Raw genomic sequence first — 66,543 nt, forward strand, 5'->3', positions numbered from 1 at the left:
AACCTTCATGATAAATGATATGAGTATGCTATGGCTTAGGTTGGAGGATAGGGGGTGGAATACAGAGGTTTTACATGATAGAGTGAGAAAAATAGTAGAAAAAATATAATACATAAGAGTAAGTATTACAAAATAATTAGTGTAAACTAATAAAATAGGCTTTTTTCAGGCTAGATACAAGTCAATATATTGCTCATAATAATGGATCTTATAAGGAAAGAACATTTGTACAGAAACAGAGAAGACCTCCCACAGAAAATAATGACAAACAAATGCATAAAAACAGTGCTATTATCACATGCACTTAGGCCTGGTTGTCTTCATTTATATTCATTTTCAGACTAAACTCACCGAGCGAGAAAAGATCTGCACAGATGTCTTGTTGCATCCAAACTGATAAAAGCCATAATGTCTTGTTTTATTTGGCATGAAGTGGTAACATCTCACATCAGGCTGTAAAACCATTTACTTGCCAGAAAAAGTTAATATTTCATTCATTTGTAAATCATTCCTTATGGCCCTACGTTCGAATCTATTTTTCTCATGAGGTAACTTGATTACCCTAGGTAGGTTTTATTGAATTTGAAGATCACTTATAAATCCTCCCTCTCAGATAACCCCTTATCAGCCTTAATGCCAACAACTAATCTAGCTTTAGTAATCGTATTGTGAGTTTCTGATTTTGATAAGCCACGTGTAAGGCACTTTTCACCACAATGCCCTCAGGTATGACTGTTAATGTTGATGTTACATCCCCGTCCCGCCCATGCTAATGAGTCGTTCCGCATGACCCGGCGTGCAGAGTACGAGACAGAAAACAGCGCTGGCCCTTTAAGACAAGAGCGCTTGCTACACTGGCGACCGTTCCGCGGTATTACCGACTCACCGAGCGGACTCGCGCACACATGAGATAGATGGAATTATAACAATGGACTATCGCTGCGTTCTCTTTACTGTTTTGTTGCAGTTCATCGTCCAACCAGGTAGGACGGTGGTTGTAGTCTATCATTTTGGATCCTTTCCTTGCCTCACTTTGTTTTCAAGGGAAGAGAAAAGAATGCAGAAAGTTATTTATTTTACAGTTGACATACGGCATTTGCTGTATAGGCTACTTGTTGTATATCTATGGGGAAATTAACTATGATTTTATTATAGTAATTTGGCGAATTGATATTTGTATTAGGCTACCATCATGGTTACGGTAACTATGGTTTTCTTAAAAATAGAATAAAAAAGATGTATTTAGGCCCACTATAGGTAAACTTTGGTTTATTTTCGTAAAGGTTATCTTAGACGAGATGTGACCCTACTTGAATTATTCTTTAGTTTATGTATTACTCAATGAAAAGCCTATTTTTAAAGTCTTTGCAAAAAGTAATGGACCTGTTGCGTCTCACTTTAAAGCAGTGTATGCTCTTTATAAAAGCCTCGAATATACCATGCTTGTTATTTTCTCTATAATGAATATCATAATATCGTAATGAGCTTCGGCACCGCAGACTCGTGAGTGCGCCACAGCCCGCAGCTTCTATAAATATTCTGAATATGTTTGAGAATTTACACTGATAACCCAAATGAATCAAGGAGACGGGTCTGTGCGTCTCTATAGGCTGGCGTTTATTTTAGGTGGTTACAGGAACCGATCGCTGAAACGAGATATTGATCCGGAGAGCTGCAGGTGAGAATGTAAACTATAGCCGATCCTCTCGCGCTGCTCTCAATAATTAAACACTTCAGCTCGCGCGTGCCAGTCTCCGGTGCAGGTGCGCGATGCAACAAGTGTAGGAACAGTTACCAGCAGCTTGTGTCACCTGTAAGCGAAGTGCACGTCGATGCGTGATGCAGAAATGACAGTAGCTTCGTGTAGTTTAGATCCGGTTAGTGATCCGGTTGCAGTAGGCTATGCAAAACTTGCAACGCAGACCTTGTGAGGATACGTTATCTAGATGATACGCCATTCATCACGAGCGTACTAAAATGGCTCAATAATGTTGGTGTTATGATGCTCATAGTTGCGGTTAATTTTGCTCTTTTATCCCATCCGCATGGATAACTGTTATATGTAAATGACCGGCAATTCCTAAAAAGACAAAATTGGTTTTGCATGCTGCGACCTGACTTGTTTGGCTTCGCTTACTGGCTCTTTGTGGGCGTATCAGATGGTCTTTTGTAGTGCTTGAAAAAGCCCCCTATATGTTTTGAAAGTAGAGGGGCAAATCTTCAGCTGGACTGCATCTGTTAACTGACCATCGCGTATCAAGTGTGCAGGCATACCTCTGTCCCCGTTTAACTCGTGTTTAGAGGAAAAAGACACACCTCGTGTGGTTTTTGGCCAAGTTGTCTCCAGTTACAATTTCCTTGGTCATATTAAAGGATTCCTTTGCAATCTGTCGCCTTCAAGTGATAGTTCACCCAAAAAATGAAAATTCTGTCACCATTTACTCACCCTCTTGTCATTTCAAACTTGTATGACTTTCTTTCTTCCGCAGAACACAAAAGAAGATATTTTGAAAAATGTTGTTGACCGAACAGCGATGGCAGCCATTCACTTGCATTGGTTTTGTGTCCATACAATAGAAGTCAATGGGTGCCACCGCTGTTCGGTTCTCAACATTCTTCTAAATATCTTCTTTTGTGTTCTGCAGAAGAAAGAAAGTCATACAGGTTCGAAGTGACAATAGAGTGAGTAAATGATGACATCATTTTCATTTTGGGGTGAACTATCCCTTTCACTATGTTAAATTCTTTGTTTGCCAGCAGTGCTGTGAGAATAGGGAGTAGAGCAAGAAATTTTTTTAAAGAATCACTTTTAGCGGATTAAAACGATGGGACAATACTGAACACAAGGAAACTTTGTGGGTTTCACTCAAATCCCATCTGAAGTAACGCCAGATGGCTACTGTTTTACGTCGGGTTTCTTCAAACGCAGATCGCTGGGGGCTTTCTGATAACAGCCATGAGAAAATCGTTTAAATGGAAATAACCTTTGTTTGCTGTAGATTGCTCTGACTTTATTCAACACACATATGACAATAAAGACTTTTCAAGAGAATACATTATGGGAAATGAAAGATAAACACGTTTTCTTAATTACCCATTTTAAACCGGTGCTGAAATTTGTTTTTATTTGCTTTAGTCGAGTAGTTTTGCTTTGAATACAATGTAATTTGCGTTATAAATCTTTTCTTGCGTGAAATCACACATACCATTAAGACCAATACAGCATAACTCGAATGCGCACAACATTAATGACATGTACGGACTGCGTGCCTTTTACCTGGCGCACAAAGAAGTTTGTTAAATGTATAAATTCGATTATGAAAAATTGTGTAGCTGTTGTTTCATTAATAAATGCCTTTTGCAAATTCATGCTTTAAAAAAGTGCCACCCGCAATTACGCCTGCAGGGGAGTACCGAATTTATGCGTGTACAGTATAATGTGGAATGATACGGTTCCATTGGCCAACCCCTCTGTCCACCACATGTCTCCTCTGCGCCATCACAAGCCCCTAGTGGCAACTCCTAAGCACTTGAGAGACCTCTACAGCTGTCTTAAATAATTGGGAGAGTAAGAGTGATTCTTACCTTTAAAAAATCTGATATCTTGCTTTTATACTAAGGTTTGGAAGTAGGAGTAAACTTCATGAATTCTCAGCACTTAAGACTAAAATGGCACTTTGAAAAGCTTGATAAACACGGGCCCTGATGTTTAACCACTGGAAAAGACATGTTGTTGTGTTAGGGCTCTTCCCTGGAAGAGGCGCCTGACCTCACAGTTGCCGTTTACTTTTCACAGAGTGACAGTTTGCAATGAAGCAAGCAACGCATTGGGCCAAACCACAGTTTTTATCAGGTTATCTCAAGCCTGAAGCAATGATGGGAGCCTTTGAATAGCACCTCCAGCCCCCATTTCTCTGCTACTTTATCAGAAACACGAATAATGTAGAAAGATTTACCATTGAAATACAATGATAGAAAGATTGTGTTTATGCATTCATTTTGAATATGCTACTATGCACACATACTTTCCTTTTATATCATTATTGTAAACATTTATGTTGTTGCAAAAGGACAATTGTATAGAGTATGATATGTTTTTTGTTGGTCTCTCTCTCTCTCTCTCTCTCTCTCTCTCTCTCTCTCTCTCTCTCTCTCTCTCACTCACTTTCTCTCTTTAAAGTTGCACTAACATTTACATTAGTGTTTTTTACAATATTTTGAAAATATGTAATTGATATGGTGATATTTGATAACAACAGGTGCATTTTTTTATGTCACACATCATGGTTTACTTTCTCTCCTTTTTCTCCCTTGGTTATTATTTAAGTATTCCCAATGTTTTTCCTTTCATGTGATTAGGGAAAAGAAAGCTTTTCTTAATTAATAATGGACCGGAGGAATTATACATTCATACGCACATTTCTTCTCAGGCCATATCACATTTCCATCAACAAATACTTTTACTATTCTAATTTGTAGCCATTAAGGAGCTGGATTTTAGTTGGACAGTGCAGCACATTTAATGGGAAATGACGCCATGTTCAGAAATCAAGAGACAAGAGATTTTTTGCATCTTAAGAGGTTCTTCTTCTTCATCTAATCATCTTACATACATGATGTACATTTCACATGAATTTATATGACTTAGCCACCACATAATATAGTTACGAATTCCTGTGAGGTCAGGTTGCCATAACTGTCTGCAATCAGATTGCAATTTCTAGAGAAATTAGAATAAGAGGAACTTGGAACACTCGCTTGTTTTGGATTTTCTGAGTTATGAAACTTACTATCCTTAACTGTCATTTATGCATCTTAGTTTTTTTTCATTTATATGAATGTGCTTGGTGTATAACATTAAGTATTGTTTATTTGAAAAAAATTGTTCACCTTCAAAATGAAAATTCTGTCATGATTTTCTCACAAACCTGTGTGAAGATATTTTGTAAAGAAGATATTTTGAAAAATGTTGGTAACCAAAAACCGTTAGTCAGCATAGACTTCTATTGTATGGACACAAAACCAATGCAAGTCAATGGAGACCAACCGTTTTCTGTTACCAACATTTTTTAAAATATCTTCTTTTGTGTTCTGCAGAAGAAAGAAAGTTCTTGGTTTGAAATGAAAACAGAGCGTGTAAATAATGACATAATTTTCATTTTGAAGGTGAACTATTCCTCATAACATCATGTAGATATTTTCATGTCTGAGAAAAAATGGGATAATTATGGTACATTATTTGAAATAATATTTTGAGTCAGAAATAAACCACCCGTCAAGTCTAAGTTCATTAAACCTTAAAAAAAACATTGGCACAACCATTGGTTTGATTTTAGGGCGTGACTATCTGTTTGTCTGACCAACTGCAGTTTAAAGCAATGATTATATTTACAAAACTGTTTGGTGCCTCTAACACGGAAATTTTCACCTTTAAACATTTTCATTTTACACCTTTGGCTCACATTCACCATGTTTAATACCACTCAGGCAGGTCCAGGCCCACCATCACCCCGGACGGACCCCAGCTCACAGTTCCGCTGAACGGCAACTTCATTTTGCGTTGCCAGAGTGACAGTTCGGTGCGCTGGCTACGAGAAGATCGTCCAACACGGACCCTAAAGGAGGAACAAAGAGAGGGCCTGTTCACAATTCTTAAAGTGCCCAAAGCAGGCCCGCAACACATGGGCAAATATTCCTGTCGGGAAGAGTCTGGTGAAAAGAGCTCCATCTATGTGTATGTTAAAGGTAAGCTGAACTTTTACACATTTGGGGGTGTGTATGATAGGATGTTATAATTTGATGTAATAAAATGTCTGATGGGCTGAGTGACGTCTGTAGGGCAGTATGTTAGGAATTGTCTCCTGACGTTTTATAGAGCTGTCTCTGTTGTACCTACATGTGAGTGCAGGTATAGTATACACTTTTCATGCTTGTATGTTGGCAATTGTATACGTTATTGATAGGTTATATACAGTATACGGTATAGCTATAGGGACAGGGTTATAGTACAGTATTACAGTACAGTAGTATACACTTCCATCAGCACACTTTTATCTTTTTATGTCTGCACATGAAAGTGTCCTTGCATGTTTTTGTAGTTCTTGAAGGCTCGCTCTCCGTCTCTTTTGATACACAAGTTCCAGCACCTTTGATCATCTTGTGTGGTTTCACATTGTGCCAAAAACATATTGTGTGTGCACGCAGGGTGCCAACAGATCTGTTTCCTAAGTACTTCCAATCATCAAGACCTGCATGATCTCTATGTGTACCTCCATGTGTTTTTTGAATTTGCATGTATATCATTCCATAATAATAAACTCTTCAAACTGAAACTTGACAGTTTGACATTTCACGCTGACACCAGGAAAGAACTATTTCCAAGCCTTCACAAATGTAAACACTGCAAATGTTTATAATTCTTTTCATTGGAGGGTATTTTTAATCTTCACTTTCTCACTTTCTCGAAGCTGTGATGTCATAACGTCTAAGCCCCCTTGGTTGTGTTTCATTGGTTTTTGATTTAGCATTCCTCTCAGCAGATCCTGAAAATCCCTTCAGGAGGGGCATCGTGTTCGACATTGTCGCGGGAGAAGGAGAAACGGTCACGATCCCGTGCTCGGCGACAGACCCTAACATGCAAGACCTGCACTTGGAGAAATGTGACGGGCAACCCTTGCCTGACAGATTGCGATATTCGTCCAGTATCGAGACGGGTGTGGCGCTAAATAGCATTAGGAAGGATTTCGAGGGATGCTACGTCTGTGTCGGGACTCTGGGGGGAGCCACTGTTAAATCCGGGGAATATCAACTCAACGTCCGGCTCGGTGAGAGAAAACACACCAGACACGTGCATGTCGATGCCCTTCCTTTCTCATAATTCCCTGCTTCTCTGATTTAATGTGGCATGCTTTTTTGCTTTTAGTTCCAGACGCACCCCCTCCGATCACACTGGGTCAGCCTCAAAGAGTTCTGCTCACCCAGGGGGAAAAACTTTCCCTATCCTGCTCCACCTCAAATGTCAACAGCGACATCACGATCAAGTGGAAGGCTCCACATGGAGTGGTAAGAGCCCTCTCGCAAACCTCACAAACATCTCTTACCTTATCAGCTCTTACACTTGTTGTACTTGAAGAGAACATTTGCATATGTATATTTAAGTTTTAAAACTACCCACAGCAGCGTGAAGTGAAATGTCAATATTTACAAAATTACAGCACACATAAACACAAGTCTACATTAACTTAAAGGGACAGTACATTCAAAAATGAAAATGTATTCATCCTTTACTCACCCTCATGTCATTACAAACCTGTATGACTTTCTTCAGCCAAACACAAAAAAGAAGATATTTTGAAAAACGTCTGTTAACCAAACAACATTGGCCCTCATTGGGTTTCATTGTACCGACACAAAACTACCGACACATTTCTCAAAATATTCTCTTTTGTGTTCCAGAAGAAAGAGCCATATACAGGTTTTAAGCAACATGAGGGTAAATAAAGTATGGCAGTACTTTAATGTGAACTATCCCTTTATTCGGTCTGTGTTCCAGTGACCAGTTCAGTATTTGTGCATTGAGGAAAAACTGAAAAATAGTTTGTACTTGATGTAATGCTTAAGGGCAAATTAGATAAAGTGTGACTATCTTGGTTTCATATGAAGTTTATTAACCACACCTTCTTGCACACCCAAGCGCAGTCTGTCCCCCCATCTCTCCCATAAGGTTAACTAATCAGCTTTGTGTTTGCTTTCCTCTCGCATGTGTCAAGCAACCGTCAGTGCAGCAGACATCCCGTCTCCTGACTGAGCCCATTTCTCACTTACGGACGGCCACCCTAAACCTGCCCTCCGTCACAATACAGGACACTGGGAATTACAGCTGTGAGGCTATGAATGAGAAAGGGACCAGTGTAAAGTTAGTCTCGGTCGATATCTATGGTAGGTTCTCTACAAGGTTGTTTTTCTCATGTGAAACAAGAAGACTGGGTAGAACACACTATGTGTGTGTATCATCCCCAAATACACTGCTGGAAATTGTGTGTCACAGCTGTGAACCTAAATACAAGTCAGGTCCAGATGTATTGGGTGATATACAGCGGTGGGAAAAAATTGAGACCACTCCAGTTTTGCTTTAATAAGCATTTCTGTATTGAGGCAATTCCAGTCCATGTAATTCCAGTGAGTTTCAACATAAACAAACCCCAGGAATGACACACAGTATACTGAGAGAATGCAAAATGCATTAAATTGTGAAAAGGTCAGGCTTATTCTATCATATATTCATATTTTTAACTAATCCTAAAATACATGTAAAAACTTGGTGTTGTTTACGTAAACAAGAATATGTGTATTCAAGATCTGCAGTATTAATCTGCAGTTTCAGTTTTCTGCAAAGAAATGCAAATAAAAACATGTTTTTATTTGGAATTTGGGAGAAATGTTCACAGAATAAAACAAAAATGATTATTTTAAGGCTAATTCACACTGATCCAAAAAACGGCAACAAACACCAACAAACTTCAACAGCAACATTTTAAATTCTCATTGACATTGATCTAACAAACGTCAACAGTCAGTTTGTTCAATCAATGTGAAATAGCCTTTACTTAAACACACTCCTATAAATAGTCAATTCAGAAAAATTGTGGAAATTATGGGTTTTATGGGGCTGTATATCTGTCTAAGTTTTCAGAAAAGAAGATAAATGATAAATTTGTCAACTTTTTTGTACCATCACATTAGCATACAGACATGGACTGAAAGCTACACAACATTGTAATGTGGGCATTAACTTGTACGGCTGTAAAATGGGTTTGCGAGATGAAGATGTTGTGATTGTTTTATGTATGTGTGTAGGTAAAGGCTTCATTAACCTAACAAGTGTGGAGAACAGCACAAAAAGAGTTCAAGCTGGAGAAAGTCTGTCCCTGCGGGTGGTAATGGACGCTTACCCAAAACCTCAGTCATTTTCTTGGAGCTACAGTCGTCTAAGACTGACCAACACTACAGATCATGTGATCACCAGCCGGTCACATGGGAACAGGTACGTAATCTAGGTGGAGGTCCATTGCTTTAATCAGTTTCATTGTTCAAGATTTATATTTCATGAATGATTAATGTTTCAGTAATTCAAAATATTACAAACCGTACATTTACGTAATTCCTTTAGCTCATAACTACTCCAAGAATATCACAGGTAATACAGTATGTTTTGTTTAATTCATGCATCAGTTACACCAGCGAGCTGAAGCTCGTCCGTCTCAAGGTGTCAGAGAGTGGTGTGTATACCTTCACATGCTCAAACCGAGACGTCACTATCCATCAAAGATTCGAAGTCCACGTTATAAGTAAGTGAAAACGTTTAATGCAAATGGCAAATATTTTGATTCTCCGCTTGTTTGAGAGGAATTCAAAACATGTGACCTATGATCCTTGTGTGTGCTCTCATTCAAGAGGAATCAATCAAAATTTCTTCTGCATTGTGCTCTTCATTAACTCCCTTTGTTGGTTTAAAGCTCTTTGTTAATGTAAGACACCAGCTAACAGCCCACTAACAATAGTCGAGGCCTTGAACTGCCTAAAAGCAAACACGAAAGAGTGCAAATATTTGACTGCTGTATGTCAGAATTACTGATTACCTGTTAAAAAACGATTTTAAAGACTTCAAAAAATAGGCACTTTAAAGTCATCCTTGTTTTGGAAAGAGGACAGCATGCGTAGCGAGACAGCTGTACAAACATGCATCTCACTAGCCAAGAATGTCCAGCTTGCCTAAAACTGTTTTTGATTTTTAGGTAAACCTCAGATTGTGTCCTATGAAGGGCCGATTGATGGACAGGTGCGTTGTGTGGCTGAGGGTTACCCCACCCCTCAGATCAAGTGGTATTACTGCGACCAGCCCCATTTAAGGTATGTGTGTTGTTTCTTATACATACTGTATATATACATACATACTGTATATATGTATGATATATAGAAAGAATATAAAAAGAAACCGTCTTTGTCATATAAATATGTACTGTATTGGGTTTAACTGTATTCAAAAAAATTCTCGTACTTTCAGTATTAAATAACCTGTATGTTGCCCTTGTACTTTCTCTCATTGGGTACACTTTGACAAGTCATTTGACTCGGTCATGATTGTTACATCATCCGGTTGATTGACAGCTCTCACTCATGTGACACTGCCCATGACATGGGAAAAAGCCACTCCCATGGGGTTGTTTATTCTTAGATGTTAACAGCGTTGAGAGAACACCTCAGCACGGGCTTAGTCACAGGTTTATCTAATCTATTCCTCATGATGATCAAATCCGATCAGGATATCGTGGACTGCTTCAATATGAGCATGTAAACATGCTCATATTGCTGTCTTTTGATCTCATTCATTTGCTATGCTATTGCTATCCTTTTCTGTCTCCAGTCGAGAGATTTCGACAAAGCAATTTATGATATTGATCAATACTACAGTGACAACACAAAGAATGTGAAGCAGTCGTCTTTTTTGTTTGTTTGCTCAAATCTGATTTAAATGAGCATTTAATAGAGTAATAAATCAAAGCACTTGACATTCCTGCATTCCACTTGGCTGTATTTCTGAAACAGAGCCCTCGAGGCTTTTTAAATTGTAGCTTGTTATTTTGCCTTCTAAAAGCTGCAAACCTTAACTTTTACCTGTCTATTCCCAGCTCTGTCTGAAACACAAAACTACAGCTTACGTTTATGTGGGTTGCCTTCCAAGTAATATTAAATGATGTCCAACTGACATTTCCGGTAAAATTTTACCCACAAGCTCAACTAATAAATTGTTATTGCGTATAAGCTTAGTTGGGTAAATTGATAAGGAGACAGGTTTTTGTATGCACATATGCTCTTGATAAAGGGGTCATATGGCGGAAGTATGTGTTTTTCTGTGTCTTTGGTGTGTTATAAGTTGCCCATGCATGTATTAGACACGTAAAATTGCATAAATTAAAGTGTGGGAACAAAAGATGCATTCTATCTAAAAGCGAATGCTCAACCAGACTGGCCTGAAACGCCTCGTGTAACCACACCCCGGCGAATCTACGTAACTTCGTAACATGATTTGACTAAGACCGCCCAAATCTACACGTAGTTAAGGTGGGCGTAATTGTAGATCTCATTGTATCGTCTGTCAGTACAATTGCTTTGGAACCTGATGTTCCGAATATGGTAAGAGGCGTTACATTTCCGTGAAATGCTTGCAGTATTTGACCAATCACTATGCACTTGTGAACTGGCCAATCATAGCACACCTCGCTTTTCAGAGCGATGAGCTTTGTTAAAGATCCGCGTGTTTCAGAGAGGCGGGGCAAAGAGGAGATACAAACATGCACGGTATGTGGAAAATACAACGTTTTTTAAACTTTAAATGGTGTATACACATTGCGTTCTAAAACAAACAATAATATTCATTTTATCCGTGCAATATGACTCCTTTAAATAACAGTTTTTGTTGATTTTAACCAAGAAATATGGATTGAAACTTCAAGCAAAGAATTATGGAAGGCTATACGGGAGTAAACACTAAAATTCAATTTAGTGTTAAAATTATGTCTGGATTATAGGTGTCACAATATACCAGTGTTAACAATAATTGTGATATAAAAAACCATGGTTAACTTACAATATATAATGTGTGTATATATATATATATATATATATATATACTGTATATATATACTGTATATAATTTACACACAATATCATAAAGTATTCAGCACCTATTTAAAATTTAGTTTTATGAGTCACAATGAGACAATTGTATTTCAAGTGTGATTCATTAACCAAATATAAGACAAAACACAAAATTAAAGATGAATTTGACTGATAGCTTCATTTATTTATAAAAAACGTGCAATGTTATCACGATAATATCGTACTGTGGATTCTTTCGGCCACAAAAACCGTGTAGCGAAAATCTGATATTGTGAGAGCCCTAGACTGGGTCACTGAATCCACATTTGAAGTTGTTGCATTGTTGCACCACATTTGTAGTGTAAATATTTGCGATGATGATGTGTCCCTGACCTGTCAATCAGCCATCACGACAAAACAAGAGTTTAAGCTGTTTAAGACAGCATTTGAAAGAAATGCTGTCTGCTCCAAGTGATCCCCTCAGAGTCTGATCACAAATCTGTCAAATATTCACAAGAGACACATTTGAGACATATGTTACCAGGTGTAAATGTTGTTCTCCAACACTAGATCAAAATGGGACCGAAGTTGTGTGTTTTGATGTGCATGGCTTTTATGCAAACGCATACAATCGTAAAACAAGTAACTTAAAATGTGTCTCTTTTATCTCAACAGTTTTATTCAAAACATTGTTTTGCATGTTAATGATTTCAGGCATCAGAGCTCTGTGCGTTTTTTCGTAGGTTTTGTTCATAGTTCCTTTGATGCAGAGTTCTTGGAAAACAATGTGACAGTACGTTTCTACAACTACCAAATAATGAATTTATAAGTTGTTTGCACGCCTCTTCAGGTGCTCTAATTTGCTGAATGCCACTCAAGAGGAGGAAGATGTTGTCACTGTAACCATGACAAATCCACCCTTTGGGAAAGGCGCAGTGGAGAGTCGTCTAAACATCACTAAGAACAATTACCCCACCCTTGAATGTGTGGCATCTGCCAACGGAGAAATCGTTTACACTCTATTCTCTATCAGTGGTGAGTAAATAAGTCTTAACCATACACAAACACACATTCATATACACAAACTCCTTCAGACAGAGAGTGAAGACTTCACAAAACACACAATTACTCACAGTCTGCCCACAGTCTGATCCATATTGTACTCAATACTGATTGTTTGCCTTTACGCAACTGCCGAGAGTTGTTGCACGAAGTTTTATGTTTTAAGTTAGTGCTTTGCCGATGTCTCATTGTTATCAAATTTGTAAGATCTGCCATTTTGTCGAGGCACTTAGTGGCAAGTTAACTAGATTTCAGAAGCAGAACTCTGTATTGCAATTTGTATAAGTAAAGTTGAAATATGTAACTTTTTACTTAAAACTTTTGGTTAAAAATAAACAAAAAATAAGTTATTGAGCAACTACATAAAAAAATTGTTAAAAACTTGTTTTTAACACATTTCGCAACGTTTGGTGCAACACGGTTTGTAACATTTGGTGTCATTTGGCTTCAACCAACGTAAAGATAAGTGTACGTAAAGTAGGGTGCAAATTTATGTTTCACCACAGATGGCAATATAGAGGCAAAAAGTTACAAATGGTATCTTTAAAATCCCTGTGAACCGGAAGTTGCGATCGTGTTTACTTCCGTATTTTGACGCATTGAAATGGAATTTCTAATGAGAAAAATAGTGGGCATGGCTTTCGCCTTTCTCTGCGATTTGATTGGATGTATAAAAACAGCCGATGCATTTAGAAATGGAACTGGCAGCAGACTAACAGTTAAAGGGTAGGAGTTAATGGATGCTCCGCTTAAGCCATCTAACATACGTCATTTAAGATGGATAGTCATTACAGGAAGGAAGTGAATTTTCAGATTTTAACTAAAGATTATGAGGGCACACGGATTTTAAAAAGTGAATGACCCAAATCGATAAACTATTTACAATAAACGCTGCAATATTTCATGAAAAAATAGGCATTGCAATTTTTTATTTCACTTGAACTTAAGTAGTTAAATATTTGATATTTTTTTATTGAATATTTCCTGCTGTTTTGGAGACTGTCAGTCACTTACTTTTAATGACAGTCTAACGCCAGTTTTTTTTTGTCAATCACACAATCTTTTGATGTCTTTCTGTCTTCCGGTTCTTCGCCACAATAAGCTGCTCTTTGAACCAGACCTTTTGCCATTTTTAAAATAATAATTTAAGCTTCATGATTACAATATGATCAGAGAATTTCCCATTAATGGCTTTATTCATACCATACTGTTCCACTGCGGTCTGTACAGCCGTGTTTATCTGCAACAGGTCTGACTGTGTGTCATTGAATATTCAGTTTATTTCTTTACTTCTTTGTTGTCTTCCATTGTTGGATATTCTTCCCATTTATTCATTAAGCACGTTATAAATGCGTTATACATATTTATACCAAATATTTGCTTTTTCTCTTAGTCAGTTTGAATGTCAGTATTGTATGAGCTAGGGATCGCAACCCAGGTGCTTATAGTTTTCCAGGATTTTTTAACAAACTGAACAAGAGGAAACATACTCAATCATCTCGTCACGCTTGTTCCAGCTGTGAGCCGTCTCCTGGCTACATCATTTCAAATAATCCAAACCAGCTGCGAACGTCCCTCCACTTCCTTCTACTGAAGCCTGTGTAGACGAGGTTCACACAGGACAAGATAAAGACAGACTGTTATATAAATAGAGGTGCAGAGTTTTAGCTCTAATCTTGTTTCTTTTGTAAACCCAGCATTACCAACTGTTGGGGATTAGCTGCTGGGGTTGTATTTGTTGCAAATCGCCAGTTTTTTGTCGCCCTGGTTAATTCCGGTAAAATCGTTAGGATAAAATGGTTAACAAAAGGTCAGCCAAACCCGGTTTAGTTGGTTTCAGGTGTGTTTATTTTTTTTGTTGTAAAAGTTGTACATTTCATGCGACTGAACTGGCCTGAAGTTAAAAAGTATATTCGAACATTGTCCTTTTTTTGTAGTCTGTCAGGGGTTAAGCTTGAGGTTTTGAGGTACGGGCCGGCAAAGACCCCCGCAGCTTCAGGAAAGCCTTTTGGGTGATAGAGGAACCTGTGTAGGTTCTGGCCAGGAAAACCAGTGGGTTGTCAAGCCCAGGGCTGCTAAAGCCGTGAAGCCTCAGATGGATGCAGAAAATATCTCTTAGTGTGTTTTTTAGTGGAGTTTGGGTTACGTTTTGGAAGCAGTTGGTTATACAGTAGATGGATATACAGAGGGTGAAGAAGTGGGAGACTGCGAAAGCCAGTGGCAGCTTTACAGGGGATTACTTCCTGCCGAGTCTGCATTCTTTGATTTGAAATGGAGAGAAAGCTACTTACAGCTTAAGAGCTTTACTAGGCCGCTCAGAACGGCATAGAAAAACAATAACACAACACGCATGAACACACACACGCACACTTTAGCAAGACCAAAACACAGTTACGGTTTCAGAAGTGAGACACAATGAGCTTTAGCATCTTTCATTAGCGAGGATTATTCACGCCTCACTATGCAATTATGGCATCTTTGTTGTTTTACAGATAATTCAGCAGTTTGGACAATAGTAAAGCAGTAGGCAACTCATTTTTATTTCCATTGCCACTCGCTCAAGTACCAAGGTTAGCTTCAGATCTGCAGTGGTTTTTGAATGTAAAGGCCATGAGACATGTGTATTGATTACCTACAGTATTGATGTTTGTAACAGGGGGGTTTTAGGGGGTACCAGTGTATTTTAGTGGGTTTCTAAGCAGGTTCCAGAGGGTATCTTAGAAAGATTTCTGTATTTCATCACTGTCCTTCTGAAACCTTGTACTGTATGTCCATATTTGCTGTTGTTTAGGAAAAACTAAAAAAAAATGTAAATACAAGGTGTCAGAAGGACAGCAGCGATATATTGTTTAATTTATAAGAAGAAATAGGAAGTAGGTTTTAATCAAAGATAATATTTAAATTAAGATAATAAAGTAACAGCAATGATTTTTTTCTTATTTTTTTCTATGGCTGTATATACTATTATATTCATATACAATTGAATTAAATTATATTCTTATACAATTTACAAGTTTTTCAATCTGTTTTCATAACAAAATTGAATACTTTGATGTATATTGTATTATAATATTTAAAATATATTTTTTTGCACTTGTATTTTTTTACTTTAAAGAATTTTCACGTAATTTTGGAATGCGGTAAAAAAAATCCAGAAATAGACTGCAAATTTACACGTTGGGTGAAAAATAACAGGAAATGTAATTTTACTTTACAAAAATGTAACGTTTCTCCTGGCACTCCAGCTGCTGAAATCTTTCAGCTTTTTACTGTATTTTTACAGTATTAATTAAGTTTATTGTTTCAACAATGGCAGCTCTAGTCTTAATGAAAATTATATTTATTGTTATATGAGTTAGGAGAACAACAATTGTGGTTTGGTTTCTACTTAAGCTCTTCTGACGTGTCCTCTGATATGAGCATCTTTCTCTTTAGCTCTCTGATGGTTACAGTACATGTTGTTTTAATCTTTACAGAAAGCACCATTCCTCACGAGCTCTTCACACCCCTACTTATCGGATTTGTTGCCGCGGCAGTTATCCTTCTTCTCATCCTTATTGTGCTATCTTACAAGTACATGCAGGTATAATAGCATTCATTTCATTGGAAGTACATGTTGAGTCACTGTCACACTACCGAGACACATTATAGACACACGTTAACTAGGATGTGTTTTAATCGTCCACCTTTTAGAACCAAACAGGAATCCAGTGGCTTATTATTGGAGCTTATGTTGTTATTCCAACATTACTTGTTTTTTGGTTACTCAATTAAGCTGTAATACTTCAGGCAGTTTACCTGTCACACCTGGCAACCCTCCCACCCCTTAGGGGAACTCTGAAACAATACACACTCGAGAAAATTATTTACTTAACAAGTCATAGGACCTGTGCACACGCACACACATCTCTGGTGGTTCGCAAACACGGCTCCTATAGGGAAACGTCTACATAATCATGGAAACCTAAAAATGAAATTTAAAGGTTTTGTTTAAATAGGTGTTTTGTGATATATATCTTTTGCCTTGTCCTCTCTGCAAAATGACAACCCAAGACTTTAGCTTATTGTGGTGTCTGTTTACTTTTGACTTTTAGAGCACCTCACCATTTCTCTCTCTTTTTCTACTGTCTGTCTGTTTTTTTACAGAAACCTAAATACCAAATACAGTGGAAAGTCATAGAGGGTATCCATGGAAACAACTACGTGTACATTGACCCTACTCAGCTTCCATACGACCACCAATGGGAGTTTCCCAGAGATAAGCTGCGATTTGGTTAGTGAACCCAATTTTTCCTATCTATTTGGTTTCTTGTGAATTCTTGTTTTGGGCATTTTTTGTGCATTTGAAATCAGTTGTATTCTTTAAAAGTGTATGGTGCGTAAGAGCGTAAAGCCACTCTTTATTCTACAAAGATGAGACATTCATTGGCTGTTTCATGCTATATGACTCTGGCGCCAGGACTCAGGCACTTCATCAACCTAATGACATATTGTCATATCTTAAACATCAAGGAACAACAGTATCCGTCAACAAGCAGAATCGAGCAGGATCTAGCATATCCCTCTTGTCCACAAACCACGCCCCTTGATTCAAAAACAACATTTGTGTTACCACTGACTGCTGACTTGGATCAGCTTCTATTCAAACTATTGTCTGTAACTCTGTCGATCACTTTTGTTTCCAGGAAAAACTCTTGGATCTGGAGCGTTTGGGAAGGTGGTGGAAGCCACTGCTTATGGAATGTCTAAAGCGGATTCAGTGTTGACTGTAGCTGTGAAGATGTTAAAACGTAAGTTAGGGAGCGCTTCCGTAATGTTGAAATATGAGTAGCACAGTGACAGTTTCAGCAGTGACTTTGGCTGTACTTAATGACACGCCAGAAAATACACAAACCTGAGAAGTGTTGGAAATGATATTAAATTAAATAAGTTTTAATACAAATAATACTGTATTAAAATTGCAATGTATTTTGGATCTGCCTTTTTAAAAGAATTGGTTTTATTTTTGCCCCACAGCAAGTGCCCATGCCACTGAAAAAGAGGCTTTGATGTCAGAGCTGAAGGTGCTTAGTTATCTTGGCAACCATATTAACATTGTGAATCTGCTTGGCGCCTGCACTATAGGAGGTTAGAGACACTACATACTATGTGCTTATAGTGCTTATGCACTATATGGACAAAAGTATTGGGAGGTCCCCTTATAATAAGCATGTTACTCTACAGTACCATATTAAAGAACTTTGTTTCCGTCTTTGTTGCAACAGTTTTGGGAGGACCTTTTTCTGTTCTGAAATGACTGCACTCCAGTGTACAGGAAATGTGTGTGCTGTAAGAGGCTGAATGAAAATGGGTTTGGGTGTTGAGTATTTGGCTCAAAGGTGTTCAGCTGGGTTCAGGTCTGGGTAATGCAGACCAGTCAAGTTCTTCCATACTACACCGTCATTTCTTTCTGAATCTTGCTTTGTGCACAGAGATATTGTCATTTTGAAATAGAAAAGGACCCTGCCCAAACTGTTGCTGTAAAATTAAAAGCACACAACAATTCTCTAGAATATCATTATATGATGTAGCATTACGATTTGTGCTCATGGAAAGGACTTAAGTACTCAAATCTGTTCATTAGAAGTGGGCATCCCAATACTTTTGTCCATATAGTACATATGCTTATACACTGTATGTTTAGATATTATACATTCGCGGAAAAATTAGGAGACCATTCCAAATTTTCATTTCAAATTAGCATTTCTCAATGTATTGTGGCCATTCCAGTCCAGTGTCTCTTGAATTTCAACAAAATCAAACATCAGGAGTGACATAAAGTCATCCAACAGCAATGGGAAGACATATGAAAACTGTGATAAACACACGCAAAAAAAAAATTTTTTGAACTTTTCCTAAATACATGTACAAATATTACTGTTGTATTGCTTGTAACTTGTTTTCTTTGCAGTATTTGAGGTCTAAAAAATAGCATCTTTTCTGTTATTTTCACCTGTTTCGCCAGTTTTCATTTTCTGGAAATAAATGCTAATCAAAACAATATTTTTATATTTTTTGGTAAGTAGTTCACAGAATAAAACAATAATTATCATTTTACCTAAACACATACCTATAAACAGTACATTTTAAAACCAGAAGAGCTGTATCTGAAATGGTCTCTCAATCTTTCCGCGGCTGTATATACAGTATATAATTTTTAAAAATAAAAGACATAATAAATCAATTGTATTTAATTATATTAAGTGAAATCATTGATTTTTATTACTTTGAAATGTTATTTTTACAGGTCCGACTCTAGTTATAACTGAATACTGCTGTTTCGGTGACCTGTTGAACTTCCTGCGCAGAAGAAGAGAATCCTTCTACTTCTGTACACTGGGAGAAGACACTTACTATAGAAATGTCATGATGCAACCCAAGGCAAGGTAACTCGATCATCAATGTATTGATGAGATTTATGGCTATATATTGTCTTCATTCAAGTTACATGGAGCAAGGTTAACTGAAAGGTTTAAATTTGCTCGCAGTGAAAGCAGGAACGGCTACGTGACCATGAAGCCTTCTGCAACGGGAATTCTGTCTTCGGAAAACAGAAGATCACTTAATAAAGGTAGAATGTTGGTCTTTTCTCATCTTCTCTTCTTTTTGTGTTTTTGTTTCTGTTGACAGTTCTTTCAGTTTTTCCTTTTCAAAGGATTTTGTGACATTGGAATATTTTCTCCCTCATCAGGTGATACCTACAGTGATTCAGATACGGTCAGTGAGATTCTGCAGGAAGATGGTTTGACTCTGGACACTGAGGATCTTCTCAGCTTCTCCTACCAAGTAGCCAAAGGGATGGATTTTCTGGCGTCCAAGAATGTACGTCTCGTTTCATCTCCTCTCTTGCTGTCTGTCTTTCGGCGTTAGTTAGTTTTATATTCTGAGTGTGTAGTAATGTCAATCTGCAGATCTTCTCGCTCTACGTCTACGAAACCACAGGCTCACATTCCATTACCCTTGTCCAGTCCAGGGTCAGGTTACACGCAGTTCCACATGAACGAACCCATGTTATCAAGCACATACACGTTCACTGAAGATCATGCTGAGTCTCAACCTGGTCAGCAGGCCCAGTATTTCATCTAGTTGACTAAATTACTCTCATTGCCAAGCTGGCCTGAGTTTTTTAACTTCCAGTAGATGAGTTTCATCATCTCTGTGCTAACCTAGAAGCAAAGTATTTCCAACACCTCTTTGCTAATGAGGTTTTGAATACTGACACTGTTAAAATAATTTGTTATGTCAGCCCTGACATAGAGAGTATTAAAGCAAGGCCCTGCTTTAACAAATGTGTGTGTATCTGGACCTATATTTCTGTGTTCAAGGTTTGTGTGTGTTTGTGCAGTGTATTCACAGAGACCTGGCAGCAAGGAACATTCTTCTCACCCAAGGCCGAGTGGCTAAGATCTGTGACTTTGGACTGGCTCGTGACATCACGACTGACTCCAACTATGTTGTCAAAGGCAATGTAAGTTAACAAAGTTTCATATTGAATTGTTCGCATTTTACTAACGCTGATCAATATACGTATGTGGTTATTCACCTCAACTAAGTCTGTTTATTAACAACAACATCTTAATCCTTTCAATTTTTTTGAGTTTTTGAAGCAAGTTGATTTTCCATGTCATAAAATCTGACTTGATTCATACACAACATAGCAGTTTTGAAACAAGGACTTAAAGGCTTTGTTCACCCCAACATTTTAATTCTGTGATTATTTAGTCACTCACAAGTTTTTCCAAGTTTGTATGCATTTCTTTGTTCTGCTGAACACAGGGGAAGATATTTGAAGAATAGAGAAACCCAAACAGTTTTGGGGCACCATTGACCTCCATAGTATTTTTCCTACATTGGAAGTCAATAGTGACCCAAAATGGCCAGTTACAATTACAAAACATTCTTCAAAATATCTTCCTTTAAATAAATATATACAGATTTGGAAAAAGTGATGACAGTATTTTCATTTTGCCGTGAACTATGCCATTAAGTGTACATCATTATGAAAAGCTGTAGAACATAAGTGCCCACAACCTATAAAGATTAAAAGTTACAATTACAGTAGTTACAATTAAAGTACAGTTAAAAACTCTTTATTTGCAATTGATATGTCTGTTGGCCAACATTCTTCTTGTTATGATTTGAGCTTTAAGGCAGATTTTCCTCTTATGGTGTTCAGAAATCAGAATCAGAAAGAGCTTTATTGCCAAGTATGTTTGCACATACAAGGAATTTGTTTTGGTGACAGGAGCATCCAGAACACAGAAACAGCAACAACAGTACACAGAGACCATAACACAATAAAGCAATAAGCCCCAAGAAGCAGTGGGTTACAGTGCATTTTATAACAGCTAAGGGCATTGTGGCACGACGCGAAGCGGAGTGTTTAAAACCCTGTAGCTGTTATAAAATGCACTGTAACCCACTGCTTCGCGGGGCTTATTGCTTTTATAAAACGGTTATTCCATATGCTTAGCAAGGTTTCATAAAATAAAGTAGATAAAATGATATTTAGGCTATGTGGTGCGGTCAGCCATTATATATTGGGGTATTTTATAACGGCTTAGAACTTCGCTCAGCCAATCAGAATCAAGGACCAGAACTGACCGTTTTATAATAGAATACAGTACACAGATGATTTAAATAAGAAATTAAGAAATACAATAGAATAAACATAAGATAAAGATATAGAGAGTAAAGCTATGTGTGTATATGTACAAGTCAAAAATAAGAATAGACTATTGTAGTACAAGGTATGTGCTATATACAGCAGAATGAAATATCATTTACAGAAAAATGTGTATAAAAAATAGATAGTGTATTATCTGGAGGATATAATTAATATCGCACTTAATTATTATTGCAAAGAGTTATTAATTGCACGGTGTGTAAAAACATTTAAACATTTAACAATTAAGAGGTAGATGGCCCGAGGGAAGAAGCTGTTTTTGTGTCTGGTTGTTTTGGTGCTCAGTGCTCTGTAGCGCCGACCAGACGGCAGCATTGTGAAGAGATGACGGCTTGGATGTGAGAGGTCCAGGGTGATTTTCTGAGCCCTTTTCCTCACTCTGGATGTATAGAGTTCTTGGAGGGTGGGCAGGGGAGTACCAATGATCTTCCTGAAGTAATACAAAATTACAAGGCTCGGTTTGACATGCCATAGCCTTGCATGCATGGTGAGACTTGCTTTAGCTGTGACCCACCTGAATTCCATAAACAAGGAATGGGCTGATGCAAAATGAGCTTGATATTTGTGCAATAAAACCATGATTAATTGTACAGAATTTGCGTAAAGCAGAATTGTGACGTTGCTCATGCTGGCTTGTGCTACACATGCTCCATTTGCATCATGTTTTTATGGTTGAAAACTAGCCCAAAGCAACAAACAGAAAATACAGACTTTATCTACATTATTGATGGTCATTGTCTGGTTTCACATAAAGCTATGCTTTTTATAATTAGATGTATTCATTTGATTGCATTATTAAAATTTGGATAAGGAGGTACAGGCATACCATACAGACTAAATTCTTGCTGTACAGTCATGTGATAACCCATATTTCAGTGTTGTTAAGGAAGGAATGTTTTTCTCTTTGTAGGCACGTCTCCCGGTTAAGTGGATGTCCCCTGAGAGCATCTTTGAGTGTGTGTACACCTTTGAAAGTGATGTCTGGTCTTACGGCATCCTGCTGTGGGAGATCTTCTCTCTCGGTATGTTATACTAATCTCAAAATTTATGATCGCTTTGTAAGCCTCTCTGATATACTTGACTAAATTGATACTCTGCTTCTTTAGGCAGTAGTCCTTACCCGGGAATGCCAGTGGACTCGAAATTCTATAAGATGATCAAAGAGGGATACCGCATGGAGTCACCTGAGTTTGCACCAGTTGAAATGTAACTCTTGAGTTTATGCTCGTCTCTAATTGTAGCTTTTTTTGAAGTTAGGAGATGTTAAAATCTCTCAACAACACAAAAAATGACAACATAATGACTACTTAGTAAGATCATGAGATGGGAGGGGTGTGTCGTTCATAATGGCTTAAAGGGAAATGCTCCCACTAAAGCTGAGTATCGCTGTGTTTCAGGTACGAGATCATGCATTCATGCTGGGATGCCGATCCTTTTCAGAGACCGTCGTTTAGCAAGATAGTGGAGAAGATCGAACAGCAGATCTCGGACAGCACCAAACATGTATGTGTTTTTATTCACCTTCATCTTTTCCTGTTAACTTTGTACTTTCACTGCATTTTCACAAAACCTTTATTTTTAATTGCATTTTGTCTCACGAGTATTTAAATTCAAGTCAATATAACACATGGCAAACATAAATGTGTAAATTAGGCTCATTATAAATAGCCTCTTAGTGTACGTTGTTGTTTAAACAAACAGCCAAAACACAGTGTTTTGGGGGCCTGAAAACGCAAAATTTATACAACAACAACAATACAACAAGCAGAGAAATTATTTGCATACACAAAATTCGAAATATATACAGTATATACAAAACAAAGGGTGATCAAAAAGCGCATTTGGGTTAAACCTGTGTATGGCACGTAGTGTTTCTTTACAATGTGACATCGCCAACTACTGGCCTAGTGTGCATAATATAGCGTTTAAGTCATTTTTTGTTGATCCGTTTGAGCACAAATAGTTTTGACAATGTGTGTATGTGAAACTTTTTAGAACACAAAGGAAAAGCTTTTCGTTTTTTTACTACCATTGTTGTCGTGTAAACGTACCACTCAGATTTTCACTATGCATACTGTGTTTTGCAGAGATTTTGTGGCCACATTTGCACTGTTGCCTGATTTCCAAAATTGTTTTAGTACACTGGGCAATGCGCAATTCAATGCAATGTTTATTTTTCATAACCAAATACAAACTGATCGATTCCTCTATTCCTCTTTCCAGATTTACCTAAACTTCAGCTCCAAGTTGCCAGTGGCATCAGGAACCCGTGAGGAGTCGAGTTCTCACGTCCATCGGCTAAACTCCGCTGGCAGTCACAGTACCATTACTCAACCCCTGCTCTCCAGTAATAATGTCTTCATTGAAGGGATGGGCCCACGTCCCATTCCAGTGTGACTATCACTTCTCACTCATCTACCGAGACACGGCTGAGAGTCATTATACAATAGCTGTCTGGCATACAGTACATTGAGGACTTTGGTGGAAAACACTGATCCAAGAGCAGTCATATTCTTTACATTCACCTATTCTGCACCTTGTGTACATGAGGTTTTCTGCCAGATAGGGTAACGATGGATTTCATTACTCTCAACATTTCATCTATCCTTTGAAATGATAGGAAATTGTTGATAAAGGTTGTTATCAATGCTGGTACTATATATCTCCATTGTGAGTCTGCTGGAGGACTTTGTATAGAATGCTTTATACGCGATAAGAGCTAAATACTTTTTTTAGTTTTAGTGCTCGACAAAGGTCACACAGGCTGATTTAACCTAGAGACAATGAAATATAACCGTTCTTTGCTTCTCATTGAATGCAACTTTGTGGCTGTCAAGGCTGTTCACAAACTAAGCCTCATTGTAAATCAGATATTTTACTATTATCTATTTTGCAGGTTAAACATTTCGTTAAACATAAACATTAGGAAAGTATATGTATGTGCAGCGATAACTAAAGGTGCAACTTTTAAAGCATTCTCATATTGCTGCGCAGGCCAAAAATGAGCTGCTTATTGCATTGTGTTTAACACATAGGTGATAGTATTTCGTCAGTTGGCAGCTGAATCTATTTTCTTGTCACCTCCAAAGAATTGTCCTGTTTAAATGGTGCGAAGTTCATTGACAGGAATGGTGTTCAAAAACACTTTTTAGGTCATTACAGTCATCGCAATTCAACGTTTACTTTAAACACTCAGTGAAATTTCGGTTACGTAGCAGTATTATGTTCTAGGTTTGTTACGTCCTCTCGACCAGGAAATGTAATTTGGGACAGCGAGGTGATCCAGTGAAGCGCTCATTCAACTTTAATGAGGCATCAAACTTTTAGACAGTGTTTTTCATGATCACTTTAAACATCGTCATTCAGCTTCTTTCGCTTTGTCAAGTTATTTTTAAATTCAAGTAGAAACATTTTGTAAAGAAATCTTATTTTACACAAAAGCATTTTTACGATGGCAATGCTTCACATTTGTTTCAAATACTTTGTGGTTCTGTATCCGTAATAGTGGTCTGAAGATCAGTAGCGTTTGTAGCATTGGTTCTTTATTCAAAAGAAAAGTTAAATACATTACATCTTTGGTCAACACGAAAGAAATGGCGTAATAAGTTGTACATTTGTAAATGTTGTGCTTGTTTTGAATGTGATACTGTCTATTTGTTAAGTTCTGGCAAAAACCAGCCAGTTGCTGTTGTGATCATCACAAAAATATGGTTGTTTAGAGTATAGACAGCTTTGGGATCACGTTGTTGCTGTTTTCTTGTGCTTGGGGTTTAACGGGTTATTGTTTTATACAGATTTGACGGTTCTTTTAACTTCTACCTACCACACCGACTGTTGTGCCTAACAGATTATATGTTTTCTTAGCTTGTTAGCCAATGAGAATCTTTGCTGTGGAAGGTTGAGCCAATAGAAAGCTGCTGCTGTGTAGAAATGGGTGCCAATGGCTTCTTGCTCTCTGTAGGAATGGCCAATGAAGGATCTGCCAATAGATGGGTAGAGGACAAAACAGAGAAGCTTTCTGTTGGTTAGAATAGCCAATAAGATTCTCATTCTATTATGGATCTGCCAAAGGGAAACGGGCAGAGTAATCTTCCGAATATGAGCTATGTACCGAGCGATTCGGCGGATGCGTCCACAGAACCCGTAGCTGTCTAAACATAAGTAGTCCGGGCACTCTGTCAGTAGCTCATTTCCCAGATCTTTCTCTCTGTTCTTTGTGTCCAGCTGCTTCCTCAGGCGGATGTCTCACTTCCACAAAGTCTAAGACGGGAGATCTGTGTCTGTCCATCTCCAAAACCACCCCCTCCTCGCCACAGTGGAACATTGTTCCTAATGGGCAGTTGCTTTTGCTTCCATTTGGGCTAATGTGTGAATATATGTGTGAATGTGTAAATGCAGGTCATTTGCTGTTAAAATACCTGAACACTGATGGGTTCCTTTCATAAAACTACTGTTAATGAACTTTCAGTTCAGTCACTACATACTACACACCATCACTGTTTGCTCTACTCTTGTATGTAAATAATATATATAAATATATGTATATGTAAATCATAACGATGTCGCTTATTTTTGTTATTATGGTACGGCCTCTCATGTGCTGCAATGATTTTGTATGTTACAGTTTGTCATTTCCCGTTGATGTTACCACATGAACTTTCTGCCCTCGTTTTGCCTCTTGATTTGTGCAGTTTGCTAGCACAGCAGGTACGGTTGGGTCTATGTGCATATATGTTTCAGTATTTTCAATCTGTTTAATTCATGACTGTAGGAACAGGAGTTCTCATCTGCATTTTTAAATCATTTCCCCTGAAAAACACTCGGTTTAATGTATTTTATTGTATATTTATTTTACAGTTTTTATTTTGAAAACAAATGTGCAAATTGTGTGTGTGTGTGTGTGTGCGTGTGTGTGTGTGTGTGTGTGTGTGTGTAGCTCTTGTTGTTACAGAATGTAAATAAATAACTCAAACTACAAATATAACAATGACTGTGCATGCCATTCAGAAGCACTGATAACAAGAAATGTTTGTAAATGGAAACATGCAACAATAACTAGATTGTAAAGTTGAGGACAAGCCTTATTGTGGGTTGAGAAAGTCACATCAGTTAGCTGATGTCAAACATGATGATAACATGCCTTAGCATGATGCTAACACAAAATGATCATGTTTAAACACAAAGCTAACATGTTTTAGCATGGTCCTAACATGTTTAACATGAAGCTAACATGTTTTAGCACAAAGCTAGCATGTGTTAACATGATGCTAGCATTTTTTAACATGAAGCTAGCATGTTAGCACAAAGTGAGCATGTTTAAGCACAAAGCTATCATGTTTTAGCATGATGTTTACATGTTTTATCACAAAGTTAGCATGTTTTAGCAGGATGCTAACAGGTTTTAACATGAAGCTAGTATATTTTAACTTGATTAAATGTTTTATCATGATACGTGTTTTGTCAAGCCAAAATAATAAAAACAATTTCCCACAAAGTTGCACTACAGAACTGCTGACAGACTGTAGTTAAAACCAAAATGATTTTCAACCATATTGTTGGCAGCTGTGTAACCAAGCTGCAGAGTTACAGACTGCGTCAAGTGCCTGTTCACGGTCATCTCTGTGATATGCTGTTTCTCAATTATGCTTATGCTCAGTGGCCTGGAAATAATGCTAAAACTAATGTTGTCTGTGATTCATAGACATCTGTTTCTAATGCACTACAAACACAGACCAGCTACAACGAGTACTTCAATGTTAAAGTGTTTATCTGGATGGTGACATGTTTTAATGTATTTTTACACTTTTTAGTTGCGTTCAGATGCCCATTCTAACTCTGCCTAGAATTCTGTCTAGAGTTCACTCTATCTCTGTCTAACTTTGTCAGACTTCGTCTGACTAGAAACACATTGAGCAGGTGTTATTATACCAACATAGACAGTAGAAAATTACTGCTTCATAACATTGTCTCGTGACGTTATTAGGAATCTTGAGAATGAGACCACTGCAAACTCATATCTACTTGTGAAGACAACACAAATCAGAATCAGAATCAGAAGAGCTTTATTGCCAAGTGTGCTTGCACACAAGGAATTTTCTTTGGTGTTGGAAGCTTCTAGTACAGACATTCAACACAATGACAATACAATATAATAAGATTTACAGTCTAAAAGATTCTAAAATATGCATATATAAAATAAAGACTATTTTACAGAAAATTGGGGTTAATAACATATAAGTGACATTGTACTGGGTAGTATATAGTAGAATATACATATTAACAGATTGTATGTACACTTGTGCAAATGGATAATGTAGTAAGTAGAGGTAGTGTTATATAGATGTATGAATAAAATGTAGTTATAATAAGGCACTATAGTGCACACTATAGGAGTAGTGGAAGTGGAATATTGCTCTTTAGGAGCAGTTATCTTTTTAGGAGGGAGATTGCCTGGGGGAAGAAGCTGCTTCTGTGTCTGGAAGTCCTTGTGTTTGGTGCTCTAAAGCGCCGGCCAGAGGGCAACAGTTCAAAAAGTTTGTGTGCTGGGTGTGTGGAGTCAATGATGATTTTTCTTGCCCTGTTTTTCACTCTGCACAGGTCCTGAAGTGTGGGCAGAGGAGCACCAATAATCTTCTCAGCACTACGAACTGTCCGTTGTAGTCTTTGTAGGTCTGATTTGGTGGCCGAGCCATACCAAACAGTAATTGAAGTGCACAGAATAGATTCGATGACCACTGAGTAGAACTGGGTCAGTAGCTCCTGTGGTAGGTTGAACTTCCTCAATTGACGGAGGAAGTATAACCTCTGCTGGGCCTTCTTTACAATGGAGTCTATGTGGGACTCCCACTTCAGGTCCTGAGAGATGGTGGAGCCCAGGAACCTGAATGACTCCACAGTATCCACAGTGCTGTCCAGGATGGTGAGGGGAGTAAGTGATGGAGGGTTCCTTCTGAAATCCACTGTCATCTCCATTGTCTTGAATGCATTCAGCTCTAGGTTGTTTTGACTACACCAGGCAGCCAGCTGAGCAACCTCCTTTCTGTATGCAGATTCATCACCGTCTTGAATAAGGCCAATGACTGTGGTGTCATCTGCAAACTTCAGGAGTTTGACAGAAGGGTCTGTATAGGTGCATTCGTTTGTGTAGAGTGAATATAGCAGTGGAGAAAGAACACATCCTTGAGGAGCTCCGGTGCTGATGGTACATGTGCTGGATTTAAATTTTCCCATCCTCACTAGCTGCTGCCTGTTCGACAGGAAGTTAATAATCCACTGACAGGTAGAGGTTGGCACAGAGAGCTGGGTAAGCTTGGGCAGTAGGAGGTCTTGGATTATGGTGTTGAAGGCCGAGCTGAAGTCTACAAACAGGATCCTGACGTAAGTCCCTGGTCTGTCTAGGTGTTGTAGGATGTAATGCAGTCCCATGTTGTAATGAAGCATCCTACAGATATGTGAACAATAAATGAAGCATCCTACAGAATGTAGAATATAGCATTAAGAAAAGTAATATAGAATATAATAACTAGATATAAATGAATGTTATCTATAACTAATAAAGTAAATATATAACAAAATAAAGAATGATAATAAAGAATAAAAAGGATGAGGAAATAAGAAATTATATAAAACAGAAAATGTATGTCTATACTCTCAAGTCAGAATTTCATCATCTTTAGGAAATACACACACAAACAGGTTAAGAAATTCAGATCCTACGATATATCAGAGGTAAACCCAAGACTCTTAGCTCTCTGGATATGTGAATCTCCCTGCGCAGTCTAAGTTTATTGTTCACATATCTGATAAGAAGCAAAGGATTTCCCACAATTGGAGATGAACGAAAATACATTGAGTAAGCAGCACATGGGAATTCTGCTTAACTCCCTGAGCAGAGAGAGAGGATTAGATAACCTTAGTTTTGTAATGTGACAAGAAGCACCTGCACCCTATTCATATGTTGGTCATTTTAAGTAGTTGACGGTGAAGTTTGTAAAAAATAATGATCCAAAACACACTTTCAATTGCTTTCCATACAGAACTGCCTGAATGTCTGCCTTCCCTATTTATCTCCGTCACATTTACACACATTGTACTTCAGGTAATGTTTGAATGAAAGTCATATTTCACCCAAAAATGAAAACTCATTTACTTCCCCTCATGTCATTGCAAACCTGTACACTGTAAAAAAATCCGTAAAAATAAGGCACAATATACTGTATTAATATGAAGGAATTTTCTGTATTCATTTTTTACTGTTGGTTTACCTGTCTTTTATATTTTTCACGACATTGAATTAAATTTTAGCACTTACGGAAAAAGAAACAAAGAACTGGCAGAAAATTACCGGTGCATTTTCCATAATAATTTTACAGTTTATGACTTTTTTCTTGTTTCTGCAGGACACAAAAGACGTGGTAAAGAATGTTGGTAACCAAACAACATTGGGCCCGATTGACTTCCACTGTATAGACACAAAACCACTGAGACATTTCTCAAAATATATTTTTTGATTTTAGGTTGACCTATCCCTTTAAAGTACAGTAAAAAGTATTCAAGGGAAAACTTTATGATTTCTGATTATGGTTAAGTACTTTTGTGAGTATGTAAGAGAGCGAGAGAGCTTTTGAGGTGTTTTCTCTAATGAGTGTCACCTTCCTGTGGTTTTTGTGGCATTGCTGAAAAAAGAGAGAGAAACGTTGTGTAGAAAGGAAAAGAGTGAGAGTCTAATGCTGCCTCTTACAGAAACCGTCTACAACCAAAGTATTCCAAGATTTATTTGACCCTTTTATAGTGACAGCATAATTATAAGCATGTATTTCTATCTAACACAAATGAGACACCATTACCACTTAGCCTAAGTACTGTATTCTTTCGGAGCAGAGGTCCCCTTAGGGTCACAGACCCCCAAAAAATAGTTATTCACAGAGATGCCATATAAGAACCATTCTTAGTTCCCCAAAGAACCATTTACTCAAAGGTTCATATACAAACATTTTTTTATCTTTCTTACATTCTTATAATCTACAAAGTCTTTATCCAAAGAACCTTTTGTGAAACAGTTGGAAGGTTCTTTGGATGATATAGTTTCTTTATGGAACCATTCAGCAAAAATGCTTCTTCTATGGCATCTTGAAACATCTTTTTTAAAAGTTCATGTTTAAGAACTTGTTCTATTAAATAAATATTTGCCTTGTCGTTGTTACCTGTTTTTAAAGGTAAACTTCATTTCTTTCCACTGCGCAAGTGACTCAACAGATGTTTATTTTCTTTAGCACATTCTGAACTCTAAGATGCTAGTCTGAACATTAGGTGATAATTAACGATTGGGCAGTCGTGGCCTAATGGTGGACTCGTGAGCAGAAGGTTGCCGGCGGGTAACGACTGAGGTGCAGTGATAGCTGCCCACTGCTCCGGGTGTATGTTTGGTCATGACTTGCAGTGCGTGAGTTCACTACTCTCTACTGGACGGGTTAAATGCAGAGGTCACCATAGCTGACAATAGGTCACCTTACAGAGGACAGGTCCAGTGGAGAACTGTCAAGAACTGGTCAGTGGTGCGGAAAGAAGAAGCCAATGGCTGTGGTTAAGGCGGATGGACAAAGCATTGGCTGCCAGATGACCTTGTAACAATGCGACACACACCCAAGTCCGATCAGCGGTGGGCCTCCCGTGGCTGAGGGTTTCTTGTGATGAAGGGCCGAAACACCCAATGAGGCTGAGGTGCACAACTGACGATGTGTCGCATTGATGGGAACCATACAAAGGGCATTATCACCAGCACCTCACCAAAAGGCATCTTTCACCAAGGATAATGGATGTGATGACAGTGGGATCGGACACACAACTCATGAGATGTCTAGCAAGCAAGGAAAGGTAAGTATGCTATGTATTTCTATAATCATTTATCCCCCAAACACAGATGCCTACCCGACGAACCCAGTGAAACCTCAGACCTCCTTTCCTCTATTCATATTCTTGACTGCTCCCCCTGTCATGCATAAGGCCTGGGAAATGTCCTATTGGGCAATTAAACTGGTCTGAAATAGTGGGATTATAACACCTAGTCCTATTAAGCGAATCCGATTTAGACATTAAAGTGATAGTTTGCCCAAAAATAAAAATGATGTCATTATTTTCTCATCCTCGTGTAATTTCAAACATGTATGACTATCTTTCCTCCGCAGACCACAAAAGAAGATATTTTGAAGAATGTTGTTAACTGGCCCCCACTCACTTGCATTGGTTATGTGTCCATACAATAGAAGTGAATGGGTGCCAGCGCTGTTCGGTTACCAGCTTTCTTCAAAATATCTTCTTTTTTGTTCTGCAGAAGAAAGAAAGTCATACAGGTTTGAAATGACAAGAGTAAATGATGTCAGAATTTTAATTTTTTAAGGATGCTTTTTGTTGTCTGTAAAACCATTATTCACCTTATAGAACCTTCTGTGCAACAGAAAAAGGTTTTGAGGATGTTCTTAATGAACCCATATATCCAAAAATGGTTCTTCTTTGACATTGTGTAAGACCTTTATATTTTGGAGGGTAACTCTGACAACCCACTGTTCCCACAGAGCATAGAAACGCTTATCACACCTGCAGCCATCATGCTACCACATGCTTCTTCACAACAAACAACCAGACTGTCTAACTGTCTGCAGTAACCAGTAAACAGGGAATGGAATGCAGTGGGCGGAAAACACATGGGCAGAAATCACAGATGAAAAGGACGAAATGAAAGAGTAAAAAAAATAATGAACAAGTATTAGGTTATAAATGCCAACATGACGAAATCGCCAACAGATTGGAAGCCAGTCTGAAGCCAGCAAAACACTACCTGTCAAAAGTTTTGAGTCACCTGAATGAACTGTTTCTCATGAGGCATACACTACACTGTAAAACTTTGCTGTAATTTCGCAGCAGGTTTGCCAATAACTTACTATAGATTTAATTTACAATTTTGTTTTAAGCATAAACTTAAAACAAGACTAAATATCTTAGGTCACTGTTCTTGCAATGTAAATGTATCGTAATTTAAAAAGTTTTAAGTATTTTTACTAGAAAACAAGACAAAAATGCATAGGAAGAATATCATTTTTTTGCAGTGTTGCTGTGCTAATTTTGAATCTCAAAAGTCAAAGTGTTTTAATTTTGATTAAAGTAATTGAAAATGGTACTAATAGGAAAGTAGTATTAAGCAGTAATTAAATCTACAGTAAGTTACTGGCAAACCTGCTGCAAAACTACAGCAAGGTTTTACAGTGTATGCTTGAATATTTAGAAGAAAAATATACAATTTTGCCAGCATATCAAAATGTATGACATGAATACATGAATGTATGACAATTGTTTTTACAATTGTCTCTCCTTCTTTTTGCGCTCATGTACTCATTCTCATTCCCAGTCACATTCCTAGACCAGTGCTATTGAAAAGTTGAACTTTGGACATGGCTATACGTAGATAAGAAATCTCCTTTTCTTTTGTAGAGGTTGAGACTGTGAGGCTGGAATCCTGTCTGCGTTTATGGATGTCATGATGGAGCAGATATGAACCAGTCTATACCTTCAAACAAAAATGTTTGGAATGGAAGAATGTGATCTGCCAGCATATGTTTCATGCAGTCTGAATCTTTACAATCTTTTCATCTTGGGTTCATCTTGAACCCTGACATCCAAGGAAATTCGGCTGTATTAGGGATGTCATTGGAACACCGCTTTCAACTTACGAGAACAAGCCGTTCTTGCGCTGACCTTCTCTTTGAGTGAGTTTTATTGTCTGTTTTATCTCGTTTGCTTTGGGCGGCAGATTGCCAGCAGTTTAACTGCACAGGAGAACCCCAAACGAATGTCTGAGGGTGTGTAAACAGGGAGGGGTGGCCTCTGGCTCTGTTTGAGCAGTTAAATACAGAAGTTTAGCCCTGGGTAAATGAATACAGTTTGAACATCAGCAGGGAACACAAAGTGTATTTGGGTTGTTGGTCATAACGCGGTTGACTCCATATGTGAAATACAGAGTTAATGGTCCATGTCTATATGTTTATTATACTCACGTGTGTGTGTGTGAGGCAGAGGAGGCCATAACAAGGCGAATGCCACTTCCTGTTTTCTCCCAGCTGCCGAGGAAGTGTGTGTGTGTATATATTAGAAGGCACAAATACCACAAGAGCCACTGTGAAGCCAACGCAGGACAACACCACAACCCACATTTGGCCAGTGACAATCACACAATTACACAGACAAACAACCTTAAGCAATTACGCACACACATGTGCATTGCCAAGAAACCACAGCAGAGAGCTGAAGAGGATGGAGAGCTAGATGAGGTAGAGTGGGGGAAATGTGTGCTTGGTTTATCTCTGATACAGAGATCTCTGAACTTCCTTCAACATCACCACAGCGGTGTGGTAATAACAGAGGTGTGTAAGTGTACACACATACACACACACACACACACAAACGTTCTCTTATTTCTCTTCTGAGAATCTACTTGCTCTGAACTCTTAACAATTCAGGGCAAGACCAATGTCAGCCCCAAAAGGTTCAACCCCATGAGCCCCATTAACCTCTGATTAAGAAAAGATGGCCAACAAGCTGCTCATATTGACAGCCAAAAGTAAACAGAGTAACAGGCAGGAAATGAATGTGTGATGTCAATTTCTTCAACTCTGTCTGACCTCACACGAGCTTTGAGTGAACTCTGACTCTTCTTGCTTTGGGGATTATTTACAGAGTTGGGTTTGCTTTTGAACGTAACTGATATATCCATTTGTCAAACGCAGAATCGGTGAATATCTTTGTGTTGCTATATAATGTTGCTGTTTGGTGGAAGTCTGTCATCTACGAAACCTCTACTTTCAGAGAACTCTCTCTCTCTCTCTGTGCAAAAGATGTGGGAAATATATAGAGAACAGTATTGCAATATATTAAATAATACATTAATACAAAAGAAAAAATAATAAAAAATCACAAAATATGGGTTTCTTCCTGACAGTGCCCTTATGAAAAAAAATATAGAAAATAATGGGAAATATATAGGGAAATATTGCGATTATTAAATAATACATTTAAACAATAAAAATTAAAATAACAAAATATGGGTTTCTGCCTGAAAGTACCCTTATGAAAATATAAATGGAGAAAATAATGGGAAATAATGGGGGGAAATATTGCAATATATTAAATAATACATTAATACAATACACCATATTATTCAATACTGTATATTGTAACATGTAAGAAAATATTTTCAAAAATAAATTAATCTATTTAATATATTGACAGTTAATATATAGTAAAATATATATTTTCTTCGCATAAGGGTGGCAATATGTTGCATGAGGCTTGTTTTGATATAAATGATGATTTTATTTAGCTCCTTATTCTTTCAAGGCTGAATGGTAATATGACTTGTGCATCACTTTGTTGTAAGTCTGTTATACAGCAGTGCAGAATACTTTACACAACAGCTCAGCAAGATTTTTGACGTTAGTGTTGTAATGTGCTAACATTGGTTACAAAAGCATACCGTTTCAGCCTACCGCACAAAACATACTACACTATTATGAAAACGAACAATACACCAATAAACCAGATACCTTGCACATACTGTTGTATTCACAATTGCTTGACCTTGGCCTCAATGACCCCATATTGTCTTAAAATCATCATAGCACAACTAATCACTCCTTCATGCTTTAGCCATAAATAATTCACCATTCAAAACAAAAGCGTCGTTGCTTATCACAGGGTCAGCATTGGAATCTTGGTGTAATGCTCAAGCGTTGGGTCCCGGAACATTCAGGGTGTGGGACTATCAGCTGTCTGCTTATTAAATATGCAACAGGAGGTGTAAGGAGTCACAAAGAACTCAATATTGAGTTTCATTTTTGTTGTTGTCATCCGTCCTTTGTCTTGTTGTCTTGTTTGCACCAACTGCTGACACTCGCATCACGTGTACAAGAATTATACACTAAATATACAGAATTATGCACAAAATGTACATTATTCCCCGTAATGTTTAGAACATAACGATATTCTGAACATATTATGATGTAAAAGGGAAGAGAAGGCACTCCTCACTTGCTTATTTTAAAGTGCGTGACGATATCCTCAAGTTACTTCAATACGGTACTGCAGTGTATGTTTATCACATTCCTTAATTTCTCCTCAGGGATGGAAAATACCTGTTCTTCTCAGATGTAAAAGCTGATTGTGTGAGTGACGTGAACACAAAAAAGCTCTAAAAATGATCTAGAAGTGCCAGCGGCATGTGTGTTTATAAATCACACACACACACAAATATTGTGTTGTCAAGCAACTGTTTCATTCAGGTGGTCTGTCCCATACGGGCTCCCATATCATCCCCAGATGGTGTCTGGGATGAGGGCAGGGTGTGGTGAAGGTATTTCTCAGGTCATCTATCATGGATTTTTCCTTTAGGACAAAAAAACAGCATTGGGCAAAAGCTGTTCTGGGATCTATGGTTCCTGATAAAGTTTAGGGCCAAAGCTTTAGGTGTCGCCAGACATCTCCTTTAATCTGACTTGACCAGACCAAACAAGCACGAAACCTTCACAACAGATGGCCTCAAAACAGGTCAGACGGTATTCACGCAGGAACACAGAGCTTTTGTGGCAGGTTAATGGGAAATTACAGCCATGCTGACAGGAAGCGTCTGGAGGAATGGCTTCAAAATCAACAGAGTGTTAAAAATCACATTCTTGCTGCTCAAAACAAGCTGATGATCAATTACATGCAGGTTTACACAAGATGTCGCATAGCTTACAGGCAGGGTACTATTACTTCAGTAAATGCACGAGTACCAGTACATTGTTTTCAAATGGGGCTTGTGTCGCATAAGCTCAGTAAATTGGTACTGTGATCTCGGACTGGAGCATTAGATCATGGCAGGTTTCTGAGAATGTGTGTGTTTCTGTCTAACAGCATTGTTTTCAAATGGGGCATGCATACTGTACGTAAAAGCAGAGATTTTGAAAGAGTGTCCGTGCTTCATTTTCTCGGCTTCTTTCTTTCACGACAATTTGTCGTCTGTAACTGAACTGAGAGCTCCCTTATTAATATTTTTCCTCATAATTGTTTGTTTGTTTACTTGGCGACGACGGAGTATCACTGGATCTGTCGAGCATTAAAGATGTTAAATCACACCATAGAAATTATACAATTTATGTACAGATCTTAAATCTAGTCCTCACCTGCCTGAATTTAGCCCTCACATCCTGGGTATTACAGCCATCTTTCAGTTTAACTGTTATTCTGTTTCCTCACATCCAGCCTGTTAAAGGGATAGTTCACGCAAAAATGAACATTCTGTCATCATTTACTCACCCTTGTGTTATTTCAAACCTGTAAGATTGTTTTCTTCTGCAGAACACAAAAGAGATATTTTGAAGAAAGTTGGTAACCGAAAAGCGGCGGCACCCATTCACTTGCATTGGTTTGGTGTCCATACAATAGAAGTCAATGGGGCCCAATGGTTTTTGGTTACCAACATTCTTCAAAATGTCTTCCTTTGTGTTTCATACAGGTTTGAAATGACGAGGGTGAGTAAAATCACTTTAAATGCGTAATGCATTTGTTCTAGTTTTCTTTGTCTATTTTTGACGCCATGTTGTCAAGTGTGAAATGAACTCACTCTCAGCATTTCCAACTAAAATAATTCAGTTTATGTTTCCTGTCTTTGTGTTTTCAGAATGACAATTGTCGTGCAGTTCACATGGATTCAACAGTATGTTTCCAATCTTAGTGTAAAGCAACCCTGCGAAATTACATGTGTTTACCAAAAGACCATTTGTTATTTGTTTAAGTGACTCCTAGTGGATGTAAAATCTGCATTATACTTAATTTTACACACCAGAAGTCATCCTCATGTATCTGTAGGAACTGAACTTTCAAAATATTTTATTTTCTTTCGTTTAGTCTATGGTACTCTCTCTTCATTAGTTTTCTGCTCAGGGTATCCACTTTCATGGTACTTCTAATAAGATGTGGGTTAAAAAGATGTTTTTTTGCAGAGCACTGAGAGGATCCTGTAATTAAAGCAGGATTTAGTCAGGAATGCTCTCTGGAACTCTAAGGATCACTTGGGAAGCTTACAGGTGCAAACAGTGTTGCCATGCTTGACCACATCCAGAACTACATATCCAGTCTTCCAACAATCCAATAATTTCCCAAAGGATGAAATCAAGCACCGCCCTACATTGTTTACATTTACATTTAACAAGCTGTGACACCATTTGGAAGAAAACGACATTCTTCACAACTTAGAAGAAAACACCATCAACTCCTTAAACAACTTTAAGATTATTTTAAAGAGTTAATGCAACCAAAAAAATGTACTTCTGTCATCATTTTTACAAAGTTAACATTCATGAATCTTGTTTTTTCATCACTCTCTGGAAACACATGGTTTTGATCAATTTAGCCATCAAATGTAATTATATAGTGTAGTGGTTTCTCTCTCTCTCTCTCTCTCTCTCTCTCTCTCTCTCCTCTCTCTCTCTCTCTCTCTCTCTCTCTCTCTCTCCCTCTCGCTCATTCTCAGTGTTGTTACTCTTTGATTTACTTAAGAATCCAGCATATTTTCTAAAATTACATTGTGTGGACATCAAAGTCCAGTATGAAAAGCCAAAATTCATTCTAGCACTCTGACACACTCACATTCTCCTTTCGCACGCATACATTTTTCCTCTCACACAATGTGTGCGTAAAAATATATGAATATAAGAGAAAAACGTTAGAATGTGCGCGTTAAAATATGTGAGCACAAGAGGAAAAACGTGAGAGTGTGAGAGTAGATATGTATGTGCGCGAAAGAAAAATGTGAGTGTGTGAGAGGAAAAATGTATGTGTGCGAAAGGAGAATGTAAGTGTGTGAGAGGAAAAATGTATGTGTGCGAAAGGAGAATGTGAGTGTGTGAGAGTGCTAGAATGAATTTTGGCTTGTACGGCCCCTCATAGTCCAGTGTGACATCAGATTATACCACTTTAATGCATCTGAAGTTCTATTGTTGGGCCAACACAATTTCATCCATGCAACTGAACACAACGTAAATAAGCACAATGACGTCAAAAGAATCAATTACATTCTTCAAATGAGATAAAGAAAATACACAATAACATCCTGTAAAGCATCCTGGCCACATGAGCACAGTAAATGCTAGAACCATCAAACACATTCAGAATAAAAGTGAGTGTCATCTTTTATCATATCACTGAGCATTCTTATAGACATCAAACAAACATCCTGTTTCTCTGGATCTGCACAGGACAAGGAAATCAACTTTCCTTCCGTCACAATCTATTCACAAGCTCGCAACCCAAAACAGTACACCATCGCACACACGAGCGCACAAACAAACATAGGAAGAAAAGCGCGCTTTTCATTTCAAAAGCGCAGGCACACACGAATAAAGCTTTACACAGACAAAAAATACTTTTTTCACAAAAATTACAGGGTTACAGTCTATAGATGTCAGGAAGTTTTTCGAATTCTCCTGGAAATCTCGGCACAAACAAAGAGTCGTACATCCGTAACAAAGCTAAATCAATATAACTGTCTCAGAAACTCACTTCACTTCAGATTCTTAGCTGTCACATTCAGCTTTACAACCGTGCAACAAAAATCTTTTTGTTATCAAGACCATTTAGAGACGGTTCCCATCCTCACTTACATCCCACAATGTCATCCTCAAAGAATAAGCTCTCTTTTGTCTGCTCAGTAAGATTGTAATTAGTGTTAATGACAAATAAATTCTGTTTGACAGCAATTAACTCCTCAACACCTTTTACACAACGACAATTGAGAGATGCCATAGGGCCAAATACACACAGAAACTTTACTGTAAAAATGATTTGTTTTTTGTTGGTTCAACTTAAAAATGTTTGCCTTAAAAGTTTAAGTTAATTCAACTTAAAAATAATATTATTGTTGACTTATTGACTAATATTTTTAAATTGAAGTAATTCCAAATTTTAAGGCAACCAGGTAACTTATTTTTTTAAGTTGAACCAAACATTTTTTTTAACACTGAGGGCAAACACAACTGAAAAACCCATCAGACATGAATTTGGATGTTCAATGTGTGGTACCAAGTAAAATCAGTGAACCTGGGTATCAGATTTGTCCACGCTAACCAGGGGGCCAAACAAGTGTGTGTGGGTGGACTATTGTCCACTCATTAGTTGGCTTGTCTCTTCCGTTTCCTGCTTGTTTTTCTTAACACAGCTGTGTGGACACGTTGAAGGTGACGTTGGAGAATCAAACTCGTGGAACTGACAACCAAAGAGCTACCACTTCCTGTACAGCTGGACGGAACTGTACAGTCACACACACACACACACACACACACACACACGCACACACACACACACACACACACACACACACACACACACACACACACACACACACACACACACACACACACACACACACACACACACACACACACACACACAGGTATCCTCAAAAAATCCACAACTTCCCTGTGTCTTCGGTGACAACGGAAGGAGGAGGTTGACTCTGGGCTACGCAGTTATGGATGAAAAACATCCTGAAATTCTGTAACCTTTTCCAGTTCTCTAAATTGTTATTCAGGCGTATGACAAGATGAGATCGTTACCGAGTCTTACAGGGGCGGACTGACCAGTAGGACATTCTGTCAAAGTCCAGAACGGCCGTCCCACTGACGGCCTACGGCCGTGACCAGGGGCGGACTGGTGGACGTATTTTAAACGCGAATGCACACAACGCGAAGCCATTAGCGAGTCGGACATGTATGCATGTAATGCAATGCACACGTTACATACACACAACAGAATTGGTGGAGGGCCGATGTGGGCCAAATAATCCGGGACCGAATTTGCTTCCCAGTCTGCCCCTGGAGTCTTATCATTGAGAACTCTTATCACTCCTAACAGACCACTTTAGGCCAGCTGTGGCAACACACTTGTGAAGCAGAGAGAGGACACATCCTGTCCAACTCGCTGCACTTACTGTAACACTGGGAATTTTGTATTGTTTGTGGAGCGTTGCAATAGTCTGATTGAGGTAATCCCCAGATCACAGCTGCTTAAAGCTCACCAAAACACAAACTGTTTATAAGCAACTCATTAGTCGAGTATAGTGACGTCTATTTATAAAATCATTACCATCATTGTGTTTGCTTTCTGCTACTATTTATAAAATCTGATCCATATCTTGCTATTGTTTTGTGTTTTAAAAATTGAAATGTGAATTTTGGGTGAAACCACTAGCAGATGCAATTAAAAAACATCATCAAAACATCACAATGCATAATAGCCCATTACAGGGTAAAACCAAATTTCATTCTGATTCTTAATGTCTGGATTTTGAGATAATTTGTTCACTGCTCAATATTTAATTCCCAATGTGATATCTGTTGCAGTTTGGCTTTTGATCTCTATTCAATAATTCCCTTATTCATGCAACCCTATGCTTAAAACGATGATGCCACATTTACCTTTAGTCATTTGGCAGACGCTTTTGTCCAAAGCGACTTACAAATGAGGTAAACAATGGAAGCAATTGGCACAACATAAGGACAACAAAAAGCATAAGCGCACTAAAACTGGTCTCATATAGCCTATCAATGTATACAAAGCTAAGGTTTTTTGATGGCATCTGAAATGTAACCTCTGTGTGACATATCTTCAGCTAATAGACTGTTGTTTCTATTAGTTTTGTTTCTCTATCTTTAAGGGAATAGTTTGCCCAAAAATGAAAATTCTGTCATCATTTACTCACCCTCAGATTATTCCAAACCTGTATAAATGTCTTTGTTCTGCTAAACACATAGGAAGATATTTGGAGGAATGTCAGTAACCAAACAGATCTCATCCCCCATTGACTACCATAATATTTATTTTCCTTACTATGGCAGTAAATGGGGGATGAGATCTGTTTGTTTCTTTGTGTTTAGAAGAACAAAGACATAAAGACATAACAAATACATATACAAAGAGATATTTATACATTGTAACAGAATTTTCATTTTTGGGTGAACAATCCCTTTAACGTTTCTAACCAGCAGACAAATTAATGATAATTTTTCTATATCGGCGACTCAAAAATTGACTATACCTTTATCTGTTTGGTTTGCCATTTGTAAGGAAAACCTCAAGTTTAATATTGCCAGGGGAAAATATGATTTAGATTGCAAAACATAACATTTTCTGATTATGAGTGAAAAACAACCCATGAGCAAGTCAACTTTTTTTTACAAAGTATTAAAGCACAATAAAATTCAGCAGTGTTCAGAGTCGCGTGAATAGCCTGAGTCAGTGGCGTAGCATCTGGGTATGCTGGGTATGCAGGTGCATATGGGCCCGGGTGGGATTGGGGGCCCACATCCAGGTATATTGGACGGAGGGGACTCGATCGCAAACGGACATGGGGGGGGGCATTGCAAATTTTTTGCATGGGCCTGGGGCTGACTACTTGCCAATGGCCTGAGTTGCACACAAATTTGTCTCTTGTGTGTAGTGCCCTACAAGAACTCGAGCCAAGTGTGCCTGAAGGTTTTAACGTGTCAGCTTCTTTACCAGTGCAACCCTGATGCTAGCTAGACAGAGGAATTCAGGAGAGCAAGACTAGCAATTTACTGAAGTGCAAAAGCCTCTAACTGTTGTTTCAGCAGCCTGCTCTTAAATGTGATGTACACCCCCCCATCCCCCCCCTTGAGGCCACAGATCAGTTTAACCAGTTTAAGTGCTTGGCCTCTTGTATGCAGGTATACGGTACCTTGGGCTTAAATGTATAACCCTATATAAAAATTTCTGTGGTGTTCTGCATTTGTTCTTACAATTTCTTGTGAAGTGCTTTTGGAATAAACAATGAAAAGTATCTTGGTTTCTATACCTGTTGTTACAGGAATTTCGGTGCTTGGAATTTTATACACTCTTTCATGGCATCTGTGAAATGCATAGCTTTGTTCGACGTATGTTGGCAAAATAATGAAAGTAGCTGGATGAATCTAAACAATGGATCCAAACCAAGAATCACATGGACGCACTTTACCGTGGATCCCCATGGCTTTGGGGTTTGGTATTTACAGAATTAATTTTAATTCCCCATTTTTTCAGGATTATGTGTGGCCTGTTTGCATATTCCATTGCCCTGTCTAAAAAATGTCCAGAGCGGCAGTACATTAAGTTGGTTCAAGTCACCACTAGACACAATACAAAATAACCAAGAATCATTTAATTCAATGTCCCTGTCTATGGAATAAGCTTTAAACGTCTGTATAACCAAGACATTTGAAGAATATACAACGAAATGGGGGTCTTATGAATAAATCTACTCTTTAACCTTCTGTTTTTACCCCGAAGTGCAAATTCAGCACTTTTTCTGTGCCACAGGTTTGAGCCCTTTTCACAAATTTGTATTTTTAATTGCATTATTCAAAACAGTGAACTGCTACCTGTGTTTCTGATAAATTACATTTAAATTTAGTCATTTTGCAGATGCTTTTATCCAAAGCGATTTACAGATGAGGGAAACAATGGAAGCAATTGGAACAACATAAGGACAAAAAAAAGCATAAGTGCAATAAAACTGGTCTCACAAAGCCTACCACAGTATACAGTACAGTAAACAAAATATTTTAAATACAGTATGTGTATATTGCCACAGAGATTGTAAATATTTTTAACAATGATGCCAGGGGAAAATGAGAGTTTTGAAATGATTAATTGAAACAGACTATTTCAACTGGTTTACAACGACTGTAAAAGCCTAGTTTTGACAAAGGCTTTTACTACCAAAGTCCAATATCGCCACCTAACGTCTGCCTGTAAAACTGCACTGCTCACTTTTTAACAGAATAGATGGGTACAGTGAGTGTGCTATTGACATATGGTGGTAACATTATAGACTTTTTCTCATCAAGTAATTCACGTTGCTTCATCAAATTTTGAATTCTGATTGCTTTGACATATAGGCTATATTTTACATAATCGTATAGCATCATTTTCGAGGACTAATGGTATTGTGTATTTTAAAGGAACTTATGATGGATTTTCACTATAGTATAAAATAAAAGCACACCATAATTATGCATTATGATTATGTTTAACTAAGAAGTGTTCATAGGAAACGTAGCCAATGTAGATAAATCACACTTTGTTAACAAATTGTTGCACTTTTGTGATATTAGAGTTTTATTATAACTAAAGACATTGAAATCAGTATATCTAATAAATGATTACTTACAGAAATGCACTTTATATGGTTTTGAGCACATTTGAGCACCTTGAACAATCAGTAATGTCTGAGGCCTAAGATTTTGGGAAGGCTTTTTGGGCCTGCTTTGACCTAAAAGTGAACCAACCATTGTTTAAAAGCTTGCACATGTTCTGGGGACTTTCCACTGTGTATGAGTATCCATAGTAATGGTCTTGGTCCAGTGATATTGGTAAAAAAAATGTTTTTCTGTAACATTCAGAGACTGGTATCGGGGAGAAAACGTCTCGGTTACGTTTGTAACCTCGGTTCCCTGATGGAGGGAACGAGACGTTGTGTCGAACCGACAGATGGGGTTCGTCCCTGAGAACCAATCGTTTCCGACTACTTAGAAAAGGCCAATGAAAATTGGCAAATGAAATTTGCATGCCGGACTCCGCCCCGGACATCCGGGTATAAAAGGGAGACGGCGTGCATCATTCATTCACCTTAGTTCTGAGGAGCCTGAGACCTCTCACGACTGCTGCAGAGGACAGCACGTGTTGTGGCAAGAGGACACAACGTCTCGTTCCCTCCATCAGGGAACCGAGGTTACAAACGTAACCGAGACGTTCCCTTTCTGTCGGTCTCTCGACGTTGTGTCGAACCGACAGATGGGGTTCCAATGGAAAACGGCATAACACTGTGCCCTGTCACAATCTCAACGAAGCGACGGCGACTGGCCTGGGCGTGTCAGCCGTGAACGCTACCGCGAAATTGTAACCTACCAGTGGGTAGGTAGGGGGTCCCAGAGCTTTCTTGAAAGGTGGGAAGGCCCCTACCTTCGGCCTCACAGGCGGCGGCCTTGTTTCTCTAACAGCGAGAAGCCGCCCGGAACCGTAAGGCACGTGGGGGATGCGCTACAGAGACCACTTCCTACCGCAGGGAGGAGAATAGTGGAGATACCAACATGGTCTCACCGATGGGGAAGAACTCATGGGAAGAAAGTGCGGCTGAAGAGAAAACCGCGAGGTGGAGGTCCACCCGGGGAGGTCATGGGTTACCAAGGTGGGAAGCAGCATGAGGATACATCAGACGGAACCGCCCTACTGGGGAGTTGGTCCGGTTAGAGCTATGCTGCGAATAACTCAGGTGAAACCTGGCCTAAGGGGCAGGGCTGCTCTGCCCAGCCTGCCCCAGGGGGTGCTTGCTTAGTGATGGATAGAGTGCCTGTTCTTCGCCCAGTGGGGAAAGAATGGAGGCTGAATCGGTATACTGACCCACTCGAGAGAGGGGGAAAAGAACCGAACAGGCGTATACCCTACCAGTTGCCGGTCCTACATGTGGCCATGCAGGACGTGGGCTGACACCGGCTCTACGCGGAGGTTGTAAAACCTCGCGAAGGTGTTGGGTGTAGCCCAACCCATAGCTCTGCAAATGTCTGCGAGAGAGGCCCCCCGTGCCAAGGCCCAAGAGGAGGCAACACCCCGGGTGGAGTGGGCCCTCACTCCTAGGGGGCACGGGCGATTTAGGGATTGGTAAGCTGCCTTGACAGCGTCCACAATCCAATGGGCCAACCTCTGCTTGGAGACGGCTTTCCCCTGTTGCTGACCTCCGAAACAGATAAAGAGCTGATCCGAGCTCCTGAAACTCTGTGTGCGGTCTAAGTGGAGGCGCAGCGCGCGTACTGGACACAACACGGACGGGGTTGGGTCTTCCTCCCCAGTGGGGAGCGCCTGTAAGTTCACCACCTGGTCCCGAAAAGGAGCGGTGGGAACCTTGGTCACGTAGCCGGGCCGAGGTCTCAGGATAACGTGAGAATCCCTGGGTCCGAATTCTAGGCAGTCAGGGGACACGGAGAAAGCCTGTAGATCCCCTACCCTCTTGATGGAGGCGAGCGCCAAAAGGAGAACCGTCTTCATCGTAAGATGAGGAAGAGAGGCATCCCCTAGGGGCTCGAAGGGGGTCCTGGTGAGACCTGACAGGGCTACATCCAGGTCCCAAGAGGGTATGGAGTGCGGACGAGGCTGGTTACGCCTCCTCGCACCCCTTAGGAATCTAATGACCAGGTCGTGCTGCCCTAGAGACTTTCCAGCAACTGAGTTGTGATGAGCAGCAATGGCGGCTACATACACTTTCAGTGTGGAGGGGGAGAGGTTAGTCTCGAGTCTCTCTTGTAGGAAGGACAGCACGGACCCGATCGCACAACTCCGTGGGTCTTCTCCTCGAGAAGCACACCAGGTCGAGAAGAGGCGCCACTTGTAGGCGTACAGTCGCCTAGTGGCAGGTGCCCTAGCCTGAGAAATGGTAGCTACCACCGCCGGGGGCAGACCACTCAGGATCTCCTCGTCCCGTCCAGGGGCCAGACATGGAGGTTCCAGAGGTCTGGCCTGGGATGCCATAACGTGCCCTTCCCCTGGGAAAGCAGGTCCTTCGTCAGGGGAATCGGCCAGGGGGGGGAGCTGTCGTCAAGAGCATTAGCACCGAGAACCAAGTCCGGTTGGGCCAGTGTGGCGCAACGAGTAACACTTGATGCTCCTCTTCCCTGACCTTGCACAGGGTCTGTGCAATGAGGCTCACTGGGGGGAAGGCGTACTTCCGCTTGTCCCGCAGCCAGCTGTGCGCTAGGGCATCCGTGCCGAGGGGTCCCTCGGTCAGAGAGTACCAAAGCGGGCAATGGGTGGTTTCGAGGGAGGCAAACAGGTCCACCTGGGCCTGCCCGAACTGCACCCAAATAAGCTGGACTGCTCGGGGGTGGAGTCGCCACTCTCCACGAGGCATAGACTGACGAGAGACCGCGTCGGCTGTCTGGTTCAGGTCGCCTGGGATATACGTGGCATGCAGAGAGCGGGTCACCTGCTGACTCCACCGGAGGAGGTGTCGGGCAAGTCGTGTTAACTGCAGAGAGCGAACGCCACCCTGACGATTGATGTACGCTACTGCAGTAGTGCTGTCCGACCGGACCAGCACGTGCTTGCCCTGCACGAGAGGCTGCAGCCTCTTCATTGCAAGTAGCACAGCCCACAACTCTAGGCAATTGACATGCCAGCGCAGGCGGGGGCCCGTCCAAAGCCCCGACACTGCGTGCCCGTTGCACACTGCACCCCAACCCTGCAGGGAGGCGTCTGCTGTCACCACGACATGCCTCGTAACCTGCCCTAGGGGTACCCCTGCCCGGAGGAAGGCCATGGAAGACCACGGGGTTAGGGTGCGTCGGCAGCGAGGCGTAATCACCATCTGCCTGCTGCCGGTGTGCCACGCTCCCCAAGGAACTCGACTCAGGAGCCAGTGTTGAAGCGGCCTCATGTGCATCAACCCGAGGGGTATCACCGCCGCTGAGGATGCCATGTGTCCCAGGAGCCTCTGAAATAGTTTCAGGGGAACCGCCGACTGCGTGAAACGATCCAGGCAGTTCAACACCGACTGGGCGCGTACTGCGGACCATACAAAGATAGAGGATGCTCTGCACAGGGGAGAGCATGCTCTTCTCTCGGTTGACCTGTAGTCCCAATCGATCTAGGTGCCGGAGCACCAGGTCCCTGTGTGCACACAACAGATCTCGCGAGTGAGCCAAGATAAGCCAGTCGTCGAGATAGTTGAGTACCCGCACACCTCTCCCCCTGAGGGGAGAGAGGGCGGCCTCCACGATCTTCGTAAAGACTCGTGGAAACAGAGACAGACCGAAGGAGAGGACTCTGTACTGATATGCCCGACCCTCGAAAGCGAACCGTAGGAACGGGCGATGACGAGGGAGAATCGAGACATGAAAGTAAGCGTCCTTCAGGTCGATTGCCATGAACCAATCCTGACATCTGATGGATGCCAGGATGCGCTTCTGCGTGAGCATCCTGAATGGCAGCTTGTGCAGGTGTCTGTTCAGGGTACGCAGATCTAGGATGGGGCGCACCCCCCCACCTTTTTTGGGGACGATGAAGTAAGGGCTGTAAAACATCTCGGCTAAGGGGACGGACTCGATCGCACCCTTCGCCAGAAGGGTGGCGACCTCGCTCCGTAGTACGGGAGCATCCCGGCCTCTGACCGAGGTGACGAGGATGCCCCGAAACTTGGGCGGGTTTCTGGCGAACTGGATCGCGTAGCCGAGACGGATCGTCCTTCTTAGCCACCGTGACGGTGTGGGAAGCTCGAGCCAAGCTCCCAGGGACCGTGATAGGGGACCTAAGGGAACGATCTGCTTCATCGACCCCCCAGGGGGTAGTTCGATGGCTGGCAGTGCGGGTCTCTCGCCGGGGGCGAGACCCGCAAGAAGACTGGCTCTGCTGGTTTGCCTGCCTGGCGATGCAGGCCCCGCACCGTCGATTTGAGAGTGCTGAGGGCTGCAAAATACATTCGATGTTGCGCCTCGCCAAGACGCAACGTCGAGTGGCCGAACACCGTCTGACAGAGGGTGAGAGCGGCTGTGAAGAACACCCAGGGAGATAGGAAAATCTTTTCGTGAAAAAGTGGGCGCTAGGCCCCCTAGCTGATGTAGGAACGGGGCAGGAACCGTCCCGGATCGACCGTCCAGCGATGTCATGGCTGGATATGGGCCCGATGGTGTTAACCTCCCTGGGGTCTTCCCGTCAGGAACGCTTCTTCCTCGAAGGTTGTTGACGGGGTGGTGGTCTCCCCTTCGCCGCCCTTTTCCGGGATGCCGCCTGGGTAGGGAGCGCTGGAACCGGAGCTGGCTTCGAATGGGGTCTGGGCTGCTTGGAAGCAGAGGCCTCACGGGAACTCGAATGCCTACGGGCGGCCGAGTCTCGGCGGGGAAGAATATGGCTAATCGCCTCCGTCTGCTTCTTCACCGTCGAGAACTGCTGGGCGAAGTCCTCGACAGTGTCACCAAACAGCCCACCCTGCGCAATGGGCGCGTCGAGAAAGCGGACTTTCTCGGCGTTGTTCATCTGCGCAAGGTTGAGCCAGAGATGCCTCTTCTGGACCACCATGGTGGACATCGCCCGTCCCAGGGCCCGCGCGGTCACCTTGGTCGCCCTTAGAGCGAGGTCGGTGGCGGTGCGGAGTTCCTGCATTAACCCTGGGTCGGTCTTACCCTCGTGGATCTCTTTCAACGCCTTGGCCTGATGGACCTGCAGGATGGCCATGGCGTGGAGAGAGGAGGCAGCTTGGCCCGCGGCAGTGTAGGCCTTCGACACCAGCGATGCCGAAGTCCTACATGCTTTGGACGGGAGTTTCGGTCGACCTCTCCAGGTGGACGCCACCTGCGGGCACAGGTGCACCGCGACTGCACGTTCCACCTGGGGCACGTCGACGTAACCCCTAGCCGCCCCACCATCGAGGGAAGAGAGAGCGACGGAACCGGTTTGACGTGTACGTGCCGAAAAGGGGGCGTTCCACGTCTTCGCCAGTTCCTCATGCACTTCCGGGAAAAATGGAACCGGGGTTGGGCGCGGTTTGGAGTCACGCTCAGAGCCCAAGAACCAAGTATCCAACCGTGAGCGCTGGGGGAGAGGCACCGGAGTACACTCTAACCCAATGCACACGGCGGCCCGGGAAAGCATGGCCGACATCTCCACATCCGCCTCCTCCTGAGCTCGTCCCCCCCTAGGGGGGAGCTGCAGAGAGTCGTCGGGATCGGATGCCAGCAATTCGCTCTCCGATGCTGCGATGAACATCTCATCCTCATCACGCATCGTGTCCGACTGCGTGAAGGAGGACGCTGACGGTGTGGCACCGCCAGCTAGGGAACAATGAGGCGAGCGAGACGGGGTGTGAGTGGTCCGCGAGCACTTGGCTGACGGATTAGCGCTCGCAGAAATCCCCATATCACCCTCGCCGCTCGCCTTGGCGGACGGAATGGCCTTAGCCATCCTCATCACAGCCCGGGAAGCATGCGAGGTGGTGGCTGATTCTCGGGAGAGAACAGCCACCCGTGACCGCAACGTCTCTATGACCATCTGCCCGCAGTGCGGGCAAGATGAGTCCACGAAGGCTGTCTCAGCGTGTTGGACCCCCAAACACCTGACACAGACATCGTGTTTGTCCCCATCCTCGATGAGGACACCGCACCCAAGAGAACAGCGGGACATGCCACGCTGGAGAAATTTAACTCTTTTTAGAACGCAGACGGTGAGTCACCGTCTGCAAGCTCGAACACCTCTGGAACCGCCGAGACACCCAGGGGAAGTCGCTGCAGGAAGGGACAGTCCGCTGCACCACGTCGTAGAACCGGCAATGTAGAGTTTTGCTAAGCAGCAAGAGAAGATCTTCATAACCGAAGGCTCCGAAGAACAAAAGGTGAATGAATGATGCACGCCGTCTCCCTTTTATACCTGGATGTCCGGGGCGGAGTCCGGCATGCAAATTTCATTTGCCAATTTTCATTGGCCTTTTCTAAGTAGTGGGAAACGATTGGTTCTCAGGGACGAACCCCATCTGTCGGTTCGACACAACGTCGAGAGACCGACAGAAAGGGAACGTCTCGGTTACGTTTGTAACCTCGGTTCCCTGATGGAGGGAACGAGACGTTGTGTCCTCTTGCCACAACACGTGCTGTCCTCTGCAGCAGTCGTGAGAGGTCTCAGGCTCCTCAGAACTAAGGTGAATGAATGATGCACGCCGTCTCCCTTTTATACCTGGATGTCCGGGGCGGAGTCCGGCATGCAAATTTCATTTGCCAATTTTCATTGGCCTTTTCTAAGTAGTGGGAAACGATTGGTTCTCAGGGACGAACCCCATCTGTCGGTTCGACACAACGTCGAGAGACCGACAGAAAGGGAAGTAAGCGTACCTATTGTATGTAAATTTATTAAAAAAATTAAATTACGATTGGTCTTCGTTTGAGAAATTTTTTCGAAGTTTTTAGACTGATTTTCCTCAACAATGGCCACATGCATACTCGGTTTAAATCAAACTGGAACCAGTTCTCTGTTCCAGTCTGCTTCGAGACCATGTCCAATATCCAGACAATAATGCCTACAGAGTCTGTAACAAAATAAACTCAATGACACAGATGTGTTAGGCTACTGTGGCAAAGGCAGAGCAGCAACAGGCATTTGAAAAGAAGGAGGGATAGACTCAGTTGGACTTATCAAATGCACAGGCACTCAACCTGTGTCTACCTCAAAGACCTACAGATCATTTTTTTTGCATCCAGCCAAATAGATTGGAGGTGGATTAGAAATAAATAGCTGGATTGCATTTTAATTATATAAAAGTTAAACGTGTATAGTGGACAGACTCCTGTCTCCTGAATACTGAAATTGGATGTTTGCATATTTAATACATCATTTTGCTATTCTTACTATTATTTATTTGTTTGTTTATTGATTGATTGATTGTGTTTTTGTTTGTTAGGACTCATTGTTTTATTGCATGCTAACAGCCAGTGCTGTTGACATAAAATGGTTGAAATAATTGAATCTTATCAAATAAAAATGGCTAAAACTTTGGCAACTATTGTTTTATTTTGCAGATTTTATAGCCTATCCTGTAGAATCTAAATCCTATAGGTTTTACCTGTTGTTTGTTTATTTCTTTTTCATTTACATGAAGTAAATCCTGCAAGAAAACAACTTAAAGAGAGCACCGCAGTCCTGCAGGAACCATAAAATCCTGGAGGACTTTTCACTTGTGCTGCAGGATTGCTTTTCACTAGAAACTGCATGTTTCTGTTATACTGATAGGTCCGTTATAAAACCTGTGAGAATATCCTGCACATATTATCAATGTGTCCTGCGGGATTTTATCATTCCTACAGGATACCAGCAAATATCCTGCAGAGTTTACACTGTGTTTGGGCATTTCATGGTCGGGGTAAGAACGGCAAAGCTTCACACTGGTAAATAAGCTAATACAGAAAGACTGTTACACCTGAAGAAACAGGATTAGACACTTGTGTTAATGTTTCTCAACTCCAGCCCATTCCAGTTATATCAAATAACATTTTACTACAAACACCACAACATCAAATATTTAAAAGATCAAATCAAATATAAAAACTACTAAAACTAGATTTTACTGCGCATAGTGTAAATAAAAGCTGCATTATGTATGCCTGCAAAGTGGCAACACTGTTGGCAGTCAGACTTTGTAATGCTTGGTTCACTCTGTTGCTCACTCTCTTGTCCCCAACAGAGTCTCAAAAACGTATACCTACTAGTTTATTGAAAGAGATGCACATTGAAAATATAGATTCTCTGCTTCGTATTTTTAACTCATCTCTGTCACTAGGATATGTCTCTAAGCATATGAGGTGGCTGTTATTAGGCCCCACAGTACCTGAGAGAGCTTCTACTACTATACAGTCCACTAAGTTCACTACGCTCTTTGGGCTCTGGACAGTTGGTAATACCTAGAGTTTCAAATCGAGTGCAGGTGGTAGATCCTTTTCTTACCTAGCGCCCAAACTCTGGAACAGTCTTCTGAATAGTGTGCGGAAGGCAGACACAATCTGTCAATTTAAATCTAGATTAAAGACGCATCTCTTCAACCTTGCGTACACAACACTTCTATAAAACAAATCCTCTAAGGGATTATTAGGCTGCATTATTTAGATAAACCGGAACCAGAACACTTCCTATAACAACTGATGCACTTGTAGAATGGTATTCTGCTCTCAGTTGTCTTTTCTCATTGTTCCGAGGCTTGTAATCAATCTAGATGGTGGAGCTAAAAGTGGGAGGCGGCGACCTGACATGTCCTCACTACACAACAAAATTGCAACTGCAATTAGCTATTACAATATTAAGATAATATTAAATCTATCATCTACCATTTTTATTTCTTTTTTTATTTTATTTAGCCTATTTCTGCAAGCACTGTCGAGCTTGTAGAGATGCAGCAGAAGTGCCATATGAGAATTGGTTCCCCTTGCTGGGCCTGGGTTCTCTTGAGGTTCTTTTCTGCACTGGAGTTTTGGGTTCCTCGCCACTGTTTGCACTCGTTTTGATGAACGATTTTAGGAAATTAGGAATTGAAAGTCTGCATAAAATATTACATGTGTTTCTCTTATTTTATCTTCAGTCTCTATCTATCTATCTGTGTGAACAACGAAAGTAAAATCACACATACCTGTATTTTGCGGTGGGATTACAGCCAGTCCTTTGATGTTCTCTACATTAGCTATCAAGTGCACACAGAGGTTATGTATGTTAGAGAACATAGTTTTTTGATGAAAAAGTGCATTGTGTCATCAAAGCAAAAACACAACAATCCCTGTGAAATTATTGTGATGTGCTTACTTAAATAAAAAATGTCATTAGTAGTCATCATGTTTTTGTTGTTATGATGCTGCCTTGCTAGTGGCATGGTGTGAATCCAGCTGACCCAGTTTCTTATCAATAACACAACAATATTTGTAAACAATAGCTAAAAAGTCAAGCCCACGATTCAGAGCTCACTTTGATGGCCTTGTGCATGTTATTCTGGGTGGCAATTTTGAGACCAGCACACCCAAGGCTGTGTCAGCATTGTTTCCTCGGGTCTGTTGACAACCACACATACACAAAATACGAATGGACAAAACCCAAAATGTAAATTTCAGTTGAAAAAAGTGTTATTCACAGGGGCTAGCATACAATGTCCTGTTTTCCCAGAGGCAGCGTGGAAAACAACTAAAGATAACAGTACACTGTCTCCTCACTGTCATTTAGAAACAGATACAGGAAAAGCTGGGTCTGCAAAGATGCACTCTTTTTCTCACAACCACATGCACATGAATTATAACTGGCAAGAGTTTATTAAAAAAAAACTAATTACAAGAATGTGTGTTACTAAATAATAATCTTTATGGCAAAATACTGATATTTTTCTTACAAAAAGGCCCTCATAACAAACTGTACAATCAAAAGGCCAACCAAGAAACAAAGATGAGAAATGAGTTGCTTGAGAGAGGACAAGTCTGGTCATTCATTGGCAGACAATGCAAAAGATGAAGACAAAAAAGGGAAAACATTCACACACTCAATTTTCTGACATTCCAGTTGCTATTTCCTGTTTGGCAGGAAGAGGGCGTGACTCTGCTCAGGAAGTGGCGTGGACACACCGAGAGGCCACTTGCTCTGCATCTGTGTAAACATGATTGTATTGCTAAGGCTTTCTCTCTCTCTTGAAATCTCCCTGACATTTAGAAGAATAAAACTAAAACATACATCTTATCTGCACCAAAACAGTCTGTTCCAACACAATATATTACATTTATTTCAAAAATCGAGTATAATAAAAGGAAAAGGTTTAAATGAGTGAGTGGTTCCCTTACACATACAATTCAAAAGATTAAGCGAGAGTCCGTTTGTTGTTGTTGGACGACATGTGGAGTCATAATGACTAATGACAAAAATAACCTAATATGGAATGAAAAATTATATTAAACCGGAGGTGCGCTATAACGGACATCTGTAATGAACTTCTCATATCTCTTAGGCAGTGGAGGTTTCTTCTGGAAGTCTCTCTTCAGAATCATTTCCTCGTTGGCGTATATGGGTGCTTCTGCGTCATCTGAATGATAGCCGGACTGATAGCCGCTGGTCTGATTGGATGACTCCGAAGCTAAAGACTCCTTACTCTTGCACCGCAGAAGTGGGCTAAGGATGAAAACACAGACAAAAATGTGTTTAAACATTCTTGGTTTCAGTCTCTAAGCCTGTACTTGGATCAAGATCAATGTGATGTTGCTACAATCCACCTAAAGTTGGAGGTTCTTTGCACGTGGCGATCCAGAGCTTTCATCTGTTCACGTGATAAGCCCACTCCACAGTCCATGTGACCATTCTGTATGGAGATCATCACTGTTTTTAGCATTACAATATATAGAGAAGACAAAATAACGTAAATGTGATTTTCACTAGCTCAGTGGTTCTCAAACTTTTTTGTTGTAAGACCCCCTTTGTGTAGAATGTGTCGCTTTGCGCCCCCCAAATAAAGATATGTAATCTTAAACTTAGACTTTTAATTATACCAAAAACAAATTCACTTATACAATGCTGGAACATCAGTTCTTTTGGTTGGTGGTTTTATTTTTCTGATGTTTGATTGCATAAAATTTATGATAAATATCTATAATTCATAAAATTCCACAAAATATGTGGCTCCCCTAGATCCATCTTGGGGCCCCCAGATTGAGAACCACTGCTCTAGCTCACAGTCCTAAGAACAGAATAGTGGTGGGTTTGATTTTCAGGGAATATGTTAACTGTTAAAATGTAATGTTGGTTTGGATGAAAGTGCCTGACGAATGCATAAATATAAATGTGGTAGTGTCTAAAATAAGTAGTTAAAAACACTGGTTTAAGTTACACCCACAAAAGTAGTTCTTAAAGGTACAGTATTGTTTAGGGGCCATTAACATCTAAAACTTGTGGAAAACGCAGGATGCGCCGCTTTCTCACCATCTCCCATTGCTCACACTCGTAAGTTATATTTGCGGAAGAGCCGTACAGTAAAAATGCATGCATCATCCTCACTCGCGGTGCATCCAGTGTCCAAGCACAAAAACTCTTAAACCAATGAACAAGTGACATTTTTAGTCACTGGAATAAACAGTTTTTAAGTGTAATGCATCGCAACAGCCAAGTGACCTTCCCCATGATAGCCAATGGACGGACCGCCCACTATACAGTATATGATAAATATTTCCAACAAGCATTGTTTTTGTCATCTCTGTCCCCACCACTGTTGGTAACCAAACAACATTGACCCCTATGGATTTCCATTGTATGGACACAAAACCACTGAGATATTTCTCAAAATAAGATGTTTTTTCTTTATGTTTAAATGACATGTGGGTTAATAAATATTGACAGAATTTACAGTTCTGGGTGACTTTAAGGGTCAGGTCAGAAATAGCTCCTTAAGCGTACAACTGCACAGTTTACCATTACTGCAGTGTGCTCCAAGGGAATGTCCACAAACGTTGTCATACTCATTGGCACACCACCGTCTATCTGCTGTGGTAACCTGTTAGAATAGAGATGAATGTCTTCAAGCTTGGGTGGACCAATTCACAAAAGTCAGACAACTAGGTGCTTACAAGGAAATGGTAAATAGAGTTTCAAAAACATCGCAAAAACACCACAACAAAGTTAGTGTAAACAAACCCCAGAGTAGGAGCATTATCATAGTGGAGCTGTGCCTCTGCGCTGCTTGTGTATAATGTTACGTTAGATTTAGCATTGTGATGAGGGGACTGTGAACACTCTTCCACCTCTCCGTTTGTTAATGGGATGTAGTCCTTTCCATCCTTAAACACAAGACAGATATGAATGACATTTTGAACATGACAAATAAATTTCACTCAAAATAGAGAAGTCCACACAGATTTTCACCTGTTGAGCGCTAACTTGTAGCAGATTTCCCATATGCTCGACTAACTGAGTAAAAGTTGGCCTCTCTTTAGGTCGATCAAGCCAACAGTCCAGCATGATCTGGTATCTGAAAAGAATACGACATTATTCAGTATTTCTAGAAAATCTAACAGAATTGCACTGTACACTCTACTAGGGTTGTCACAATATCCAATTTTCACTACATGATTATCATTGCCCAAAGAATTCACAATTTCGATATTATTGCAAAATCTATTAAAATAAACAAACAAATCCCACATCAAACTATAACTGGCTTCTCCTATTCAACTGTGCCAAAACTTGGATCCATGACATCTTACTGTTTACTGTATGCTGATTTTGACAGTTGTGTGATTTAACACTAAAAGAGTGTAAAAATGTTGTTGTTTCTAAATGTTTCTAACATTTCAGGTGTGGCGTAGTCTGGAGCTCTCATTCGGGTTCCTTCCTTTAGCCGTCTGCAGAAGGACTCATCAATACACACACCTGGATACGGAGATGCACCTGCACCAGAGGAGATGAGACAATGCAAGCCAAGTTCAGTACATTCAAGTTATATCCTTGTAATACTGTGATGATCTATTGTTCTCTTCTTGATTTTATGTCTTGAAGATTAACACTAAAGAATCGTAAAGGAGCTGTAAGTGATGTTAGTAGATCTCTTGCATTGCATCACATCACAAAAAAAATGACTCCCAATATGACGTTTAACTTCATTGACATGCTTCAATTAACCTTCATAAGCTTCCTGTTTCCCATAAATGGGCATTTCCTGGGAATACACAGCATGACCTACATGCAAAAAGTGTCTCAAAGTCTTCTCATTGTCCAAAAAAAATGCAGTTTTTGCAGTTTACAGAAGCCCACTGGTTTCATACCAAATCTCTTACAGCACCTTTAAATTTGGAGTTTATTTTAGGGCTCTCAAACGATTACATAATATATGTCTGTTATAAACACAAAAATATACATAAACATGTATATATTTAGGAAATATTTAAACTTATTTTTTTATATTTATCTATCAATAAATTAAATTATATTATATATAAATTTGTATTTATATTTTATTTTTTTCTTAAATATTTGTATGTATGTGTATGTGTTTATATATACAAAATGAATATGCACAGACTAATATTATGTACAGTAAACACAAACGTTGATTCTGGATGCGATTAATCACGATTGATAGCTTGAAAGCCCTAGTGTTATTTCTATGTGATTCATGACATAAAAACGGTTTTATTACCAAGTGAGAAGATCTCCCAGAGGAGCACACCAAACGACCACACGTCACTCTGTGTGGTGTACACGCGGTCAAAGATGGTCTCTGGGGCCATCCACTTCAGAGGAAGACGAGCCTGTCAGGATGAGCGAGAGAAAGAGGCAGTGCCCAAGCACAAGTTTACAAGCAAAATCAAATGGTTTGAGTTAGTGTTAATGTTTATAACAGCGGCCCTCACATCTCCTTTACGGACGTAGTCAGGGTCTTTATAAACGTCTCTGGCCAGTCCAAAGTCACATATCTTCACCACATTGTTCTCAGAGAGGAGGATGTTTCTGGCTGCCAGGTCACGATGAATACACTGGCAAATATGAAGTAGTATTATGATTTAAGATCTTCAATCAGTAGTAAATGTTCAAAATTACAATGTATAGTAAAACCTTTGTGGTGTGTCCTCAAAACGGTCTATATTACCTTTCTGGATGCAAGGAACTCCATGCCTTTGGCCACCTGGAAACTATAGCTGATGAGATCCTCCAATGTCAGTTGATCCCAGTCTGAACTCTCTATATAAACATATTCATTATAAGTTAAAAAGGAAAATTATTTCATCATTACAGTGTCCCCTATTACCACTTTCTCAATTTAAAAGAGATAAAGGTCCAGAGTATGAAATTTAGCGGCATCTAGTGGTGAGGTTGCGAACTGCAACCAATGGCTCACTCCACACCTCACCCCTCCCTTTCCAAGCACTGACACAGGTGGCTGACACAGGACTAAGATGTCATCACGTTTTCGTTTCTTTGAAGGAGTTAATGTATTTACGAAATGTGCTCTGTGGAGCAATTTGTGCGTTTAGGGCTACTGTAGAAACAACATGGCCAATTCCAAGCCGAGGGAAGCCGCGGTGTATGTAGATAAAAATATTCATTCTACGATAATAAAAACATAACACTTCATAAGATCTTTATACACCTCTGAAGACATAGTTATGTATATTATATTGCACTTCTGTCAATAAATCCTACAAAAAATTACACACAGCACCTTTAACCAACTAACAGTACAGATTAACATGACGTCCATTGTACCTTGCTCATGCTGCTCATGGTTTATGGAGGTCTTTTCACTCAGTCTGGTACACACCGCAGTGCCAGTGCAGATGTCCAGGCGTGTACTGGTTCCCAGACCCAGATCCCCCTCACGCAAATCCTCTTCCTGCTGCACCTCCCTCTGGCACTGCCGTGCCGTGTGCTTTTGAGACACAGGTGGATCAGTTTCCATTGTTGTCAGGTTAAGTTAGCATGGTCGCCAGGGTCAAACAGTACCAACACGTCAGAACTGTGACTGTCACAGAAATACTAATGCAGTCCCGGGTACACTTCATTGTGTGCGACAACAACAGCTTTAACCTTGAACAACACAGAGGCCTGACAGCTCTTTGGCTGTTGCTCAAGGTCTCACATGAGGCTTTTGTATAAGATTTGAGCACATCAGAGGATTACAGAGTATTGTTAATATAATGGCCTGATGGGTCAGAAATGAACAAGGGATTGTAGCAAAAATGGTCCAGATACTCAAAAGTGCTATGGGCTATTTACCTTGTATGGGCTGTAATCTCCCCGCTTGCTTTTCAAATAGCTGGAGAGGTTACCGTGCTTACAATACTCTACAATCACCATCAAGGGTCCTGAAAAGTGAGCAAGAGAGTGACATAGACAGTTACACACGTACATCCTATTGAAGACAACATGTCTACTAAAACGAAATGCACATTTTATAAAAGCAAATAAGGAAACTCACCTGGTTTGGTGCAGGCTCCTAGAAGGTTGACCACATTGAGATGATGCCCAATATGGATGAGGATCTTTAGCTCAGACATCAGAGCGTGGTACTCACTGGCAGTGGCTCCCTCTGTTGGAGTTTGGGAATATTGCCGCCAGATGTGTTTAAAAGTGAAGTATACATTGACATTTATGCATAGACGCTTTTATCCAAAGCGACTTTCATTGCATTGCACTATACATTTGTTTCTAAGTATGTGCAATCCCCTGGGATCGAACCCACTACCTTGGCATTGCTAGCGCAATGCTCTAACCACTGAGCTACATGAATGCTGTACATGTCTGACATAGACTCAAATTGGCATACTGTAGCTGTGTACATGTTGTACAGTATAACCTATGCATACAGTGGGACCCAAAGGTCTAAAACAACATTGAAAATCTGGAGTCAAAATGTAATAAAATTGCATATGTAATTTAACATTTTCTACCACATTTCAAAAACACGTAAAAATTCTGTAAAATAAAACGGTACAGTTCCGTAAAATAGAAGTTTTATAGAGTGTACAATATACATTAAAGGGGACTTACTGCGATATTTTCAAAATGCTATTTTTAAATAAACCAAACTGTTTTAGTGATAACGAATGACTTACTAAAATACTAAATGCATTTTAATTTGGACCCTACTGTAAACCATACAGTTTTAAGATGAGCGAAAAGAAGCTTCATACCCTTGAGCATCTTCACTGCTACTGTAGTACAGGTGGTGACTTTCTCAATACCATATGCAGCCGCCTCTACAACTTGACCAAATGCTCCTCTGCCCAGCGGATCCCCTAAAAAACAATGTACCAGATTTGTGAATATTTAACAGTGTAACATTGGAGTGTTTGGATGTTTTTTTATTGTTTTAATGCGGTTTTAAACATGTGAGTGGTGCATCTACAAGGCCCAGTCTCACCTAGTTTGAGTCTGTCACGAGGAAACTCCCACTTGCTGGCATCATAGGTCAGTCTCTCACAGTGCTCGTCCATCGGCATGTCATCCGAGTCGAGGATGATTGACAGGTAGCCGGTTTTCAGGTCTCCATCATTGGGCTGTGTAGGAGGAGAGTTTAAATTGTAGTTTATTTCCTGATTTATGTCAGTGAAAGTGTTTTGTGTAAAACTGGGCGCACATACTGGCGCTTTAAATTTTTGATCTATTTCAGTTAACTGTTTACACGAGACCGTTTTAAACTAAAAATGGAACATTTGTATGCGTTTTGGCTGTTCATTTAATAAATTAACAAAAACTTTTTTTGGCTTTTTTCCATTTCCGTCTAAGTGGGTGGTTCTTGACTTCACCCTGGCCTGCAAGTGTCTGGCCACATGAGACTGTAGTCTCCCTCAATATAAAAACCCCATTAATGAGTTACTGGAAGCTGGTACACAGAAGCAGAATTAAGGCTGGGGTACCACAGGGACAGCATGGGGCTCTAGACTGGGTGGTCTACGTGACACCCCAGAGCAGAATGTGGGCTGAGGACACAATAGGGATGGCCTGGACAGTCACTTCCAATCAGTCAGAGTTGACTGCGAGTGTACAGGAGAGAGAGAAAACAAGAAGAGGGATGGAGTGGAGCGTTACCCGTTTTCTGTTGCGAATGACAAAGACGATGAGGAGCCAGAGGAACATGGCAATGACCACAGCACCGATGGGCATGATCAATTCCACATTCATCTTTTCTTCAGCACCTGTCGGATTGAATCACATGATCAGATAACTTGAACACTTGCTGTATGTAAGACAGAAAGAAAACGAAATATTAACATTGGAGGACATGATTATTTAAAATATTGTACGTTTATGATGGAATCAGATAAATATTTATTTTGGACTTTGTATTACAGGCATAAAAGTGCATAAATTCAGAGGAACAACCCACCGGGAAATATTTGCATGCATTTGGGCGTTTATGGCTACAGTCGTAAGGAATGTGAATTGTGTTCTGACCTGATATTTAATCCAACCAAAATAAGCCTGAACAGTGGACACGAAGCCAAAATCAATCAGCAGGTTCGTATGAAAAGGTGAAAAGTGCCATGTTCTCTTATCTATACAAGCACACAACTGGTCAAAGGAGATATAAAGGACACAGTTTATTTCTCTCTCATTCCCTCCCACTGTTTCACTCTTTCTCGGCGTGGGGAAAAGACTCCTTGTTAGCAGGCCTTATTGAATACGGCTGAAACAGTGATGTTGAGAGATGAGTCACGTACTCACTGTGTCTTTGTTTTTGGCTGCTATTTATGTGTCTCTCTGTTTTGTGACGTGAGAGAGTGAAAGAATGCAAAGATGCAAGTCTCTCGACCAGTGATAAAGAGAGAGAGAGAGAGAGAGAGAGTGGGTGGGTCATTTTACTCTTCTTTTGTGTTCTGGGATTTTGCTTTGTTTTCTTTTTAGCACTTCGTAAAAGGATGTGCGCTAACAGAGCCCTCTTCCTGACTGACTAAAGAGAGCTATTTTTTAACACAGAGCCTTGATTAAAACACAATCTCTTCACATATCAGGATAAAAGTCAGTGGTAGACTAAGCTCGACACGAAATGAGATGTCTCTTCTAAAAGCATGTCTTTAATGTTGTGTCCACTCTGTGATGTTGAGGGTTATGATTTTGCACTTCCTACAAAGGTAATAGAAAGTGAATGAAAAATCAGTGTGAGAGACCTTAAAATATTTTAATGACATTTTTGGTCAATGCAACAGTTTTGGGATGAGCAAATTAGACATTTTTATTAGGCATATTTTTCAAATGTCTTTACCTGTCTTAAATAATACAAAATGCATGCATGTACTTTTTTCTATATCAGTTTTTTTGTATTAAAATGTTTTCTGTAAAGCTGTTGGGCAACAATGCACATTGTTAAAAGCGCTACACAAAAATGTGTTCAAAAAATTCCCCAAGCTGCCACTGGGGCGGTACCCTTTCAAAAAGTACACCTTTGCACCTAAAGAGTGCATATTGGTACCTCCGAGGTACATATTGGAAATGTATACATATCTTTACCTAAATGGTACATATTGGGGCCTTTTTAAAAGGTATCTTCTGACAGTACACAAAAAATCGAATTAAATTTGGACCGATTTTTTATTCTGGGTACACTGTCCCTTCAAGTGATTTTGTTGGGTTTAGTAAATGATAACATGTTTTCATTTTGGGATGAACTTTCACTTACTTAACTTAGTTATTAAGGCAGTTTTAACCACTCTAATCAAACCAAAACAATGAGTTTTATTTGTTAAGCCCATTGCACATTGAGTCCGAAATTTGCGTCCGAATTTTCCGCACGTTAAAAAATAAATACGACCTCACGTTGTGTCAATCACATTTACACACTGCCTTCGATATTTTCGTCCGTCATAAAAAAATTCGGACCGGGTTCGATTTTCTGCATTTTTCGCATCCGTCAAGCATTTTGAGTGGCCTTTTTTAACAATTCAGAGACACTGTACAAACGAGAGCCAAATACGAAAAAACGCATACGAAAATTTCGGACTGTATGTGCAAAGACCTTTAGTCTGATTTGTAAATAGACTCACCATCTACAGTGATATGGGCCTCTTTAGATTCACAGCCTTGCTGGTTACACGCTGTGCATACGTACAGACCGCTATCTTCTTTTTTCACCCGTTGGACGGTCAAGACACGATTTGACTGTTTTAGAATCACACCTGACAATAAAGAAAACAGCGACACCCCAAAACAGTCAAAAGCGGTAAAGTACCATTTTCACAAGCTGTAAAAGCAGCCATAGAGACATCACTGATTTAGTTTCATTTTATAGATTATTCTAAATAAAGTTGAAAAGCAAAATAATGAAATGATTTCACAGATCAAAATAAAGCAGAGAACTTTTAATATATTTTTAGTTCTTTTTCGCCTTTATAGCTTATGGGATAGTGGGGAGACAGGAATTAACACAACAGTATACTGGACCACTGACACTAACCTTTAAATACATTTTCATCATGATTTTTGCAATTTCAAAAATCTTTTTTCTCACCTGATCCTTCTATGACAGTACGGTTGTCCTTTGTCCACAAAACACGAGGGGTCGGCGTTCCAGACACGTCACACACTAAAGTGGTGGAGTCACTCACATTCACTCTCTGGTCAGTTAGATTGGTCACAATTCTGGACATCTCAAGAGCTGTGGAGAGAACAATACAGAACCAACTGAACATAAGGCTCAAGTAGGACTTGAGGGTTGAATTCACTAAGGATTAAAACCCAATGACAGGGCTGTTTTATTGGCACAAATGATCTGCTTTGTTTTAGTGTCCGATTATTTATGCATCCTCAAAGTTATAGGTTGTGAAGGAGGCAGAAGGTACTGTAAATATCCAAAACACACCTCTTAGTCTGAGGTTGTGAAGTAAGCAGGTTCTCTCACTGGTCCCCACGTTCTCCACCTGGCAAGCGTAGAGACCCTGGTCCATTATGGTGGCGTTTGGTATGGACAGGTCCAGCGTTGTATTGCTGCCCTGCAGGCCTGGTATGGTAACGTTGGGCTGGGGGAATGGTGACAGAGTGAGGGTGTCACAAGGTACGGCCGCTTGAAGAGCATCAGGGTTGGCTACGTTTATTACCCGATACCAGTGCAAGTTAGCATAGAGCAGTCGATCGGCTACGCAGCGCATCACTACGTCTTCTCCCTCGATAGGGACGTTAGAAGGGAGCACACTTAGACTTAGGAACCCTGTGAGCAAGAAAAACAGGATGTTGACTTTAAAAAGCTCTGATTGGTAGTATGCGATTCAGATAAACTACTGCTAAATTTGCATCGGAAAATAAAACAGATTGGAGATGTGACTCATGCACTTACGGGTTACTTGGAACACAATGACTCTCTCATCTGTTCCCATCTTGTTGGTGGCAATGCACTTGTAGAGAGCGTGGTCAACTGCCTTCTGGATCTTCAGTGTGCTGATAGTCTGTGGAAAAACATACTGGTACATTAAAAGAATCAGAGGGCAGGAGATAATTTGAAAAGTACACTTTCATCATAAATATAAGGGGGCTTAAAGGTATAGACGGTTTCATTGGATGCACGCACCTGGCCTGAACTTCCAGTCTGTGTTTGTTTATCGGTCTGGTTAGTGGCTAGTATAATTTTTTTACAATATATATTTTACAATTTTAGTATTAAAATTGTATTAAAATGTTTTGCTTTGCTTTAAAGGCATAGCTCACCCCCAAATAAACATTCTGTCAATTGATTTACCCTCATGTCATTCAAAACCTCTTTCTTCTGGAACATAAACGATGATTTTGAAAAATGTCTCAGGGGTTTTGTCTCCATACAATGGAAGTCAATATGGGCTAGTGTTATTTGGATATTGACGTTCTTCAAAATATCTTCTTTTTTGTTCTGCAAAAGTCTTACAGGTATGGACGAAATCAGGGTGAGTAAGGGGTAGTTATCATCAGCATTCTAAGCTTATTTGATTAGTAACTAAGAACTCTTAAATACTCTCTTTAATGCTTTTTTCGACCCATTATATGTGTATAATTAGAAAAGTACAATTAGAATAGCTTTTGTGTTTGAGATGAACACGTTACAGGTAATGTGCAACTTTACTGGACAAGGGGATACCTTGAGAGATCGATCAGTAACTGATGTGGGGCTGCTGATGGGATTCTTCCCTGTGCTGTTTAATATCTCCCTCCATCTGTCACACTTCACCACATTCTGCTCTGCCTTAGGTCTGTGGATGAAAAAATATATATTTATATTATATTACATATCACATTTTATAGACATTGCACTGACAAAGAACAAGCTGATTTTATAGCTGAGTCTAACTTTAAATATGTATATTAACTATACAAAGCTACTAACAATATAGCAGCTTAACTGACTTTTTTATTTATTTTAGAACATTTCATAATTTTCCAGATGAAGGAAATTACTTTTTCCCTGACTGTGGGAACCCTGAAGCAGAGTGTTAAAGGAACAGTTCACCCAAAAATGAAAATTCTGTCATCATTTACTCACCCTCAAGTTGTTCCAAACCTGTATACATTTCTTTGTTCTGATGAACACAAAGAAAGGTATTTGGAAGAATGCTTGTAACTAAACCACTCTTGGCCACCATTGACTACCATAGTAGGAAAAATAATTTGTTCTGTGGAATACAAAACAAGACATTTTGAAAAATGAAGAAAAGCAAACAGTTTGGACTACCATTGTAATTTTTCCTACTGTGGTAGTCAATGGTGGCCAAGAACTGTTTGGTTACAAGCATTCGTCCAAATATCTTTCCCTGTGTTCATCAGAACAAAGAAATTTATACAGATTTGGAACAACCACTTCTGCCATCAATGGGCTAGACACCAGTTCCTCATATAGGTCAGACCATGTGAGATGAGACAAAGAAAGAAAGGATAAACAATAGATGGAAAAAACACAAATACAAAAATAGGACACTAAGAAAGAAAGAAAGAAAGCTAAGTTTGTCCAGGGTAAACAGTTGCTACATGCACCGACAGACATTGTGTTATTTGTCTCGTTTGATCAAGGACAGAGGATTTGAATTCGTCTAGATTTAGAACAACAGGAAGTTGTGATGAGGGTTACGGAACTAGGGTGCAGTCTGCAGATAAAGTTTGCGTGATGCCTGACCCTGAACGCTCCTTACACCATCACAACATCCGTGGAAGAGGTGTTCTGTGAATACAGTCTGCCAATCAAAGTAACAAGTCAACCAGAACTCACTGGTGCTGGTTTCTTAGCATAATGGCATAATACAAACAAGCAATTGTGGTTGGCCCAATAACAAAAGATATTTCAGGATGAATGCCCAATTAGAACACACCATTCTAATGAACTGCACTGTGAGATGCATTTGCACACCAGAGAAAAATGTGAAGTGAAATTTGATAAGAAATAAATGAAATGCATAATCCAAGCACACAAATACACAACAGCAACGAGGAAAACAGAGCCTGTAAACATTCTTAGTCTGTGCAATAAACAAACAAAACAGGACATAAGCAATAACTCAAATACTGTCAGCAACAATGTGCTTGAACACATTCAAAGTAGGGCGATCTGTCGTGATTCTGCCTCATCTTGTCATGGCTTTCTTGATCTTGTGGCAGAATCACGGCAGGATCCCTTGTTATATGTGGAGAGAGACGTTTTGGCCCTGTTGGCCTTCCATATTCTCCCTCTCTACGGTGTTGCGTCTTTTAGCCCCGCCCTCTCGTTCCCTCCTTAACTTCTCCTTAGTAATTGATCCTTGTCACCTGCCTGTCACCCTCCCTGTGTTATCATCCCTCGATTCCCCTATATATTGACCTCGTGTCTCTTGTTTTGTGCTGATTCGTTTTGTTTCACTGCTGTTCCAAGTCTTAGTAAGTTTTCATGTATCCTGCCTTCTTGTGTGTATTGAGTGTAGTCCTGCCTTCGTTTTATATAGTCTTTTTTTAATATTCTGTCCGCTTGTTTTGTCCCTCACGTGGGAAGTTTTTGGTTTATGTTTTTATGTATCGCTAATTCTGTTCCCATTTTGTCTCCCCATCGTGGGTGTTTGATTTGT

General features: G+C 40.2%; 2 protein-coding genes across 4 annotated transcripts in view; one reads left to right on the top strand and one right to left on the bottom strand.

Moving 5' to 3' along the window:
- The first annotated feature begins 804 nt into the window (after positions 1-804).
- Positions 805-26,464, top strand: kita (KIT proto-oncogene, receptor tyrosine kinase a). 3 transcript variants are annotated; one of them, XM_057353344.1, is made up of 21 exons: positions 805-983; positions 5,488-5,745; positions 6,525-6,824; positions 6,923-7,062; positions 7,770-7,938; positions 8,857-9,043; positions 9,232-9,347; positions 9,795-9,909; positions 12,509-12,693; positions 16,197-16,303; positions 16,867-16,993; positions 17,406-17,510; positions 17,737-17,847; positions 19,007-19,145; positions 19,248-19,330; positions 19,451-19,581; positions 20,105-20,227; positions 22,356-22,467; positions 22,552-22,651; positions 22,843-22,948; positions 23,669-26,464. In XM_057353344.1, exons 1-21 carry the CDS (start codon positions 929-931, stop codon positions 23,840-23,842), a joined length of 2,943 nt encoding a protein of 980 aa, XP_057209327.1. In that variant the 5' UTR covers positions 805-928; the 3' UTR covers positions 23,843-26,464. The 3 variants fall into 3 exon arrangements, with proteins under 3 accessions (XP_057209327.1, XP_057209328.1, XP_057209329.1); XM_057353345.1 differs by having other exon boundaries at positions 6,537-6,824; XM_057353346.1 differs by having other exon boundaries at positions 6,540-6,824.
- Positions 26,465-53,318: 26,854 nt separating this feature from the next.
- Positions 53,319-66,543, bottom strand: part of kdr (kinase insert domain receptor (a type III receptor tyrosine kinase)) — a 20,804-nt gene continuing 7,579 nt past the window's right edge. Inside the window, exons 11-30 of the mRNA XM_057353487.1 lie at positions 64,596-64,707; positions 63,825-63,933; positions 63,354-63,698; positions 63,003-63,149; positions 62,539-62,670; positions 60,587-60,693; positions 59,919-60,054; positions 59,689-59,793; positions 58,974-59,084; positions 58,772-58,860; positions 58,262-58,424; positions 57,645-57,736; positions 57,409-57,531; positions 57,195-57,306; positions 56,347-56,446; positions 55,922-56,027; positions 55,694-55,836; positions 55,472-55,553; positions 54,283-54,368; positions 53,319-54,181 (exon numbers count right to left, since the gene is read on the bottom strand). Of these exons, the coding sequence (XP_057209470.1) occupies positions 53,965-54,181; positions 54,283-54,368; positions 55,472-55,553; positions 55,694-55,836; positions 55,922-56,027; positions 56,347-56,446; positions 57,195-57,306; positions 57,409-57,531; positions 57,645-57,736; positions 58,262-58,424; positions 58,772-58,860; positions 58,974-59,084; positions 59,689-59,793; positions 59,919-60,054; positions 60,587-60,693; positions 62,539-62,670; positions 63,003-63,149; positions 63,354-63,698; positions 63,825-63,933; positions 64,596-64,707 (2,617 nt within the window). The 3' untranslated portion in view covers positions 53,319-53,964. The remainder of the gene's footprint in view (positions 54,182-54,282; positions 54,369-55,471; positions 55,554-55,693; positions 55,837-55,921; positions 56,028-56,346; positions 56,447-57,194; positions 57,307-57,408; positions 57,532-57,644; positions 57,737-58,261; positions 58,425-58,771; positions 58,861-58,973; positions 59,085-59,688; positions 59,794-59,918; positions 60,055-60,586; positions 60,694-62,538; positions 62,671-63,002; positions 63,150-63,353; positions 63,699-63,824; positions 63,934-64,595; positions 64,708-66,543) is intronic.

The sequence above is a fragment of the Triplophysa rosa genome, linkage group LG15 (genome assembly GCF_024868665.1).
Source record: "Triplophysa rosa linkage group LG15, Trosa_1v2, whole genome shotgun sequence".
NCBI classification, from domain to species: domain Eukaryota; kingdom Metazoa; phylum Chordata; class Actinopteri; order Cypriniformes; family Nemacheilidae; genus Triplophysa; species Triplophysa rosa.

What these genes read in the sequence shown, in the direction of transcription:
- kita (XM_057353344.1), top strand. Translation starts at nt 929, where the DNA reads ATGGACTATCGCTGCGTTCTCTTTACTGTTTTGTTGCAGTTCATCGTC. An exon ending in CATCTATGTGTATGTTAAAG is followed by an intron (nt 5,746 to 6,524) that starts GTAAGCTGAACT and finishes TTTTTGATTTAG; the next exon opens with CATTCCTCTCAGCAGATCCT. An exon ending in ATGATGCAACCCAAGGCAAG is followed by an intron (nt 19,146 to 19,247) that starts GTAACTCGATCA and finishes ATTTGCTCGCAG; the next exon opens with TGAAAGCAGGAACGGCTACG.